Source organism: Schistocerca gregaria, chromosome 9 (genome assembly GCF_023897955.1).
Source record: "Schistocerca gregaria isolate iqSchGreg1 chromosome 9, iqSchGreg1.2, whole genome shotgun sequence".
NCBI classification, from domain to species: Eukaryota; Metazoa; Arthropoda; class Insecta; order Orthoptera; family Acrididae; genus Schistocerca; species Schistocerca gregaria.
The window spans coordinates 229701792-229773880 of NC_064928.1; positions in this window are offsets into that span (position 1 = coordinate 229701792).

Below are 72089 nucleotides of genomic sequence, written 5' to 3' on the forward strand. Positions count from 1 at the left end.
GTTTTCGTCATTTGTTATCGAATCGACTTAAAGCCAGATCGTCAAATTGGCCGCTCTTTTCTCTGAAATGGTTGTACTTATCGTCTGCAAAGCTATGTCGCGTGCTGCGGTATGCGGAGACACTAAAATCACCACAGTAGAACACAGATGACGCTTCTAAGTTGATGTAATATCCAGTAAGAAGTAGTACAATTCGAGTTTTAGGTATCGATTATTGACTTTTTAGCTGGCTTTGGTGCCTTGGACATGAGCTAGGACTTTAAGATTCTGCATGAAAGGAGGACTAGCAGCCGAGTTGCACGGGAGAATGTGAAAAGTGTTCATATGTAGTTAAAACCTGAGAAATCCGTCCGTTTTCGTCATTTGTTATCGAATCGACTTAAAGCCAGATCGTCACATTGGCCGCTCTTCTCTCTGAAACGGTTGTACTTATCGTCTTCAAAGGCATGTCGCGTGTTGCCGTAGGCGGAAACAGGAAAAGCACTATAGTAGAACACAGATGAAGCATCTACGTTGATGGAATAGCCAGTAAGAAGTAGTCCAATTCAAGATTTAGGTATCGATTATTGACTTTTTAGCTGGCTTTGGTGCCTTGGACATGAGCTAGGACCTTAAGATTCTGCATTAAAGGAGGACTAGCAGCCGAGTTGCATGGGAGAATGTGAAAAGTGTTCATATGTTGTAAAAACCTGAGAAATCCGTCCGTTTTCGTCATTTGTTATCGAATCGACTTAAAGCCAGATCGTCAGATTGGCCGCTCTTCTCTCTGAAACGCTTGTACCTATCGTCTGCAAAGCTATGTCGCGTGCTGCGGTATGCGGAGACACTAAAATCACCATAGTAGAACACAGATGAAGCATCTAAGTTGATGTAATAGCCAGTAAGAAGTAATCCAATTCAAGTTTTAGGTATCGATTATTGACTTTTTAGCTGGCTTAGGTGCCTTGGACATGAGCTAGGACCTTAAGATTCTGCATTAAAGGAGGACTAGCAGCCGAGTTGCATGGGAGAATGTGAAAAGTGTTCATATGTAGTAAAAACCTGACAAATCCGTCCGTTTTCGTCAATTGTTATCGAATCGACTTAAAGCCAGTTCGTCACATTGGCTGCTCTTCTCTATGAAACGGTTGCACTTATCGTCTGCAAAGCTATGTCGCGTGCTGCGGTATGCTGAGACACTAAAATCAACATAGTAGAACACAGATGAAGCATCTAAGTTGATGTAATAGCCAGTAAGAAGTAATCCAATTCAAGTTTTAGGTATCGATTATTGACTTTTTAGCTGGCTTTGGTGCATTGGACATGAGCTAGGACCTTAAGATTCTGCATGAAAGGAGGACTAGCAGCCGAGTTGCACGGGAGAATGTGAAAAGTGTACATATGCAGTAAAAACCTGATACATCCGTCCGTTTTCGTCATTTGTTATCGAATCGACTTAAAGCCAGATCGTCACATTGGCCGCTCTTCTCTCTGAAACGGTTGTACTTATCGTCTGCAAAGCTATGTCGCGTGTTGCCGTAGGCGGAAACAGGAAAAGCACCATAGTAGAACACAGATGAAGCTTCTAAGTTGATGTAATAGCCAGTAAGAAGTAGTACAATTCAAGTTTTAGGTATCGATTATTGACATTTTAGCTGGCTTTGGTGCCTTGGACATGAGCTAGGACTTTAAGATTCTGCATAAAAGGAGGACTAGCAGCCCAGTTGCACGGGAGAATGTGAAAAGTGTTCATATGTAGTAAAAACCTGAGACATCCGTAGGTTTTCGTCATTTGTTATCGAATCGACTTAAGGCCAGATCGTCACATTGGCCGCTCTTCTCTCTGAAACGGTTGTACTTACCGTCTGCAAAGCTATGTCGCGTGCTGCGGTATGTGGAGACACTAAAAGCACCATAGTAGAACACAGATGAAGCTTCTAAGTTGATGTAATAGCCAGTAAGAAGTAGTACAATTCAAGTTTTAGGTATCGATTATTGACTTTTTAGCTGGCTTTGGTGCCTTGGACATGAGCTAGGACCTTAAGATTCTGCATGAAAGGAGGACTAGCAGCCGAGTTGCACGGGAGAATATGAAAAGTGTTCATATGTAGTAAAAACCTAAGAAATCCGTCCGTTTTCGTCATTTGTTATCGAATCGACTTAAAGCCAGATCGTCACATTGGCCGCTCTTCTCTCTGAAACGGTTGTACTTATCGTCTCCAAAGCTATGTCGCGTACTGCGGTATGCGGAGACACTAAAATCACCATAGTAGAACACAGATGAAGCTTCTAAGTTGATGTAATAGCCAGTAAGAAGTAGTACAATTCAAGTTTTAGGTATCGATTATTGGTTTTTTAGCTGGCTTTGGTGCCTTGAACATGAGCTAGGACCTTAACATTCTGCATGAAAGGAGGACTAGCAGCCGAGTTGCACGGGAGAATATGAAATGTGTTCATATGTAGTAAAAACCTGCGAAATCCGTCCGTTTTTGTCATTTGTTATCGAATCGACTTAAAGCCAGTTCGTCATATTGGCCGCTCTTCTCTCTGAAACGCTTGTACTTATCGTCTGCAAAGCTATGTCGCGTGCTGCGGTATGCGGAGACACTAAAATCACCATAGTAGAACACAGATGAAGCATCTAAGTTGATGTAATAGCCAGTAAGAAGTAGTACAATTCAAGTTTTAGGTATCGATTATTGACTTTTTAGCGGGCTTTCGTGCCTTGGACATGAGCTAGGACCTTAAGATTCTGCATGAAAGGAGGACTAGCAGCCGAGTTCCACGGGAGAATGTGAAAAGTGTTCATATGTAGTAAAAACCTGAGAAATCCGTCCGTTTTCGTCATTTGTTATCGAATCGACTTAAAGCCAGATCGACTCATTGGCCGCTCTTCTCTCTGAAACGGTTGTACTTATCGTCTAAAAAGCTATGTCGCGTGCTGCGGTATGCGGGCACACTAAAAGCACCATAGTAGAACACAGATGAACCATCTAAGTTGATGTAATAGCCAGTAAGAAGTAATCCAATTCAAGTTTTAGGTATTGAATATTGACCTTTTAGCTGGCTTTGGTGCCTTGGACATGAGCTGGGACCTTAAGATTCTGCATTAAAGGAGGACTAGCAGCCGAGTTGCACGGGTGAATGTGAAAAGTGTTCATATGTAGTAAAAACCTGAGAAATCCGTCCATTTTCGTCATTTGTTATCGAATCGACTTAAAGCAAGATCGTCACATTTGGCCGCTCTTCTCTCTGAAACGCTTGTACTTATCATCTGCAAAGCTATGTCGCGTGCTGCGGTATGCGGAGACACTAAAATCACCATAGTAGAACACAGATGAAGCTTCTAAGTTGATGTAATAGCCAGTAAGAAGTAGTACAATTCAAGTTTTAGGTATCGCTTATTGACTTTTTAGCTGGCTTTGGTGCCTTGGACATGAGCTAGGTCTTTAAGATTCTGCATAAAAGGAGGACTAGCAGCCCAGTTGCACGGGAGAATGTGAAAAGAGTTCATATCTAGTATAAATCTGAGACATCCGTCCGTTTTCGTCATTTGTTATCGAATCGACTTAAAGCCAGATCGTCACATTGGCCGCTCTTCTCTCTGAAACGGTTGTACTTATCGTCTGCAAAGCTATGTCGCGTGCTGCGGTATGCGGAGACACTAAAAGCACCATAGTAGAACACAGATGAAGCTTCTAAGTTGATGTAATAGCCAGTAAGAAGTAGTACAATTCAAGTTTTAGGTATCGATTATTGACTTTTTAGCTGGCTTTGGTGCCTTGGACATGAGCTAGGACCTTAAGATTCTGCATGAAAGGAGGACTAGCAGCCGAGTTGCATGGGAGAATGTGAAACGTTTTCATATGTAGTAAAAACCTAAGAAATCCGTCCGTTTTCGTCATTTGTTATCGAATCGACTTAAAGCCAGATCGTCACATTGGCCGCTCTTCTCTCTGAAACGCTTGTACTTATCGTCTGCAAAGCTATGTCGCGTACTGCGGTATGCGGAGACACTAAAATCACCATAGTAGAACACAGATGAAGCTTCTAAGTTGATGTAATAGCCAGTAAGAAGTAGTACAATTCAAGTTTTAGGTATCGATTATTGACATTTTAGCTGGCTTTGGTGCCTTGAACATGAGCTAGGACCTTAACATTCTGCATGAAAGGAGGACCAGCAGCCGAGTTACACGGGAGAATGTGAAAACTGTTCATATGTAATAAAAACCTTAGAAATCCGTCCGTTTTCGTCATTAGTTATCGAATCGACTTAAAGCCAGATCGTCACATTGGCCGCTCTTCTCACTGAAACGGTTGTACTTATCGTCTGCAAAGCTATGTCGCGTGCTGCGGTATGTGGAGAGAGTAAAAGCACCATAGTAGAACACAGATGAAGCTTCTAAGTTGATGTAATAGCCAGTAAGAAGTAGTAGAATTCAAGTTTTAGGTATCGATTATTGACTTTTTAGCTGGCTTTGGTGCCTTGGACATGAGCTAGGACCTTAATATTCTGCATGAAAGGAGGACTAGCAGCCGAGTTGCACGGGAGAATGTGAAATGTGTTCATATGTAGTAAAAACCTGAGAAATCCGTCCATTTTCGTCATTTGTTATCGAATCGACTTAAAGCAAGATCGTCACATTTGGCCGCTCTTCTCTCTGAAACGCTTGTACTTATCATCTGCAAAGCTATGTCGCGTGCTGCGGTATGCGGAGACACTAAAATCACCATAGTAGAACACAGATGAAGCTTCTAAGTTGATGTATTAGCCAGTAAGAAGTAGTACAATTCAAGTTTTAGGTATCGATTATTGACTTTTTAGCTGGGTTTGGTGCCTTGGACATGAGCTAGGACCTTACGATTCTGCATGAAAGGAGGACTAGCAGCCGAGTTGCACGGGAGAATGTGAAAAGTGTTCATATGTAATAAAAACCTTAAAAATCCGTCCGTTTTCGTCATTTGTTATCGAATCGACTTAAAGCCAGATCGTCACATTGGCCGCTCTTCTCTCTGAAACGGTTGTACTTACCGTCTGCAAAGCTATGTCGCGTACTGCGGTATGTGGAGACACTAAAAGCACCATAGTAGAACACAGATGAAGCTTCTAAGTTGATGTAATAGCCAGTAAGAAGTAGTAGAATTCAAGTTTTAGGTATCGATTATTGACTTTTTAGCTGGCTTTGGTGCCTTGAACATGAGCTAGGACCTTAACATTCTGCATGAAAGGAGGACTAGCAGCCGAGTTACACGGGAGAATGTGAAAACTGTTCATATGTAATAAAAACCTTAGAAATCCATCCGTTTTCGTCATTTGTTATCGAATCGACTTAAAGCCAGATCGTCACATTGGCCGCTCTTCTCACTGAAACGGTTGTACTTATCGTCTGCAAAGCTATGTCGCGTGCTGCGGTATGTGGAGAGAGTAAAAGCACCATAGTAGAACAGAGATGAAGCTTCTAAGATGATGTAATAGCCAGTAAGAAGTAGTACAATTCAAGTTTTAGGTATCGATTATTGACTTTTTAGCTGGCTTTGGTGCCTTGGACATGAGTTAGGACCTTAAGATTCTGCATGAAAGGAGGACTAGCAGCCGAGTTGCACGGGAGAATGTGAAATGTGTTCATATGTAGTAAAAACCTGAGAAATCCGTCCGTTTTCGTCATTTGTTATCGAATCGACTTAAAGCCAGATCGTCACATTGGCCGCTCTTCTCTCTGAAACGCTTGTACTTATCATCTGCAAAGCTATGTCGCGTGCTGCGGTATGCGGAGACACTAAAATCACCATAGTAGAACACAGATGAAGCTTCTAAGTTGATGTAATAGCCAGTAAGAAGTAGTACAATTCAAGTTTTAGGTATTGAATATGGACCTTTTAGCTGGCTTTGGTGCCTTGGACATGAGCTAGGACCTTAAGACTCTGCATGAAAGGAGGACTAGCAGCCGAGTTTCACGGGAGAATGTGAAAAGTGTTCATATGTAGTAAAAACCTAAGAAATTCGTCCGTTTTCGTCATTTGTTATCGAATCGACTTAAAGCCAGATGGTCACATTGGCCGCTCTTCTCTCTGAAACGGTTGTACTTCTCGTGTGCAAAGCTATGTCGCGTGCTGCGTTATGCGGAGACACTAAAATCACCATAGTAGAACACAGATGAAGCTTCTAAGTTGATGTAATAGCCAGTAAGAAGTAGTAGAATTCAAGTTTTAGGTATCGATTATTGACTTTTTAGCTGGCTTTGGTGCCTTGGACATGAGCTAGGACCTTAATATTCTGCATGAAAGGAGGACTAGCAGCCGAGTTGCACGGGAGAATGTGAAATGTGTTCATATGTAGTAAAAACCTGAGAAATCCGTCCATTTTCGTCATTTGTTATCGAATCGACTTAAAGCAAGATCGTCACATTTGGCCGCTCTTCTCTCTGAAACGCTTGTACTTATCATCTGCAAAGCTATGTCGCGTGCTGCGGTATGCGGAGACACTAAAATCACCATAGTAGAACACAGATGAAGCTTCTAAGTTGATGTAATAGCCAGTAAGAAGTAGTACAATTCAAGTTTTAGGTATCGATTATTGACTTTTTAGCTGGCTTTGGTGCCTTGGACATGAGCTAGGACCTTAAGATTCTGCATGAAAGGAGGACTAGCAGCCGAGTTGCATGGGAGAATGTGAAAAGTGTTCATATGTAGTAAAAACCTAAGAAATCCGTCCGTTTTCGTCATTTGTTATCGAATCGACTTAAAGCCAGATCGTCACATTGGCCGCTCTTCTCTCTGAAATGCTTGTACTTATCGTCTGCAAAGCTATGTCGCGTACTGTGGTATGCGGAGACACTAAACGCACCATAGTAGAACACAGATGAAGCTTCTAAGTTGATGTAATAGCCAGTAAGAAGTAGTAGAATTCAAGTTTTAGGTATCGATTATTGACTTTTTAGCTGGCTTTGGTGCCTTGAACATGAGCTAGGACCTTAACATTCTGCATGAAAGGAGGACTAGCAGCCGAGTTACACGGGAGAATGTGAAAACTGTTCATATGTAATAAAAACCTTAGAAATCCGTCCGTTTTCGTCATTTGTTATCGAATCGACTTAAAGCCAGATCGTCACATTGGCCGCTCTTCTCACTGAAACGGTTGTACTTATCGTCTGCAAAGCTATGTCGCGTGCTGCGGTATGTGGAGAGAGTAAAAGCACCATAGTAGAACAGAGATGAAGCTTCTAAGTTGATGTAATAGCCAGTAAGAAGTAGTAGAATTCAAGTTTTAGGTATCGATTATTGACTTTTTAGCTGGCTTTGGTGCCTTGGACATGAGCTAAGACCTTAAGATTCTACATGAAAGGCGGACTAGCAGCCGAGTTGCACGGGAGAATGTGAAATGTGTTCATATGTAGTAAAAACCTGAGAAATCCGTCCGTTTCCGTCATTTGTTATCGAATCGACTTAAAGACAGATCGTCACATTGGCCGCTCTTCTCTCTGAAACGGTTGTACTTATCGTCTGCAAAGCTATGTCGCGTGCTGCGGTATGCGGAGACACTAAAATCACCATAGTAGAACACAGATGAAACATCTACGTTGATGTAATAGCCAGTAAGAAGTAATCCAATTCAAGTTTTAGGTATCGATTATTGACTTTTTAGCTGGCTTTGGTGACTTGGACATGAGCTAGGACCTTACGATTCTGCATGAAAGGAGGACTAGCAGCCGAGTTGCATGGGAGAATGTGAAAAGTGTTCATATGCAGTAAAAACCTGAGACATCCGTCCGTTTTCGTCATTTGTTATCGAATCGAATTAAAGCCAGATCGTCACATTGGCCGCTCTTCTCACTGAAACGGTTGTACTTATCGTCTGCAAAGCTATGTCGCGTGCTGCGATATGCGGATACACTAAAAGCACAATAGTAGAACACAGATGATGCTTCTAAGTTGATGTAATAGCCAGTAAGAAGTAGTAAAATTCAAGTTTTAGGTATCTGTTATTGACTTTTTAACCTTCTTTGGTGCCTTGGACACGAGCTAGGAACTTAAGACTTTGCATGAAGGAGGACTAGCAGCCGAGTTGCACGGGAGAATGTGAAAAGTGTTCATATGTAGTAAAAACCTGAGAAATCCGTCCGTTTTCGTCATTTCTTATCGAATTGACTTAAAGCCAGATCGTCACATTGGCCGCTCTTCTCTCTGAAACGGTTGTACTTATCGTCTGCAAAGCTATGTCGCGTGCTGCGGTATGCTGAGACACTGAAATCACCATAGTAGAACACAGATGAAGCATCTAAGTAGATGTAATAGCCAGTAAGAAGTAGTCCAATTCAAGTTTTAGGTATCGATTATTGACTTTTTAGCTGGCTTTGGTGACTTGGACATGAGCTAGGACCTTAAGATTCTGCATGAAAGGAGGACTAGCAGCCGAGTTGCACGGGAGAATGTGAAAAGTGTTCTTATCTAAAAAAATAAAAAAACCTGAGAAATCCGTCCGTTTTCGTCATTCGTTATCGAATCGACTTAAAGCCAGATCGTCAAATTGGCCGCTCTTTTCTCTGAAACGGTTGTACTTATCGTCTGCAAAGCTATGTCACGTGCTGCGGTATGCGGAGACACTAAAATCACCACAGTAGAACACAGATGAAGCTTCTAAGTTGATGTAATATTAAGTAAGATGTAGTACAATTCGAGTTTTAGGTATCGATTATTGACTTTTTAGCTGGCTTTGGTGACTTGGACATGAGCTAGGACCTTAAGATTCTGCATGAAAGGAGGACTAGCAGCCGAGTTGCACGGGAGAATGTGAAAAGTGTTCTTATCTAAAAAAATAAAAAAAACCTGAGAAATCCGTCCGTTTTCGTCATTTGTTATCGAATCGACTTAAAGCCAGATCGTCACATTGGCCGCTCTTCTCTCTGAAACGCTAGTACTTATCATCTGCACAGCTATGTCGCGTGCTGCGGTATGCAGAGACACTAAAAGCACCATAGTAGAACACAGATGAAGCTTCTAAGTTGATGTAATAGCCAGTAAGAAGTAGTACAATTCATGTTTTAGGTATCGATTATTGACTTTTTAGCTGGCTTTCGTACCTTGGACATGAGCTAGGACCTTAGGACTCTGCATGAAAGGAGGACTAGTAGCCGAGTTGCATGGGAGAATGTGAAAAGTGTTCATATGTAGTAAAAACCTGAGAAATCTGTCCGTTTTCGTCATTTGTTATCGAATCGACTTAAAGCCAGATCGACACATTGGCCGCTCTTCTCTCTAAAACGGTTGTACTTATCGTCTGCAAAGCTATGTCGCGTGCTGCGGTATGCTGAGACACTAAAAGCACCATAATAGAGCACAGATGAAGCTTCTAAGTTGATGTAATAGCCAGTAAGAAGTAGTACAATTCAAGTTTTAGGTATTGAATATGGAACTTTTAGCTGGCTTTGGTGCCTTGGACATGGGCTAGGACCTTAAGATTCTGCATGAAAGGAGGACTAGCAGCTGAGTTGCACGGGAGACTGTGAAAAGTGTTCATATGTAGTTAAAACTTGAGAAATCCGTCCGTTTTCGTCATTTGTTATCGAATCGACTTAAAGCCAGATCGTCACATTGGCCGCTCTTCTCTCTGAAACGGTTGTACTTATCGTCTTCAAAGGTATGTCGCGTGTTGCCGTAGGCGGAAACAGGAAAAGCACCATAGTAGAACACAGATGAAGCTTCTAAGTTGATGTAATAGCCAGTAAGAAGTAGTCCAATTCAAGATTTAGGTACCGATTATTTACTTTTTAGCTGGCTTTGGTGCCTTGGACATGAGCTAGGACCTTAAGATTCTGCATGAAAGGAGGACTAGCAGCCGAGTTGCATGGGGGAATGTGAAAAGTGTTCAAATGTAGTAAAAACCTGAGAAATACGTCCGTTTTCGTCATTTGTTATCGAATCGACTTAAAGCCAGATCGTCACATTGGCCGCTCTTCTCTCTGAAACGGTTGTACTTACCGTCTGCAAAGCTATGTCGCGTGCTGCGGTATGCGGAGACACTAAAAGCACCATAGTAGAACACAGATTAAGCTTCTAAGTTGATGTAATACCCAGTAAGAAGTAGTAAAATTCAAGTTTTAGTTATCGATTATTGACTTTTTAGCTGGCTTTGGTGCCTTGGACATGAGCTAGGACCTTAACATTCTGCATGAAAGGAGGACTAGCAGCCGAGTTGCACGGGAGAACGTGAAAAGTGTTCATATGTAGTAAAAACCTTAGAAATCCGTCCGTTTTCGTCATTTGTTATCGAATCGACTTAAAGCCAGATTGTCACATTGGCCGCTCTTCTCTCTGAAACGCTTGTACCTACCGTCTGCTAAGCTATGTCGCGTGCTGCGGTATGCGGAGACACTAAAATCACCATAGTAGAACACAGATGAAGCATCTAAGTTGATGTAATAGCCAGTAAGAAGTAATCCAATTCAAGTTTTAGGTATCGATTATTGACTTTTTAGCTGGCTTTGGTGACTTGGACATGAGCTAGGACCTTAACATTCTGCATTAAAGGACGACTAGCAGCCGAGTTGCACGGGAGAATGTGAAAAGTGTTCATATGTAGTAAAAACCTAAGAAATCCGTCCGTTTTCGTCATTTGTTATCGAATCGACTTAAAGCCAGATGGTCACATTGGCCGCTCTTCTCTCTGAAATGCTTGTACTTATCGTCTGCAAAGCTATGTCGCGTACTGCGGTATGCGGAGACACTAAAATCACCATAGTAGAACACAGATGAAGCTTCTAAGTTGATGTATTAGCCAGTAAGAAGTAGTACAATTCAAGTTTTAGGTATCGATTATTGACTTTTTAGCTGGGTTTGGTGCCTTGGACATGAGCTAGGACCTTACGATTCTGCATGAAAGGAGGACTAGCAGCCGAGTTGCACGGGAGAATGTGAAAAGTGTTCATATGTAATAAAAACCTTAAAAATCCGTCCGTTTTCGTCATTTGTTATCGAATCGACTTAAAGCCAGATCGTCACATTGGCCGCTCTTCTCTCTGAAACGGTTGTACTTACCGTCTGCAAAGCTATGTCGCGTGCTGCGGTATGTGGAGACACTAAAAGCACCATAGTAGAACACAGATGAAGCTTCTAAGTTGATGTAATAGCCAGTAAGAAGTAGTAGAATTCAAGTTTTAGGTATCGATTATTGACTTTTTAGCTGGCTTTGGTGCCTTGGACATGAGTTAGCACCTTAAGATTCTGCATGAAAGGAGGACTAGCAGCCGAGTTGCACGGGAGAATGTGAAATGTGTTCATATGTAGTAAAAACCTGAGAAATCCGTCCGTTTTCGTCATTTGTTATCGAATCGACTTAAAGCCAGATCGTCACATTGGCCGCTCTTCTCTCTGAAACGCTTGTACTTATCATCTGCAAAGCTATGTCGCGTGCTGCGGTATGCGGAGACACTAAAATCACCATAGTAGAACACAGATGAAGCTTCTAAGTTGATGTAATAGCCAGTAAGAAGTAGTACAATTCAAGTTTTAGGTATTGAATATGGACCTTTTAGCTGGCTTTGGTGCCTTGGACATGAGCTAGGACCTTAAGACTCTGCATGAAAGGAGGACTAGCAGCCGAGTTTCAGGGGAGAATGTGAAAAGTGTTCATATGTAGTAAAAACCTAAGAAATTCGTCCGTTTTCGTCATTTGTTATCGAATCGACTTAAAGCCAGATGGTCACATTGGCCGCTCTTCTCTCTGAAACGGTTGTACTTCTCGTGTGCAAAGCTATGTCGCGTGCTGCGTTATGCGGAGACACTAAAATCACCATAGTAGAACACAGATGAAGCTTCTAAGTTGATGTAATAGCCAGTAAGAAGTAGTCCAATTCAAGTTTTAGGTATCGATTATTGACTTTTTAGCTGGCTTCGGTGACTTGGACATGAGCTAGGACCTTAACATTCTGCATTAAAGGACGACTAGCAGCCGAGTTGCACGGGAGAATGTGAAAAGTGTTCATATGTAGTAAAAACCTGAGAAATCCGTCCGTTTTCGTCATTTGTTATCGAATCGACTTAAAGCCAGATCGTCACATTGGCCGCTCTTCTCTCTGAAACGGTTGTACTTATCGTCTGCAAAGCTATGTCGCGTGCTGCGGTATGCGGAGACACTAAAATCACCATAGTAGAACACAGATCAAGCTTCTAAGTTGATGTAATAGCCAGTAAGAAGTAGTTGAATTCAAGTTTTAGGTATCGATTATTGACTTTTTAGCTGGCTTTGGTGCCTTGAACATGAGCTAGGACCTTAACATTCTGCATGAAAGGAGGACCAGCAGCCGAGTTACACGGGAGAATGTGAAAACTGTTCATATGTAATACAAACCTTAGAAATCCGTCCGTTTTCGTCATTAGTTATCGAATCGACTTAAAGCCAGATCGTCACATTGGCCGCTCTTCTCACTGAAACGGTTGTACTTATCGTCTGCAAAGCTATGTCGCGTGCTGCGGTATGTGGAGAGAGTAAAAGCACCACAGTAGAACACAGATGAAGCTTCTAAATTGATGTAATAGCCAGTAAGAAGTAGTAGAATTCAAGTTTTAGGTATCGATTATTGACTTTTTAGCTGGCTTTGGTGCCTTGGACATGAGCTAGGACCTTAATATTCTGCATGAAAGGAGGACTAGCAGCCGAGTTGCACGGGAGAATGTGAAATGTGTTCATATGTAGTAAAAACCTGAGAAATCCGTCCATTTTCGTCATTTGTTATCGAATCGACTTAAAGCAAGATCGTCACATTTGGCCGCTCTTCTCTCTGAAACGCTTGTACTTATCATCTGCAAAGCTATGTCGCGTGCTGCGGTATGCGGAGACACTAAAATCACCATAGTAGAACACAGATGAAGCTTCTAAGTTGATGTAATAGCCAGTAAGAAGTAGTACAATTCAAGTTTTAGGTATCGATTATTGACTTTTTAGCTGGCTTTGGTGCCTTGGACATGAGCTAGGACCTTAAGATTCTGCATGAAAGGAGGACTAGCAGCCGAGTTGCATGGGAGAATGTGAAAAGTGTTCATATGTAGTAAAACCTAAGATATCCGTCCGTTTTCGTCATTTGTTATCGAATCGACTTAAAGCCAGATCGTCACATTGGCCGCTCTTCTCTCTGAAATGCTTGTACTTATCGTCTGCAAAGCTATGTCGCGTACTGTGGTATGCGGAGACACTAAAAGCACCATAGTAGAACACAGATGAAGCTTCTAAGTTGATGTAATAGCCAGTAAGAAGTAGTAGAATTCAAGTTTTAGGTATCGATTATTGACTTTTTAGCTGGCTTTGGTGCCTTGAACATGAGCTAGGACCTTAACATTCTGCATGAAAGGAGGACTAGCAGCCGAGTTACACGGGAGAATGTGAAAACTGTTCATATGTAAAAAAAACCTTAGAAATCCGTGCGTTTTCGTCATTTGTTATCGAATCGACTTAAAGCCAGATCGTCACATTGGCCGCTCTTCTCACTGAAACGGTTGTACTTATCGTCTGCAAAGCTATGTCGCGTGCTGCGGTATGTGGAGAGAGTAAAAGCACCATAGTAGAACAGAGATGAAGCTTCTAAGTTGATGTAATAGCCAGTAAGAAGTAGTAGAATTCAAGTTTTAGGTATCGATTATTGACTTTTTAGCTGGCTTTGGTGCCTTGGACATGAGCTAAGACCTTAAGATTCTACATGAAAGGCGGACTAGCAGCCGAGTTGCACGGGAGAATGTGAAAAGTGTTCATATGTAGTAAAAACCTGAGAAATCCGTACGTTTCCGTCATTTGTTATCGAATCGACTTAAAGACAGATCGTCACATTGGCCGCTCTTCTCTCTGAAACGGTTGTACTTATCGTCTGCAAAGCTATGTCGCGTGCTGCGGTATGCGGAGACACTAAAATCACCATAGTAGAACACAGATGAAACATCTACGTTGATGTAATAGCCAGTAAGAAGTAATCCAATTCAAGTTTTAGGTATCGATTATTGACATTTTAGCTGGCTTTGGTGACTTGGACATGAGCTAGGACCTTACGATTCTGCATGAAAGGAGGACTAGCAGCCGAGTTGCATGGGAGAATGTGAAAAGTGTTCATATGCAGTAAAAACCTGAGACATCCGTCTGTTTTCGTCATTTGTTATCGAATCGACTTAAAGCCAGATCGTCACATTGGCCGCTCTTCTCACTGAAACGGTTGTACTTATCGTCTGCAAAGCTATGTCGCGTGCTGCGATATGCGGATACACTAAAAGCACAATAGTAGAACACAGATGATGCTTCTAAGTTGATGTAATAGCCAGTAAGAAGTAGTAAAATTCAAGTTTTAGGTATCTGTTATTGACTTTTTAACCTTCTTTGGTGCCTTGGACACGAGCTAGGAACTTAAGACTTTGCATGAAGGAGGACTAGCAGCCGAGTTGCACGGGAGAATGTGAAAAGTGTTCTTATCTAAAAAAATAAAAAAACCTGAGAAATCCGTCCGTTTTCGTCATTCGTTATCGAATCGACTTAAAGCCAGATCGTCAAATTGGCCGCTCTTTTCTCTGAAACGGTTGTACTTATCGTCTGCAAAGCTATGTCACGTGCTGCGGTATGCGGAGACACTAAAATCACCACAGTAGAACACAGATGAAGCTTCTAAGTTGATGTAATATTAAGTAAGAAGTAGTACAATTCGAGTTTTAGGTATCGATTATTGACTTTTTAGCTGGCTTTGGTGACTTGGACATGAGCTAGGACCTTAAGATTCTGCATGAAAGGAGGACTAGCAGCCGAGTTGCACGGGAGAATGTGAAAAGTGTTCTTATCTAAAAAAATAAAAAAACCTGAGAAATCCGTCCGTTTTCGTCATTTGTTATCGAATCGACTTAAAGCCAGATCGTCACATTGGCCGCTCTTCTCTCTGAAACGCTAGTACTTATCATCTGCACAGCTATGTCGCGTGCTGCGGTATGCAGAGACACTAAAAGCACCATAGTAGAACACAGATGAAGCTTCTAAGTTGATGTAATAGCCAGTAAGAAGTAGTACAATTCATGTTTTAGGTATCGATTATTGACTTTTTAGCTGGCTTTCGTGCCTTGGACATGAGCTAGGACCTTAGGACTCTGCATGAAAGGAGGACTAGTAGCCGAGTTGCATGGGAGAATGTGAAAAGTGTTCATATGTAGTAAAAACCTGAGAAATCCGTCCGTTTTCGTCATTTGTTATCGAATCGACTTAAAGCCAGATCGACACAATGGCCGCTCTTCTCTCTAAAACGGTTGTACTTATCGTCTGCAAAGCTATGTCGCGTGCTGCGGTATGCTGAGACACTAAAAGCACCATAATAGAGCACAGATGAAGCTTCTAAGTTGATGTAATAGCCAGTAAGAAGTAGTACAATTCAAGTTTTAGGTATTGAATATGGAACTTTTAGCTGGCTTTGGTGCCTTGGACATGGGCTAGGACCTTAAGATTCTGCATGAAAGGAGGACTAGCAGCTGAGTTGCACGGGAGACTGTGAAAAGTGTTCATATGTAGTTAAAACTTGAGAAATCCGTCCGTTTTCGTCATTTGTTATCGAATCGACTTAAAGCCAGATCGTCACATTGGCCGCTCTTCTCTCTGAAACGGTTGTACTTATCGTCTTCAAAGGTATGTCGCGTGTTGCCGTAGGCGGAAACAGGAAAAGCACCATAGTAGAACACAGATGAAGCTTCTAAGTTGATGTAATAGCCAGTAAGAAGTAGTCCAATTCAAGATTTAGGTACCGATTATTTACTTTTTAGCTGGCTTTGGTGCCTTGGACATGAGCTAGGACCTTAAGATTCTGCATGAAAGGAGGACTAGCAGCCGAGTTGCATGGGGGAATGTGAAAAGTGTTCAAATGTAGTAAAAACCTGAGAAATACGTCCGTTTTCGTCATTTGTTATCGAATCGACTTTAAGCCAGATCGTCACATTGGCCGCTCTTCTCTCTGAAACGGTTGTACTTATCGTCTGCAAAGCTATGTCGCGTGCTGCGGTATGCGGAGACACTAAAAGCACCATAGTAGAACACAGATTAAGCTTCTAAGTTGATGTAATACCCAGTAAGAAGTAGTAAAATTCAAGTTTTAGTTATCGATTATTGACTTTTTAGCTGGCTTTGGTGCCTTGGACATGAGCTAGGACCTTAACATTCTGCATGAAAGGAGGACTAGCAGCCGAGTTGCACGGGAGAACGTGAAAAGTGTTCATATGTAGTAAAAACCTTAGAAATCCGTCCGTTTTCGTCATTTGTTATCGAATCGACTTAAAGCCAGATTGTCACATTGGCCGCTCTTCTCTCTGAAACGCTTGTACCTACCGTCTGCTAAGCTATGTCGCGTGCTGCGGTATGTGGAGACACTAAAATCACCATAGTAGAACACAGATGAAGCATCTAAGTTGATGTAATAGCCAGTAAGAAGTAATCCAATTCAAGTTTTAGGTATCGATTATTGACTTTTTAGCTGGCTTTGGTGACTTGGACATGAGCTAGGACCTTAAGATTCTGCATTAAAGGACGACTAGCAGCCGAGTTGCACGGGAGAATGTGAAAAGTGTTCATATGTAGTAAAAACCTGAGAAATCCGTCCGTTTTCGTCATTTGTTATCGAATCGACTTAAAGCCAGATCGTCACATTGGCCGCTCTTCTCTCTGAAACGGTTGCACTTATCGTCTGCAAAGCTATGTCGCGTGCTGCGGTATGCGGAGACACTAAAATCACCATAGTAGAACACAGATCAAGCTTCTAAGTTGATGTAATAGCCAGTAAGAAGTAGTTGAATTCAAGTTTTAGGTATCGATTATTGACTTTTTAGCTGGCTTTGGTGCCTTGGACATGAGCTAGGACCTTAAGATTCTACATGAAAGGCGGACTAGCAGCCGAGTTGCACGGAAGAATGTGAAAAGTGTTCATATGTAGTAAAAACCTGAGAAATCCGTCCGTTTTCGTCATTTGTTATCGAATCGACTTAAAGCCAGATCGTCAAATTGGCCGTTCTTTTCTCTGAAACGGTTGTACTTATCGTCTGCAAAGCTATGTCACGTGCTGCGGTATGCGGAGACACTAAAATCACCACAGTAGAACATAGATGAAGCTTCTAAGTTGATGTAATATCCAGTAAGAAGTAGTCCAATTCAAGTTTTAGGTATCGATTATTGACTTTTTAGCTGGCTTTGGTGCCTTGGACATGAGCTAGGACCTTAAGATTCTGCATGAAAGGAGGACTAGCAGCCGAGTTGCATGGGGGAATGTGAAAAGTGTTCAAATGTAGTAAAAACCTGAGAAATACGTCCGTTTTCGTCATTTGTTATCGAATCGACTTAAAGCCAGATCGTCACATTGTCCGCTCTTCTCTTGAAACGGTTGTACTTATCGTCTGCAAAGCTATGTCGCGTGCTGCGGTATGCGGAGACACTAAAAGCACCATAGTAGAACACAGATTAAGCTTCTAAGTTGATGTAATACCCAGTAAGAAGTAGTAAAATTCAAGTTTTAGTTATCGATTATTGACTTTTTAGCTGGCTTTGGTGCCTTGGACATGAGCTAGGACCTTAACATTCTGCATGAAAGGAGGACTAGCAGCCGAGTTGCACGGGAGAACGTGAAAAGTGTTCATATGTAGTAAAAACCTTAGAAATCCGCCCGTTTTCGTCATGTTATCGAATCGACTTAAAGCCAGATCGTCACATTGGCTGCTCTTCTATCTGAAACGGTTGCACTTATCGTCTGCAAAGCTATGTCGCGTGCTGCGGTATGCGGAGACACTAAAATCACCATAGTAGAACACAGATGAAGAATCTAAGTTGATTTAATAGCCAGTAAGAAGTAATCCAATTAAAGTTTTAGGTATCGATTATTGACCTTTTAGCTGGCTTTGGTGCCTTGGACATGAGCTAGGACCTTAAGATTCTGCATGAAAGGAGGACTAGCAGCCGAGTTGCACGGTAGAAAGTGAAAAGTGTTCATATGCAGTAAAAACCTGAGACATCCGTCCGTTTTCGTCATTTGTTATCGAATCGACTTAAAGCCAGATCGTCACATTGGCCGCTCTTCTCTCTGAAACGGTTGTACTTATCGTCTGCAAAGCTATGTCGCGTGCTGCGGTATGCGGACACACTAAAAGCACCATAGTAGAACACAGTGAAGCATCTAAGTATGTAATAGCCAGTAAGAAGTAATCCAATTCAAGTTTTAGGTATCGATTATTGACTTTTTAGCTATCTTTGGTGCCTTGGACATGAGCTAGGACCTTAAGATTCTGCATGAACGGAGGATTAGCAGCGGAGTTGCACGGGAGAATGTGAAAGGTGTTCATATGTAGTAAAAACCTGAGACACCCGTCCGTTTTCGTCATTTGTTATCGAATCGACTTAAAGCCAGATCGTCACATTGGCCGCTCTTCTCTCTGAAATGGTTGTACTTATCGTCTGCAAAGCTATGTCGCGTGCTGCGGTATGCGGAGACACTAAAATCACCATAGTAGAACACAGATCAAGCTTCTAAGTTCATGTAATAGCCAGTAAGAAGTAGTTGAATTCAAGTTTTAGGTATCGATTATTGACTTTTTAGCTGGCTTTGGTGCCTTGGACATGAGCTAGGACCTTAAGATTCTACATGAAAGGCGGACTAGCAGCCGAGTTGCACGGGAGAATGTGAAAAGTGTTCATATGTAGTAAAAACCTGAGAAATCCGTCCGTTTCCGTCATTTGTTATCGAATCGACTTAAAGCCAGATTGTCACATGGGCCGCTCTTCTCTCTGAAACGCTTGTACCTATCGTCTGCAAAGCTATGTCGCGTGCTGCGGTATGCGGAGACACTAAAATCACCATAGTAGAACACAGATGAAGCATCTAAGTTGATGTAATAGCCAGTAAGAAGTAATCCAATTCAAGTTTTAGGTATCGATTATTGACTTTTTAGCTGGCTTTGGTGCCTTGGACATGAGCTAGGACCTTAAGATTCTGCATTAAAGGAGAACTAGCAGCCGAGTTGCATGGGAGAATGTGAAAGGTGTTCATATGTAGTAAAAACCTGAGAAATCCGTCCGTTTTCATCATTTGTTATCGAATCGACTTAAAGCCAGATCGTCACATTGGCTGCTCTTCTCTCTGAAACGGTTGCACTTATCGTCTACAAAGCTATGTCGCGTGCTGCGGTATGCGGAGACACTAAAATCACCATAGTAGAACACAGATGAAGCATCTAAGTTGATGTAATAGCCAGTAAGAAGTAATCCAATTCAAGTTTTAGGTATCGATTATTGACTTTTTAGCTGGCTTTGGTGACTTGGACATGAGCTAGGACCTTAACATTCTGCATTAAAGGACGACTAGCAGCCGAGTTGCAGGGGAGAATGTGAAAAGTGTTCATATGTAGTAAAAACCTGAGAAATCCGTCCGTTTTCGTCATTTGTTATCGAATCGACTTAAAGCCAGATCGTCACATTGGCCGCTCTTCTCTCTGAAACGGTTGCACTTATCGTCTGCAAAGCTATGTCGCGTGCTGCGGTATGCGGAGACACTAAAATCACCATAGTAGAACACAGATCAAGTTTCTAAGTTGATGTAATAGCCAGTAAGAAGTAGTTGAATTCAAGTTTTAGGTATCGATTATTGACTTTTTAGCTGGCTTTGGTGCCTTGGACATGAGCTAGGACCTTAAGATTCTACATGAAAGGCGGACTAGCAGCCGAGTTGCACGGGAGAATGTGAAAAGTGTTCATATGTAGTAAAAACCTGAGAAATCCGTCCGTTTCCGTCATTTGTTATCGAATCGACTTAAAGCCAGATCGTCACATTGGCCGCTCTTCTCTCTGAAACGGTTGTACTTATCGTCTGCAAAGCTATGTCGCGTGCTGCGGTATGCAGAGACACTAAAAGCACCATAGTAGAACACAGATGAAGCTTCTAAGTTAATGTAATAGCCAGTAAGAAGTAGTACAATTCATGTTTTAGGTATCGATTATTGACTTTTTAGCTGGCTTTCGTGCCTTGGACATGAGCTATGAACTTAAGACTCTGCATGAAAGGAGGACTAGCAGCCGAGTTCCATGGGAGAATGTGAAAAGTGTTCATATGTAGTAAAAACCTGAGAAATCCGTCCGTTTTCGTCATTTGTTATCGAATCGACTTAAAGCCAGATCGTCAAATTGGCCGCTCTTTTCTCTGAAACGGTTGTACTTATCGTCTGCAAAGCTATGTCACGTGCTGCGGTATGCGGAGACACTAAAATCACCACAGTAGAACATAGATGAAGCTTCTAAGTTGATGTAATATCCAGTAAGAAGTAGTCCAATTCAAGTTTTAGGTATCGATTATTGACTTTTTAGCTGGCTTTGGTGCCTTGGACATGAGCTAGGACCTTAAGATTCTGCATGAAAGGAGGACTAGCAGCCGAGTTGCATGGGGGAATGTGAAAAGTGTTCAAATGTAGTAAAAACCTGAGAAATACGTCCGTTTTCGTCATTTGTTATCGACTCGACTTAAAGCCAGATCGTCACATTGTCCGCTCTTCTCTTGAAACGGTTGTACTTATCGTCTGCAAAGCTATGTCGCGTGCTGCGGTATGCGGAGACACTAAAAGCACCATAGTAGAACACAGATTAAGCTTCTAAGTTGATGTAATACCCAGTAAGAAGTAGTAAAATTCAAGTTTTAGTTATCGATTATTGACTTTTTAGCTGGCTTTGGTGCCTTGGACATGAGCTAGGACCTTAACATTCTGCATGAAAGGAGGACTAGCAGCCGAGTTGCACGGGAGAACGTGAAAAGTGTTCATATGTAGTAAAAACCTTAGAAATCCGCCCGTTTTCGTCATTTGTTATCGAATCGACATAAAGCCAGATCGTCACATTGGCTGCTCTTCTCTCTGAAACGGTTGCACTTATCGTCTGCAAAGCTATGTCGCGTGCTGCGGTATGCGGAGACACTAAAATCACCATAGTAGAACACAGATGAAGAATCTAAGTTGATTTAATAGCCAGTAAGAAGTAATCCAATTAAAGTTTTAGGTATCGATTATTGACCTTTTAGCTGGCTTTGGTGCCTTGGACATGAGCTAGGACCTTAAGATTCTGCATAAAAGGAGGACTAGCAGCCGAGTTGCACGGTAGAAAGTGAAAAGTGTTCATATGCAGTAAAAACCTGAGACATCCGTCCGTTTTCGTCATTTGTTATCGAATCGACTTAAAGCCAGATCGTCACATTGGCAGCTCTTCTCTCTGAAACGGTTGTACTTATCGTCTGCAAAGCTATGTCGCGTGCTGCGGTATGCGGACACACTAAAAGCACCATAGTAGAACACAGATGAAGCATCTAAGTATGTAATAGCCAGTAAGAAGTAATCCAATTCAAGTTTTAGGTATCGATTATCGACTTTTTAGCTATCTTTGGTGCCTTGGACATGAGCTAGGACCTTAAGATTCTGCATGAACGGAGGATTAGCAGCGGAGTTGCACGGGAGAATGTAAAAGATGTTCATATGTAGTAAAAACCTGAGACACCCGTCCGTTTTCGTCATTTGTTATCGAATCGACTTAAAGCCAGATCGTCACATTGGCCGCTCTTCTCTCTGAAATGGTTGTACTTATCGTCTGCAAAGCTATGTCGCGTGCTGCGGTATGCGGAGACACTAAAATCACCATAGTGGAACACAGATCAAGCTTCTAAGTTGATGTAATAGCCAGTAAGAAGTAGTTGAATTCAAGTTTTAGGTATCGATTATTGACTTTTTAGCTGGCTTTGGTGCCTTGGACATGAGCTAGGACCTTAAGATTCTACATGAAAGGCGGACTAGCAGCCGAGTTGCACGGGAGAATGTGAAAGGTGTTCATATGTAGTAAAAACCTGAGAAATCCGTCCGTTTCCGTCATTTGTTATCGAATCGACTTAAAGCCAGATTGTCACATTGGCCGCTCTTCTCTCTGAAACGCTTGTACCTATCGTCTGCAAAGCTATGTCGCGTGCTGCGGTATGCGGAGACACTAAAATCACCATAGTAGAACACAGATGAAGCATCTAAGTTGATGTAATAGCCAGTAAGAAGTAATCCAATTCAAGTTTTAGGTATCGATTATTGACTTTTTAGCTGGCTTTGGTGCCTTGGACATGAGCTAGGACCTTAAGATTCTGCATTAAAGGAGAACTAGCAGCCGAGTTGCATGGGAGAATGTGAAAGGTGTTCATATGTAGTAAAAACCTGAGAAATCCGTCCGTTTTCATCATTTGTTATCGAATCGACTTAAAGCCAGATCGTCACATTGGCTGCTCTTCTCTCTGAAACGGTTGCACTTATCGTCTGCAAAGCTATGTCGCGTGCTGCGGTATGCGGAGACACTAAAATCACCATAGTAGAACACAGATGAAGAATCTAAGTTGATTTAATAGCCAGTAAGAAGTAATCCAATTAAAGTTTTAGGTATCGATTATAGACCTTTTAGCTGGCTTTGGTGCCTTGGACATGAGCTAGGACCTTAAGATTCTGCATGAAAGGAGGACTAGCAGCCGAGTTGCACGGTAGAAAGTGAAAAGTGTTCATATGCAGTAAAAACCTGAGACATCCGTCCGTTTTCGTCATTTGTTATCGAATCGACTTAAAGCCAGATCGTCACTTTGGCCGCTCTTCTCTCTGAAACGGTTGTACTTATCGTCTGCAAAGCTATGTCGCGTGCTGCGGTATGCGGACACACTAAAAGCACCATAGTAGAACACAGATGAAGCATCTAAGTATGTAATAGCCAGTAAGAAGTAATCCAATTCAAGTTTTAGGTATTGAATATTGACCTTTTAGCTGGCTTTGGTGCCTTGGACATGAGCTAGGACCTTAAGATTCTGCATGAAAGGAGGACTAGCAGCCGAGTTGCACGGTAGAAAGTGAAAAGTGTTCATATGCAGTAAAAACCTGAGACATCCGTCCGTTTTCGTCATTTGTTATCGAATCGACTTAAAGCCAGATCGTCACATTGGCTGCTCTTCTCTCTGAAACGGTTGCACTTATCGTCTGCAAAGTTATGTCGCGTGCTGCGGTATGCGGAGACACTAAAATCACCATAGTAGAACACAGATGAAGAATCTAAGTTGATTTAATAGCCAGTAAAAAGTAATCCAATTAAAGTTTTAGGTATCGATTATAGACCTTTTAGCTGGCTTTGGTGCCTTGGACATGAGCTAGGACCTTAAGATTCTGCATGAAAGGAGGACTAGCAGCCGAGTTGCACGGGAGAATGTGAAAAGTGTTCATATGCAGTAAAAACTTGAGACATCCGTCCGTTTTCGTCATTTGTTAACTAATCGACTTAAAGCCAGATCGTCACATTGGCCGCTCTTCTCTCTGAAACGGCTGTACTTATCGTCTGCAAAGCTATGTCGCGTGCTGCGGTATGCGGACACACTAAAAGCACCATAGTAGAACACAGATGAAGCTTCTAAGTTGATGTAATAGCCAGAAAGAAGTAGTACAATTCAAGTTTTAGGTATTGAATATGGAACTTTTAGCTGGCTTTGGTGCCTTGGACATGAGCTAGGACCTTAAGATTCTGCATGAAAGGAGGACTAGCAGCCGAGTTGCACGGGAGAATGTGAAAAGTGTTCATATGTAGTTAAAACCTGAGAAATCCGTCCGTTTTCGTCATTTGTAATCGAATCGACTTAAAGCCAGATCGTCACATTGGCCGCTCTTCTCTCTGAAACGGTTGTACTTATCGTCTTCAAAGGTATGTCGCATGTTGCCGTAGGCGGAAACAGGAAAAGCACCATAGTAGAACACAGATGAAGCTTCTAAGTTGATGTAATAGCCTGTAAGAAGTAGTCCAATTCAAGATTTAGGTATCGATTATTGACTTTTTAGCTGGGTTTTGGTGCCTTGGACATGAGGTAGGACCTTAATATTCTGCATGAAAGGAGGACTAACAGCCGAGTTGCAGGGGGGAATGTGAAAAGTGTTCAAATGTAGTAAAAACCTGAGAAATACGTCCGTTTTCGTCATTTGTTATCGAATCGACTTAAAGCCAGATTGTCACATTGGCCTCTCTTCTCTCTGAAACGGTTGTACTTATCGTCTGCAATGGTATGTCGCGTGCTGCGGTATGCGGAGACACTAAAAGCACCATAGTAGAACACCCATTAAGCTTCTAAGTTGATGTAATACCCAGTAAGAAGTAGTAAAATTCAAGTTTTAGGTATCGATTATTGACTTTTTAGCTGGCTTTGGTGCCTTGGACATGAGATAGGAACTTAACATTCTGCATGAAAGGAGGACTAGCAGCCGAGATGCACGGGAGAATGCGGAAAGTGTTCATGTGTAGTAAAAACCTTAGAAATCCGTCCGTTTTCGTCATTTGTTATCGAATCGACTTAAAGCCAGATCGTCACATTGGCTGCTCTTCTCTCTGAAACGTTTGCACTTATCGTCTGCAAAGCTATGTCGCGTGCTGCGGTATGCGGAGACACTAAAATCACCATAGTAGAACACAGATGAAGCATCTAAGTTGATGTAATAGCCAGTAAGAAGTAATCCAATTCAAGTTATAGGTATCGATTATTGACTTTTTAGGTGGCTTTGATGCCTTGGACATGAGATAGGACCTTAAGATTCTGCATGAAAGGAGGACTAGCAGCCGAGTTGCACGGGAGAATGTGAAAAGTGTTCATATGCAGTAAAAACCTGAGACATCCGTCCGTTTTCGTCATTTGTTATCGAATGGACATAAAGCCAGATCGTCACATTGGCCGCTCTTCTGTCTGAAACGGTTGTACGTATCGTCTGCAAAGCTATGTCGCGTGCTGCGGTATGCGGACACACTAAAAGCACCTTAGTAGAACACAGATGAAGCTTCTAAGTTGATGTAATAGCCAGTAAGAAGAAGTAAAATTCAAGTTTTATGTATCGGTTATTGACTTTTTACACTTCTTTGGTGCCTTGGACACGAGCTAGGAACTTAAGATTTCGCATGAAGGAGGACTAGCAGCCGAGTTGCACGGGAGAATGTGAAAAGTGTTCATATGTAGTAAAAACCTGAGAAATCCGTCCGTTTTCGTCATTTGTTATCGAATCGACTTAAAGCCAGATCGTCACATTGGCCGCTCTTCTCTCTGAAACGCTAGTACTTATCGTCTGCACAGCTATGTCGCGTGCTGCGGTATGCAGAGACACTAAAAGCACCATAGTAGAACACAGATGAAGCTTCTAAGTTGATGTAATAGCCAGTAAGAAGTAGTACAATTCATGTTTTAGGTATCGATTATTGACTTTTTAGCTGGCTTTCCTGCCTTGGACATGAGCTAGGACCTTAAGACTCTGCATGAAAGGAGGACTAGCAGCCGAGTTGCATGGGAGAATGTGAAAAGTGTTCATATGTAGTAAAAACCTGAGAAATCCGTCCGTTTTCGTCATTTGTTATCGAATCGACTTAAAGCCAGATCGACACATTGGCCGCTCTTCTCTCTGAAACGGTTGTACTTATCGTCTGCAAAGCTATGTCGCGTGCTGCGGTATGCTGAGACACTAAAAGCACCATAATAGAACACAGATGAAGCTTCTAAGTTGATGTAATAGCCAGTAAGAAGTAGTACAATTCAAGTTTTAGGTATTGAATATGGAACTTTTAGCTGGCTTTGGTGCCTTGGACATGAGCTAGGACCTTAAGATTCTGCATGAAAGGAGGACTAGCAGCCGAGTTGCACGGGAGAATGTGAAAAGTGTTCATATGTAGTTAAAACTTGAGAAATCCGTCCGTTTTCGTCATTTGTTATCGAATCGACTTAAAGCCAGATCGTCACATTGGCCGCTCTTCTCTCTGAAACGCTAGTACTTATCGTCTGCACAGCTATGTCGAGTGCTGCGGTATGCAGAGACACTAAAAGCACCATAGTAGAACACAGATGAAGCTTCTAAGTTGATGTAATAGCCAGTAAGAAGTAGTACAATTCATGTTTTAGGTATCGATTATTGACTTTTTAGCTGGCTTTCCTGCCTTGGACATGAGCTAGGACCTTAAGACTCTGCATGAAAGGAGGACTAGCAGACGAGTTGCATGGGAGAATGTGAAAAGTGTTCATATGTAGTAAAAACCTGAGAAATCCGTCCGTTTTCGTCATTTGTTATCGAATCGACTTAAAGCCAGATCGTCAAATTGGCCGCTCTTTTCTCTGAAACGGTTGTACTTATCGTCTGCAAAGCTATGTCACGTGCTGCGGTATGCGGAGACACTAAAATCACCACAGTAGAACACAGATTAAGCTTCTAAGTTGATGTAATACCCAGTAAGAAGTAGTAAAATTCAAGTTGTAGTTATCGATTATTGACTTTTTAGCTGGCTTTGGTGCCTTGGACATGAGCTAGGACCTTAACATTCTGCATGAAAGGAGGACTAGCAGCCGATTTGAACGGGAGAACGTGAAAAGTGTTCATATGTAGTAAAAACCTTAGAAATCCGTCCGTTTTCGTCATTTGTTATCGAATCGACTTAAAGCCAGATTGTCACATTGGCCGCTCTTCTCTCTGAAACGCTTGTACCTATCGTCTGCAAAGCTATGTCGCGTGCTGCGGTATGCTGAGACACTAAAATCACCATAGTAGAACACAGATGAAGCATCTAAGTTGATGTAATAGCCAGTAAGAAGTAATCCAATTCAAGTTTTAGGTATCGATTATTGACTTTTTAGCTGGCTTTGGTGCCTTGGACATGAGCTAGGACCTTAAGATTCTGCATTAAAGGAGGACTAGCAGCCGAGTTGCACGGGAGAATGTGAAAAGTGTTCATATGCAGTAAAAACCTGAGACATCCGTCTGTTTTCGTCATTTGTTATCGAATCGACTTAAAGCCAGATCGTCACATTGGCCGCTCTTCTCTCTGAAACGGTTGTACTTATCGTCTGCAAAGCTATGTCGCGTGCTGCGGTATGCGGACACACTAGAAGCACCATAGTAGAACACAGATGAAGCTTCTAAGTTGATGTAATTGCCAGTAAGAAGTAGTACAATTCGAGTTTTAGGTATCGATTATTGACTTTTTAGCTGGCTTTGGTGCCTTGGACATGAGATAGGACCTTAAGATTCTGCATGAAAGGAGGACTAGCAGCCGAGTTGCACGGGAGAATGTGAAACGTGTTCATATGTAGTAAAAACCTGAGACATCCGTCCGTTTTCGTCATTTGTTATCGACTCGACTTAGAGCCAGATCGACACATTGGCCGCTCTTCTCTCTGAAACGGTTGTACTTATCGTCTGCAAAGCTATGTCGCGTGCTGCGGTATGCTGAGACACTAAAAGCACCATAATAGAACACAGATGAAGCTTCTATGTTGATGTAATAGCCAGTAAGAAGTAGTACAATTCAAGTTTTAGGTATTGAATATGGAACTTTTAGCTGGCTTTGGTGCCTTGGACATGAGCTAGGACCTTAAGATTCTGCATGAAAGGAGGACTAGCAGCCGAGTTGCACGGGAGAATGTGAAAAGTGTTCATATGTAGTTAAAACTTGAGAAATCCGTCCGTTTTCGTCATTTGTTATCGAATCGACTTAAAGCCAGATCGTCACATTGGCCGCTCTTCTCTCTGAAACGGTTGTACTTATCGTCTGCAAAGCTATGTCGCGTGCTGCGGTATGCGGAGACACTAAAAGCACCATAGTAGAACACAGATGAAGCTTCTAAGTTGATGTAATAGCCAGTAAGAAGTAGTAAAATTCAAGTTTTAGTTATCGATTATTGACTTTTTAGCTGGCTTTGGTACCTTGGACATGAGCTAGGACCTTAACATTCTGCATGAAAGGAGGACTAGCAGCCGAGTTGCACGGGAGAACGTGAAAAGTGTTCATATGTAGTAAAAACCTTAGAAATCCGTCCGTTTTCGTCATTTGTTATCGAATCGACTTAAAGCCAGATTGTCACATTGGCCGCTCTTCTCTCTGAAACGCTTGTACCTATCGTCTGCAAAGCTATGTCGCGCGCTGCGGTATGCTGAGACACTAAAATCACCATAGTAGAACACAGACGAAGCATCTAAGTTGATGTAATAGCCAGTAAGAAGTAATCCAATTCAAGTTTTAGGTATCGATTATTGACTTTTTAGCTGGCTCTGGTGCCTTGGACATGAGCTAGGACCTTAAGATTCTGCATTAAAGGAGGACTAGCAGCCGAGTTGCATGGGAGAATGTGAAAAGTGTTCATATGTAGTAAAAACCTGAGAAATCCGTCCGTTTTCGTCATTTGTTATCGAATCGACTTGAAGCCAGATCGTCACATTGGCTGCTCTTCTCTCTGAAACGGTTGCACTTATCGTCTGCAAAGCTATGTCGCGTGCTGCGGTATGCGGAGACACTAAAATCACCATAGTAGAACACAGATGAAGCATCTAAGTTGATTTAATAGCCAGTAAGAAGTATCCAATTCAAGTTTTAGGTATCGATTATTGACTTTTTAGCTGGCTTTGGTGCCTTGGACATGAGCTAGGACCTTAAGATTCTGCATGAAAGGAGGACTAGCAGCCGAGTTGCACGGGAGAATGTGAAAAGTGTTCATATGCAGTAAAAAGCTGAGACATCCGTCCGTTTTCGTTATTTGTTATCGAATCGACTTAAAGCCAGATCGTCACATTGGCCGCTCTTCTCTCTGAAACGGTTGTACTTATCGTCTGCAAAGCTATGTCGCGTCCTGCGGTATGCGGACACACTAAAAGCACCATAGTAGAACACAGACGAAGCATCTAAGTTGATGTAATAGCCAGTAAGAAGTAGTACAATTCAAGTTTTAGGTATCGATTATTGACTTTTTAGCTGGCTTTGGTGCCTTGGACATGAGCTAGGACCTTAAGATTCTGCATGAAAGGAGGACTAGCAGCCGAGTTGCACGGGAGAATGTGATACGTGTTCATATGTAGTAAAAACCTGAGACATCCGTCCGTTTTCGTCATTTGTTATCGAATCGACTTAAAGCCAGATCGACACATTGGCCGCTCTTCTCTCTGAAACGGTTGTACTTATCGTCTGCAAAGCTATGTCGCGTGCTGCGGTATGCTGAGACACTAAAAGCACCATAATAGAACACAGATGAAGCTTCTAAGTTGATGTAATAGCCAGTAAGAAGTAGTACAATTCAAGTTTTAGGTATTGAATATGGAACTTTTAGCTGGCTTTGGTGCCTTGGACATGAGCTAGGACCTTAAGATTCTGCATGAAAGGAGGACTAGCAGCCGAGATGCACGGGAGAATGCGAAAAGTGTTCATATGTAGTTAAAACCTTAGAAATCCGTCCGTTTTCGTCATTTGTTATCGAATCGACTTAAAGCCAGATCGTCACATTGGCTGCTCTTCTCTCTGAAACGGTTGCACTTATCGTCTGCAAAGCTATGTCGGGTGCTGCGGTATGCGGAGACACTAAAATCACCATAGTAGAACACAGATGAAGCATCTAAGTTGATGTAATAGCCAGTAAGAAGTAATCCAATTCAAGTTTTAGGTATCGATTATTGACTTTTTAGCTGGCTTTGGTGCCTTTGACATGAGCTATGACCTTAAGATTCTGCATTAAAGGAGGACTAGCAGCCGAGTTGCATGGGAGAATGTGAAAAGTGTTCATATGTAGTAAAAACGTGAGAAATCCGTCCGTTTTCGTCATTTGTTATCGAATCGACTTAAAGCCAGATCGTCACATTGGCTGCTCTTCTCTCTGAAACGGTTGCACTTATCGTCTGCAAAGCTATGTCGCGTGCTGCGGTATGCGGAGACACTAAAATCACCATAGTAGAACACAGATGAAGCATCTAAGTTGATGTAATAGCCAGTAAGAAGTAATCCAATTCAAGTTTTTAGGTATCGATTATTGACTTTTTAGCTGGCTTTGGTGCCTTGGACATGAGCTAGGACCTTAAGATTCTGCATGAAAGGAGGACTAGCAGCCGAGTTGCACGGGAGAAAGTGAAAAGTGTTCATATGTAGTAAAAACCTGAGAAATCCGTCCGTTTTCGTCATTTGTTATCGAATCGACTTAAAGCCAGATCGTCACATTGGCTGCTCTTCTCTCTGAAACGGTTGCACTTATCGTCTGCAAAGCTATGTCGCGTGCTGCGGTATGCGGAGACACTAAAATCACCATAGTAGAACACAGATGAAGCATCTAAGTTGATTTAATAGCCAGTAAGAAGTAATCCAATTCAAGTTTTAGGTATCGATTATTGACTTTTTAGCTGGCTTTGGTGCCTTGGACATGAGCTAGGACCTTAATATTCTGCATGAAAGGAGGACTAGCAGCCGAGTTGCATGGGGGAATGTGAAAAGTGTTTAAATGTAGTAAAAACCTGATAAATCCGTCCGTTTTTGTCATTTGTTATCGAATCGACTTAAAGCCAGATCGTCACATTGGCCGCTCTTCTCTCTGAAACGGTTGTACTTATCGTCTGCAAAGCTATGTCGCATGATGCGGTATGCGGAGACACTAAAAGCAACATAGTAGAACACCCATTAAGCTTCTAAGTTGATGTAATACCCAGTAAGAAGTAGTAAAATTCAAGTTTTAGGTATCGATTATTGACTTTTTAGCTGGCTTTGGTGCCTTAGACATGAGATAGGACCTTAACATTCTGCATGAAAGGAGGACTAGCAGCCGAGATGCACGGGAGAATGCGAAAAGTGTTCATATGTAGTAAAAACCTTAGATATCCGTCCGTTTTCGTCATTTGTTATCGAATCGACTTAAAGCCAGATCGTCACATTGGCTGCTCTTCTCTCTGAAACGGTTGCACTTATCGTCTGCAAAGCTATGTCGCGTGCTGCGGTATGCGGAGACACTAAAATCACCATAGTAGAACACAGATGAAGCATCTAAGTTGATGTAATAGCCAGTAAGAAGTAATCCAATTCAAGTTTTAGGTATCGATTATTGACTTTTTAGCTGGCTTTGGTGCCTTTGACATGAGCTATGACCTTAAGATTCTGCATTAAAGGAGGACTAACAGCCGAGTTGCATGGGAGAATGTGAAAAGTGTTCATATGTAGTAAAAACCTGAGAAATCCGTCCGTTTTCGTCATTTGTTCTCGAATCGACTTAAAGCCAGATCGTCACATTGGCTGCTCTTCTCTCTGAAACGGTTGCACTTATCGTCTGCAAAGCTATGTCGCGTGGTGCGGTATGCGGAGACACTAAAATCACCATAGTAGAACACAGATGAAGCATCTAAGTTGATGTAATAGCCAGTAAGAAGTAATCCAATTCAAGTTTTAGGTATCGATTATTGACTTTTTAGCTGGCTTTGTTGCCTTGGACATGAGCTAGGACCTTAAGATTCTGCATGAAAGGAGGACTAGCAGCCGAGTTGCACGGTAGAAAGTGAAAAGTGTTCATATGCAGTAAAAACCTGAGACATCCGTCCGTTTTCGTCATTTGTTATCGAATCGACTTAAAGCCAGATCGTCACAATAGCCGCTCTTCTGTCTGAAACGGTTGTACTTATCGTCTGCAAAGCTATGTCGCGTGCTGCGGTATGCGGACACACTAAAAGCACCATAGAAGAACACAGATGAAGCTTCTAAGTTGATGTAATAGCCAGTAAGAGAAAGTAAAATTCAAGTTTTATGTATCGGTTATTGACTTTCTACACTCCTTTGGTGCCTTGGACACGAGCTAGGAACTTAAGATTTCGCATGAAGGAGGACTAGCAGCCGAGTTGCACGGGAGAATGTGAAAAGTGTTCATATGTAGTAAAAACCTGAGAAATCCGTCCGTTTTCGTCATTTGTTATCGAACCAACTTAAAGCCAGATCGTCACATTGGCCGCTCTTCTCTCTGAAACGGTTGTACTTATCATCTGCGAAGCTATGTCACGTGCTGCGGTATGCGGAGACACTAAAATCACCACAGTAGAACACAGATGAAGCTTCTAAGTTGATGTAATATGCAGTAAGAAGTAGTACAATTCGCGTTTTAGGTATCGATTATTGACTTTTTAGCTGGCTTTGGTGCCTTGGACATGAGCTAGGACCTTAAGATTCTGCATGAAAGGAGGACTAGCAGCCGAGTTGCACGGGAGAATGTGAAAAGTGTTCATATGTAGTAAAAACCTGAGAAACCCATCCGTTTTCGTCATTTGTTATCGAATCGACTTAAAGCCAGATCGTCACATTGGCCGCTCTTCTCTCTGAAACGGTTGTACTTATCGTCTGCAAAGCTATGACGCGTGTTGCCTTAGGCGGAAACAGGAGAAGCACCATAGTAGAACACAGATGAAGCTTCTAAGTTGATGTAATAGCCAGTAAGAAGTAGTCCAATTCAAGATTTAGGTATCGATTATTGACTTTTTAGCTGGCTTTGGTGCCTTGGACATGAGCTAGGACCTTAAGATTCTGCATGAAAGGAGGACTAGCAGCCGAGTTGCACGGGAGGATGTGAAAAGTTTTCATATGTAGTAAAAACCTAAAAATTCGTCCGTTTTCGTCATTTGTTATCGAATCGACTTAAAGCCAGATCGTCACATTGGCCGCTCTTCTCTCTGAAACGGTTTTACTTATCGATTGCAAAGCTATGTCGCGTGCTGCGGTATGCGGAGACACTAAAAGCACCATAGTAGAACACAGATGAAACTTCTAAGTTGATGTAATAGCCAGTAAGAAGTAGTACAATTCAAGTTTTAGTTATCGATTATTGACTTTTTAGCTAGCTTTGGTGCCTTGGACATGAGCTAGGACCTTATGATTCTGCATGAAAGGAGGACTAGCAGCCGAGTTGCACGGGAGAATGTGAAAAGTGTTCATATGTAGTAAAAAGCTGAGAAATCCGTACGTTTTCGTCATTTGTTATCGAATCTACTTAAAGCAAGATCGACACATTGGCCGCTCTTCTCTCTGAAACGTTTGTACTTATCGTCTACAAAGCTATGTCGCGTGCTGCGATATGCAGAGACACTAAAAGCACCATAGTAGAACACAGATGAAGCTTCTGAGTTGATGTAATAGCCAGTAAGAAGTAGTACAATTAAAGTTTTAGGTATCGGTTATTGACTTTTTACCCTTCTTTGGTGCCTTGGACACGATCTAGGAGCTTAAGATTTTGCATGAAGGAGGACTAGCAGCCGAGTTGCACGGGAGAATGTGAAAAGTGTTCATATATAGTAAAAACCTGAGAAATCCGTCCGTTTTCGTCATTTGTTATCGAATCGACTTAAAGCCAGATCGTCACATTGGCCGCTCTTCTCTCTGAAACGGTTGTACTTATCGTCAGCAAAGCTATGTCGCGTGCTGCGTTATGCTGAGACACTAAAAGCACCATAGTAGAACACAGATGAAGCTTCTAAGTTGATGTAATAGCCAGTAAGAAGTAGTACAATTCAAGTTTTAGGTATCAGTTAATGACTTTTTACCCTTCTTTGGTGCCTTGGACACGAGCTAGGAAATTAAGATTTTGCATGAAGGAGGACTATCAGCCGAGTTGCACGGGAGAATGTGAAAAGTGTTCATATGTAGTAAAAACCTGAGAAATCCGTCCGATTTCGTCATTTGTTATCGAATCGACTTAAAGCCAGATCGTCATATTGGCCGCTCTTCTCTCTGAAACGGTTGTACTTATCGTCTGCAAAGCCATGTCGCGTGCTGCTATATGTGGAGACACTAAAAGCACCATAGTAGAACACAGATGAAGCTTCTAAGTTGATGTAATAGCCAGTAAGAAGTAGTAGAATTCAAGTTTTAGGTATCGATTATTAATTTTAGCTGGCTCTGGTGCCTTGGACATGAGCTAGGACCTTAAGGTTCGGCATTAAAGGAGGACTAGCAGCCGAGTTGCACGGGAGAATGTGAAAAGTGTTCATATGTAGTAAAAACCTGAGAACTCCGTCCGTTTTCGTCATTTGTTATCGAATCGACTTAAAGCCAGATCGTCACATTGGCCGCTCTTCTCTCTGAAACGGTTGTACTTATCGTCTGCAAAGCTATGTCACGTGCTGCGGTATGCGGAGACACTAAAATCACAACAGTAGAACACAGATGAAGCTTCTAAGTTGATGCAATATCCAGTAAGAAGTAGTACAATTCGCGTTTTAGGTATCGATTATTGACTTTTTAGCTGGCTTTGGTGCCTTGGACATGAGCTAGGACCTTAAGATTCTGCATGAAAGGAGGACTAGCAACTCAGTTGCACGGGAGTATGTGAAAAGTGTTCATATGTAGTAAAAACCTGAGAAATCCGTCCGTTTTCGTCATTTGTTATCGAATCGACTTAAAGCCAGATCGACACATTGGCCGCTTTTCTCTCTGAAACGGTTGTACTTATCGTCTGCAAAGCTATGTCGCGTGCTGCGGTATGCTGAGACACTAAAAGCACTATAGTAGAACACAGATCAAGCTTCTAAGTTGATGTAATAGCCAGTAAGAAGTAGTACAATACAAGTATTAGGTATTGAATATTGACCTTTTAGCTGGCTTTTGTGCCTTGGACATGAGCTGGGACCTTAAGATTCTGCATGAAAGGAGGACTAGCAGCCGAGTTGCACGGGAGAATGTGAAAAGTGTTCATATGTAGTAAAAACCTGAGAAATACGTCCGTTTTCGTCATTTATTATCGAATCTACTTAAAGCCAGATCGTCACATTGGCCGCTCTTCTCTCTCAAACGGTTGTACTTATCGTCTGCAAAGCTATGTCGCGTACTGCGGTATTCGGAGACGCTAAAAGCACCATAGTAGAACACAGATGAAGCTTCTAAGATGATGTAATAGCCAGTAAGAAGTAGTACAATTCAAGTTTTAGGTATCGGTTGTTTACTTTTTAGCTGGCTTTGGTGCCCTGGACATGAGCTAGGACCTTAAGATTCTGCAATAAAGGAGGACTAGCAGCCGAGTTGCACGGGAGAATGTGAAAAGTGTTCATATGTAGTAAAAACCTGAGAAATCGGTCCGTTTTCGTCATTTGTTATCGAATCGACTTAAAGCCAGATCGTCACATTGGCCGCTCTTCTCTCTGAAACTGTTGTACTTATCGTGTGCAAAGCTATGTCGCGTGTTGCCGTAGGCGGAAACAGGAAAAGCACCATAGTAGAACACAGATTAAACTTCTAAGTTGATGTAATAGCCAGTAAGAAGTAGTCCAATTCAAGATTTAGGTATCGATTATTGACTTTTTATCTGGCTTTGGTGCCTTGGACATGAGATAGGACCTTAAGAATCTGCATGAAAGGAGGACTAGCAGCCGAGTTGCACGGGAGAATGTGAAAAGTTTTCATATGTAGTAAAAACCTAAGAATTTCGTCCGTTTTCGTCATTTGTTATCGAATCGACTTAAAGCCAGATCGTCACATTGGCCGCTCTTCTCTCTGAAACGGTTGTACTTATCGTCTGCAAAGCTATGTCGCGTGCTGCGGTATGCGGACACACTAAAAGCACCATAGTAGAACACAGATGAAGCTTCTAAGTTGATGTAATAGCCAGTAAGAAAAAGTAAAATTCAAGTTTTATGTATCGGTTATTGACTTTTTACACTCCTTTGGTGCCTTGGACACGAGCTAGGAACTTAAGATTTCGCATGAAGGAGGACCAGCAGCCGAGTTGCACGGGAGAATGTGAAAAGTGTTCATATGTAGTAAAAACCTGAGAAATCCGTCCGTTTTCGTCATTTGTTATCGAATCGACTTAAAGCCAGATCGTCACATTGGCCGCTCTTCTCTCTGAAACGGTTGTACTTATCGTCTGCAAAGCTATGTCGCGTGCTGCGGTATGCGGAGACACTAAAAGCACCATAGTAGAACACAGATGAAGCTTCTAAGTTGATGTAATAGCCAGTAAGAAGTAGTACAATTCAAGTTTTAGGTATCGATTATTGACTTTTTAGCTGGCTTTGGTGCCTTGGACATGAGCTAGGACCTTAAGATTCTGCATGAAAGGAGGACTAGCAGCCGAGTTGCACGGGAGAATGTGAAACGTGTTCATATGTAGTAAAAACCTGAGAAATCCGTCCGTTTTCGTCATTTGTTATCGAACCAACTTAAAGCCAGATCGTCACATTGGCCGCTCTTCTCTCTGAAACGGTTGTACTTATCATCTGCGAAGCTATGTCACGTGCTGCGGTATGCGGAGACACTAAAATCACCACAGTAGAACACAGATGAAGCTTCTAAGTTGATGTAATATGCAGTAAGAAGTAGTACAATTCGCGTTTTAGGTATCGATTATTGACTTTTTAGCTGGCTTTGGTGCCTTGGACATGAGCTAGGACCTTAAGATTCTCCAATAAAGGAGGACTAGCAGCCGAGTTGCACGGGAGAATGTGAAAAGTGTTCATATGTAGTAAAAACCTGAGAAACCCATCCGTTTTCGTCATTTGTTATCGAATCGACTTAAAGCCAGATCGTCACATTGGCCGCTCTTCTCTCTGAAACGGTTGTACTTATCGTCTGCAAAGCTATGACGCGTGTTGCCTTAGGCGGAAACAGGAGAAGCACCATAGTAGAACACAGATGAAGCTTCTAAGTTGATGTAATAGCCAGTAAGAAGTAGTCCAATTCAAGATTTAGGTATCGATTATTGACTTTTTAGCTGGCTTTGGTGCCTTGGACATGAGCTAGGACCTTAAGATTCTGCATGAAAGGAGGACTAGCAGCCGAGTTGCACGGGAGGATGTGAAAAGTTTTCATATGTAGTAAAAACCTAAAAATTCGTCCGTTTTCGTCATTTGTTATCGAATCGACTTAAAGCCAGATCGTCACATTGGCCGCTCTTCTCTCTGAAACGGTTTTACTTATCGATTGCAAAGCTATGTCGCGTGCTGCGGTATGCGGAGACACTAAAAGCACCATAGTAGAACACAGATGAAACTTCTAAGTTGATGTAATAGCCAGTAAGAAGTAGTACAATTCAAGTTTTAGTTATCGATTATTGACTTTTTAGCTAGCTTTGGTGCCTTGGACATGAGCTAGGACCTTATGATTCTGCATGAAAGGAGGACTAGCAGCCGAGTTGCACGGGAGAATGTGAAAAGTGTTCATATGTAGTAAAAAGCTGAGAAATCCGTCCGTTTTCGTCATTTGTTATCGAATCTACTTAAAGCAAGATCGACACATTGGCCGCTCTTCTCTCTGAAACGTTTGTACTTATCGTCTACAAAGCTATGTCGCGTGCTGCGATATGCAGAGACACTAAAAGCACCATAGTAGAACACAGATGAAGCTTCTAAGTTGATGTAATAGCCAGTAAGAAGTAGTACAATTAAAGTTTTAGGTATCGGTTATTGACTTTTTACCCTTCTTTGGTGCCTTGGACACGATCTAGGAACTTAAGATTTTGCATGAAGGAGGACTAGCAGCCGAGTTGCACGGGAGAATGTGAAAAGTGTTCATATATAGTAAAAACCTGAGAAATCCGTCCGTTTTCGTCATTTGTTATCGAATCGACTTAAAGCCAGATCGTCACATTGGCCGCTCTTCTCTCTGAAACGGTTGTACTTATCGTCAGCAAAGCTATGTCGCGTGCTGCGTTATGCTGAGACACTAAAAGCACCATAGTAGAACACAGATGAAGCTTCTAAGTTGATGTAATAGCCAGTAAGAAGTAGTACAATTAAAGTTTTAGGTATCAGTTAATGACTTTTTACCCTTCTTTGGTGCCTTGGACACGAGCTACGAAATTAAGATTTTGCATGAAGGAGGACTATCAGCCGAGTTGCACGGGAGAATGTGAAAAGTGTTCATATGTAGTAAAAACCTGAGAAATCCGTCCGATTTCGTCATTTGTTATCGAATCGACTTAAAGCCAGATCGTCATATTGGCCGCTCTTCTCTCTGAAACGGTTGTACTTATCGTCTGCAAAGCCATGTCGCGTGCTGCTATATGTGGAGACACTAAAAGCACCATAGTAGAACACAGATGAAGCTTCTAAGTTGATGTAATAGCCAGTAAGAAGAAGTAGAATTCAAGTTTTAGGTATTGATTATTGATTTTAGCTGGCTCTGATGCCTTGGACATGAGCTAGGACCTTAAGGTTCCGCATTAAAGGAGGACTAGCAGCCGAGTTGCACGGGAGAATGTGAAAAGTGTTCATATGTAGTAAAAACCTGAGAACTCCGTCAGTTTTCGTCATTTGTTATCGAATCGACTTAAAGCCAGATCGTCACATTGGCCGCTCTTCTCTCTGAAACGGTTGTACTTATCGTCTGCAAAGCTATGTCACGTGCTGCGGTATGCGGAGACACTAAAATCACAACAGTAGAACACAGATGAAGCTTCTAAGTTGATGCAATATCCAGTAAGAAGTAGTACAATTCGCGTTTTAGGTATCGATTATTGACTTTTTAGCTGGCTTTGGTGCCTTGGACATGAGCTAGGACCTTAAGATTCTGCATGAAAGGAGGACTAGCAGCTCAGTTGCACGGGAGTATGTGAAAAGTGTTCATATGTAGTAAAAACCTGAGAAATCCGTCCGTTTTCGTCATTTGTTATCGAATCGACTTAAAGCCAGATCGACACATTGGCCGCTTTTCTCTCTGAAACGGTTGTACTTATCGTCTGCAAAGCTATGTCGCGTGCTGCGGTATGCTGAGACACTAAAAGAACTATAGTAGAACACAGATCAAGCTTCTAAGTTGATGTAATAGCCAGTAAGAAGTAGTACAATACAAGTATTAGGTATTGAATATTGTCCTTTTAGCTGGCTTTTGTGCCTTGGACATGAGCTGGGACCTTAAGATTCTGCATGAAAGGAGGACTAGCAGCCGAGTTGCACGGGAGAATGTGAAAAGTGTTCATATGTAGTAAAAACCTGAGAAATACGTCCGTTTTCGTCATTTATTATCGAATCTACTTAAAGCCAGATCGTCACATTGGCCGCTCTTCTCTCTCAAACGGTTGTACTTATCGTCTGCAAAGCTATGTCGCGTACTGCGGTATTCGGAGACGCTAAAAGCACCATAGTAGAACACAGATGAAGCTTCTAAGATGATGTAATAGCCAGTAAGAAGTAGTACAATTCAAGTTTTAGGTATCGGTTGTTGACTTTTTAGCTGGCTTTGGTGCCCTGGACATGAGCTAGGACCTTAAGATTCTGCAATAAAGGAGGACTAGCAGCCGAGTTGCACGGGAGAATGTGAAAAGTGTTCATATGTAGTAAAAACCTGAGAAATCGGTCCGTTTTCGTCATTTGTTATCGAATCGACTTAAAGCCAGATCGTCACATTGGCCGCTCTTCTCTCTGAAACTGTTGTACTTATCGTGTGCAAAGCTATGTCGCGTGTTGCCGTAGGCGGAAACAGGAAAAGCACCATAGTAGAACACAGATTAAACTTCTAAGTTGATATAATAGCCAGTAAGAAGTAGTCCAATTCAAGATTTAGGTATCGATTATTGACTTTTTAGCTGGCTTTGGTGCCTTGGACATGAGCTGGGACTTTAAGAATCTGCATGAATGGAGGACTAGCAGCCGAGTTGCACGGGAGAATGTGAAAAGTTTTCATATGTAGTAAAAACCTAAGAATTTCGTCCGTTTTCGTCATTTGTTATCGAATCGACTTAAAGCCAGATCGTCACATTGGCCGCTCTTCTCTCTGAAACGGTTGTACTTATCGTCTGCAAAGCTATGTCGCGTGCTGCGGTATGCGGAAACACTAAAAGCACCATAGTAGAACACAGATGAAGCTTCTAAGTTGACGTAATAGCCAGTAAGAAGTAGTACAATTCAAGTTTTTGGTATTGAATATTGAATTTTTAGCTGGCTTTGGTGCCTTGGACATGAGCTAGGACCTTAATATTCTGCATGAAAGGAGGGCTAACAGCCGAGTTGCACGGGAGAATGTGAAAAGTGTTCATATGTAGTAAAAACCTGAGATATCCGTCCATTTTCGTCATTTGTTATCGAATCGACTTAAAGCCAGATCGTCACATTGGCCGCTCTTCTCTCTGAAAAAGTTGTACTTGTCGTCTGCAAAGCTATGTTGCGTGCTGCGGTATGCGGACACACTAAAAGCACCTTAGTAGAACCCAGATGAAGCTTCTAAGTTGATGTAATAGCGAGTAAGAAGTAGTACAATTAAAGTTTTAGGTATCAGTTAATGACTTTTTACCCTTCTTTGGTGCCTTGGACACGTTCTAGGAAATTAAGATTTTGCATGAAGGAGGACTATCATCCGAGTTGCACGGGAGAATGTGAAAAGTGTTCATATGTGGTAAAAACCTGAGACATCCGTCCGTTTTCGTCATTTGTTATCGAATCGACTTAAAGCCAGATCGTCACATTGGCCGCTCTTCTCTCTGAAACGCTTGTACTTATCGTCTGCAAAGCTATGTCGCGTGCTGCGGTATGCGGAGGCACTAAAAGCACCATAGTAGAACACAGATGAAGCTTCTAAGTTGATGTAATAGCCAGTAAGAAGTAGTACAATTCAAGTTTTAGGTATCGATTATTGATTTTTTAGCTAGCTTTGGTGCCTTGGACATGAGCTAGGACCTTAAGATTCTGCATGAAAGGAGGACTAGCAGCCGAGTTGCACGGGAGAATGTGAAAAGTGTTCATAAGTAGTAAAAACCTGAGAAATTCGTCCGTTTTCGTCATTTGTTTTCGAATCGACTTAAAGCCAGATCGTCACATTGGCCGCTCTTCTCTCTGAAACGCTTGTACTTATCGTCTGCAAAACTATGTCGCATGCTGCGGTATGCTGAGACACTACAAGCAGCATAGTAGAACACAGATGAAGCTTCTAAGTTGATGTAATAGCCAGTAAGAAGTAGTACAATTCAAGTTTTAGGTATTGATTATTGACTTTCTAGCTGGCTTTGGTGCCTTGGACATGAGCTAGGACCTTAAGATTCTGCATGAAAGGAGGACTAGCAGCCGAGTTGCACGGGAGAATGTGAAAAGTGTTCATATGTAGTAAAAACCTAAGAAATTCGTCCGTTTTCGTCATTTGTTATCGAATCGACTTAAAGCCAGATAGTCACATTGGCCGCTCTTCTCTCTGAAACGGTTGTACTTATCGTCTGCAAAGCTATGGCGCATGCTGCGGTATGCGGAGACAATAAAAGCACCATAGTAGAACACAGATGAAGCTTCTAATTTGACGTAATAGCCAGGAAGAAGTAGTACAATTCAAGTTTTAGGTATCGACTATTGAATTTTTAGCTGGCTTTGGTGCCTTGGACATGAGCTAGGACCTTAACATTCTGCATGAAAGGAGGACTAGCAGCCGATTTGCATGGGAGAATGTGAAAAGTGTTCATATGTAGTAAAAACCCGAGAAATCCGTCCGTTTTCGTCATTTGTTATCGTATCGTCTTAAAGCCAGATCGTCACATTAGCCGCTCTTCACTCTGAAACGGTTGTACTTATCGATTGCAAAGCTATGTCGCGTGCTGCGGTATGCGGAGACACTAAAAGCACCATATTAGAACACAGATGAAGCTTCTAAGTTGATGTAATAGCCAGTAAGAAGTAGTACAATTTAAGTTTTAGGTATCGATTATTGACATTTAGCTAGCTTTGGTGCCTTGGACATGAGCTAGGACCTTATGATTCTGCATGAATGGAGGACTAGCAGCCGAGTTGCACGGGAGAATGTGAAAAGTTTTCATATGTAGTAAAAACCTGAGAAATCCGTCCGTTTTCGTCATTTGTTATCGAATCGACTTAAAGCCAGATCGTCACATTGGCCGCTCTTCTCTCTGAAACGCTTGTACTTATCGTCTGCAAAGCTATGTCCCGTGCTGCGGTATGCGGAAACACTAAAATCACCATAGTAGAACACAGATGAAGCTTCTAAGTTGATGTAATAGCCAGTAAGAAGTAGTACAATTCAAGTTTTAGGTATCGATTATTGACTTTTTAGCTGGCTTTGGTGCCTTGGACATGAGCTAGGACCTTAAGATTCTGCATGAAAGGAGGACTAGCAGCCGAGTTGCAGGGGAGAATGTAAAAAGTGTTCATATGAAGTAAAAACCTGAGAAATCCGTCCGTTTTCGTCATTTGTTATCGAATCGACTTAAAGCCAGATCGTCACATTGGCCGCTCTGCTCTCTGAAACGGTTGTACTTATCGTCTGCAAAGCTATGTCACTTGTTGCCGTAGGCGGAAACAGAAAAGGACCATAGTAGAACACAGATGAAGCTTCTAAGTTGATGTAATAGCCAGTAAGAAGTAGTCCAATTCAAGATTTAGGTATCGATTATTGACTTTTTAGCTGGCTTTGGTGCCTTGGACATGAGCTAGGACTTTAAGATTCTGCATAAAAGGAGGACTAGCAGCACAGTTGCACGGGAGAATGTGAAAAGTGTTCATATGTATTAAAAACCTGAGACATCCGTCCGTTTTCGTCATTTGTTATCGAATCGACTTAAAGCCAGATCGTCACATTGTCCGCTCTTCTCTCTGAAACGGTTGTACTTATCGTCTGCAAAGCTATGTCGCGTGCTGCGGTATGCGGAGACACTAAAAGCACCATAGTAGAACACAGATGAAGCTTCTAAGTTGATGTAATAGCCAACAAGAAGTAGTACAATTAAAGTTTTAGGTATCGGTTAATGACTTTTTACCCTTCTTTGGTGCCTTGGACACGAGCTAGGAACTTAAGATTTTGCATGAGGGAGGACTAGCAGCCGATTGCACGGGAGAATGTGAAAAGTGTTCATATGTAGTAAAAACTTGAGAAATCCGTCCGTTTTCGTCATTTGTTATCGAATCGACTTAAAGCCAGATCGTCACATTGGCCGCTCTTCTCTCTGAAACGGTTGTACTTATCGTCTACAAAGCTATGTCGCGTGCTGCGATATGCGGAGACATTGAAAGCACCATAGTAGAACACAAATGATGCGTCTAAGTTGATGTAATAGCCAGTAAGAAGTAGTCCAATTCAAGATTTAGGTATCGATTATTGACTTTTTAGCTGGCTTTGGTGCCTTGGACATGAGCTAGGACCTTATGATTCTGCATGAAACGAGGACTAGCGGCCGCGTTGCACGGGAGTATGTGAAAAGTGTTCATATGTAGTAAAAACCTGAGAAATCCGTCCATTTTCGTCATTTGTTATCGAATCGACTTAAAGGCAGATCGTCACATTGGCCGCTCTTCTCTCTGAAACGGTTGTACTTATCGTCTGCAAAACTATGTCGCGTGCTGCGGTATGCGGAGAAACTAAAAGCACCGTAGTAGAACACAGAAGAAGCTTCTAAGTTGATGTAATAGCCAGGAAGAAGTAGTACAATTCAAGTTTTAGGTATTGATTATTGACTTTTTAGCTGGCTTTGGTGCCTTGGACATGGGCTAGGACCTTAAGATTCTGCATGAAAGGAGGACTGGCAGCCGAGTTGCAAGGGAGAATGTGAAAAGTGTTCATATGTAGTAAAAACCTGAGAAATCGGTCGGTTTTCGTCATTTGTTATCGAATCGACTTAAAGCCAGATCGTCACATTGGCCGCTCTTCTCTCTGAAACGCTTGTACTTATCGTCTGCAAAGCTATGTCGCGTCCTGCGGTATGCGGAGACACTAAAATCACCATAGTAGAACACAGATGAAGCTTCTAAGTTGATGTAATAGCCAGTAAGAAGTAGTACAATTCAAGTTTTAGGTATCGATTATTGACTTTTTAGCTGGCTTTGGTGCCTTGGACATGGCTAGGACCTTAAGATTCTGCATGAAAGGTGGACTAGCAGCCGAGTTGCAGGGGAGAATGTAAAAAGTGTTCATATGAAGTAAAAACCTGAGAAATCCGTCCGTTTACGTCATTTGTTATGGAATCGACTTAAAGCCAGATCGTCACATTGGCCGCTCTGCTTTCGGAAACGGTTGTACTTATCGTCTGCAAAGCTATGTCGCTTGTTGCCGTAGGCGGAAATAGAAAAGCACCATAGTAGAACACAGATGAAGCTTCTAAGTTGATGTAATAGCCAGTAAGAACTAGTACAATTCTAGTTTTAGGTATCGATTATTGACTTTTTAGCTGGCTTTGGTGCCTAGGACATGAGCTAGTATCTTAAGATTCTGCATGAAAGGAGGACTAGCAGCCGAGTTGCACGGGAGAATGTGAAAAGTGTTCATAAGTAGTAAAAACCTTAGAAATCCATCCGTTTTCGTCATTTGTTATCGAATCGACTTAAAGCCAGATCGTCACATTGGCCGCTTTTCTCTCTGAAACGGTTGTACTTATCGTCTGCAAAGCTATGTCGCGTGCTGCGGTATGTGGAGACACTAAAAGCACCATAGTAGAACACAGATGAAGCATCTAAGTTGATGTAATAGGAAGTAAGAAGTAATCCAATTCAAGTTTTAGGTATCGATTATTGACTTTTTAGCTGGCTTTGGTGCCTTGGACATGAGCTAGGACCTTAAGATTCTGCATGAAAGGAGGACAAGCAGCCGAGTTGCACGGGAGAATGTGAAAAGTGTTCATATGTAATAAAAACCTGAGAAATCCGTCCGTTTTCGACATTTGTTATCGAATCGACTTAAAGTCAGATCGTCACATTGGCCGCTCATCTCTCTGAAACACTTGTACTTATCGTCTACAAAGCTATGTCACGTGCTGCGGTATGTGGAGACACTAAAAGCACCATATGAGATCACAGATGAAGCTTCTAAGTTGATGTAATAGCCAGTAAGAAGTAGTACAATTCATGTTTTAGGTATCGATTATTGACTTTTTAGCTGGCTTTGGTGCCTTGGACATGAGGTAGGACCTTAAGATTCTGCACGAAAGGATTACTAGCAGCCGAGTTACAGGGGAAAATGTGAAAAGTGTTCATATGTAGAAAAAACCTGAGAAATCCGTCTGTTTTCGTCATTTGTTATCGAATCGACTTAAAGCCAGATCGTCACATTGGCCGCTCTTCTCTCTGAAACGGTTGTACTTATCGTCTGCAAAGCTATGTCACGTGTTGCCGTAGGCGGAAACAGGAAAAGCACCATAGTAGAACACAGATGAAGCTTCTAAGTTGATGTAATAGCGAGTAAGAAGTAGTCCAATTCAAGTTTTAGGTATCGATTATTGACTTTTTAGCTGGCTTTGGTGCCTTGGACATGAGCTAGGACCTTAAGATTCTGCATGAAAGGAGGACTAGCAGCCGAGTTGCACGGGAGAATGTGGAATGTGTTCATATGTAGTAAAAACCTGAGAAATCCGTCCGTTTTCGTCATTTGTTATCGAATCGACTTTAAGCCAGATCGTCACTTTGGCCGCTCTTCTCTCTGAAACGGTTGTACTTATCGTCTACAAAGCTATGTCGCGTGCTGCGGTATGCGGAGACACTAAAATCACCATAGTAGAACACAGATGGAGCTTCTAAGTTGATGTAATAGCCAGTAAGAAGTAGTACAATTCAAGTTTTAGTTATCGATTATTGACTTTTGAGTTAGCATTGGTGCCTTGGACATGAGCTAGGACCTTAAGATTCTGCATGAAAGGAGGACTAGCAGCCGAGTTGCAGGGGAGAATGTAAAAAGTGTTCATATGAAGTAAAAACCTGAGAAATCCGTCCGTTTTCGTCATTTGTTATCGAATCGACTTAAAGCCAGATCGTCACATTGGCCGCTCTTCTCTCTGAAACGCTTGTACTTATCGTCTGCAAAGCTATGTCGCATACTGCGGGATGCTGAGACACTACAAGCAGCATAGTAGAACACAGATGAAGTTTCTAAGTTGATGTAATAGCCAGTAAGAAGTAGTACAATTCAAGTTTTAGGTATCGATTATTGACTTTTTAGCTAGCTTTGGTGCCTTGGACATGAGCTAGGACCTTAAGATTCTGCATGAAAGGAGGACTAGCAGCCGAGTAGCACGGGAAAATGTGAAAAGTGTTCATATGTAGTAAAAACCTGAGAAATTCGTCCGTTTTCGTCATTTGTTATCGAATCGACTTAAAGCCAGATCGTCACATTGGCCGCTCTTCTCTCTGAAACGCTTAAAGTTATCGTCTGCAAAGCTATGTCGCATACTGCGGTATGCTGAGACACTACAAGCACCATAGTAGAACACAGATGAGGCTTCTATGTTGACGTAATAGCCAGTAAGCAGTAGTACAATTCAAGTTTTAGGTATCGATTATTGACTTTTTAGCTGGCTTTGGTGCCTTGGACATGAGCTAGGACCTTAAGATTCTGCATGAAAGGAGGACTAGCAGCCGAGTTGCAGGGGAGAATGTAAAAAGTGTTCATATGAGGTAAAGACCTGAGTAATCCGTCCGTTTTCGTCATTTGTTATCGAATCGACTTAAAGCCAGATCGTCACATTGGCCGCTCTGCTCTCAGAAACGGTTGTACTTATCGTCTGCAAAGCTATGTCGCGTGTTGCCGTATTTCGAAACAGAAAAGCACCATAGTAGAACACAGATGAAGCTTCTAAGTTGATGTAATAGCCAGTAAGAAGTAGACCAATTAGAGATTTAGGTATCGATTATTGAATTTTTAGCTGGCTTTGGTGCCTTGGACATGAGCTAGGACTTCAAGATTCTGCATAAAAGGAGGACTCGCAGCCCAGTTGCACGGGAGAATGTGAAAAGTGTTCATATGTATTAAAAACCTGAGACATCCGTCCGTTTTCATCATTTGTTATCGAATCGACTTAAAGCCAGATCGTCACATTGGCCGCTCTTCTCTCTGAAACGGTTGTACTTATCGTCTGCAAAGCTATGTCGCGTGCTGCGGTATGCGGAGACACTAAAAGCACCATAGTAGAACACAGTTGAAGCTTCCAAGTTGATGTAATAGACAGTAAGAAGTAGTTCAATTCAAGTTTTAGGTATCGATTATTGCCTTTTTTGCTGGCTTTGGTGCCTTGGACATGAGCTAGGACCTTAAGATTCTGCATGAAAGGAGGACTAGCAGCCGAGTTGCACGGGAGAATGTGAAAAGTGTTCATATGTAGTAAAAACCTTAGAAATCCATCCGTTTTTGTCATTTCTTATCGAATCGACTTAAAGCCAGATCGTCACATTGGCCGCTCTTCTCTCTGAAGCGGTTGTACTTATCGTCTGCAAAGCTATGTCGCGTGCTGCGGTATGTGGAGACACTAAAAGCACTATAGTAGAACACAGATGAAGCTTCTAAGTTGATGTAATAGCCAGTAAGAAGTAGTAGAATTCAAGTTTTAGGTATCGATTATTGACTTTTTAGCTGGCTTTGGTGCCTTGGACATGAGCTAGGACCTTAAGATTCTGCATGAAAGGAGGACTAGCAGCCGAGTTGCACGGGAGAATGTGAAAAGTGTTCATATGTAGTAAAAACCTGAGAAATCCGTCCGTTTTCGTCATTTGTTATCGAATCGACTTTAAGTCAGATCGTCACATTGGCCGCTCTTCTCTCTGAAACGGTTGTACTTATCGTCTACAAAGCTATGTCACGTGCTGCGGTATGTGGAGACACTAAAAGCAAAATAGTAGAACACAGATGAAGCTTCTAAGCTGATGTAATAGCCAGTAAGAAGTAGTACAATTCATGTTTTAGGTATCGATTATTGACTTTTTAGCTGGCTTTGGTGCCTTCGACATGAGCTAGGACCTTAAGATTCTGCATGTAAGGAGGACTAGCAGCCGAGTTGCACGGGAGAATGTGAAAAGTGTTCATATGCAGTAAAAACCTGAGATATCCGTCCGTTTTCGTCATTTGTTATCGAATCGTCTTAAAGCCAGATAGTCACATTGGCCGCTCTTATCTCCGAAACGCTTGTACTTATCGTCTGCAAAGCTATGTCGCGTGCTGCGGTATGCGGAGACACTAAAATCACCATAGTAGAACACAGACCAAGCTTCTAAGTTGATGTAATAGCCAGTAAGAAGAAGTACAATTCAAGTTTTAGGTATCGATTATTGACTTTTTAGCTGGCTTTGGTGCCTTGGACATGAGCTAGGACCTTAAGATTCTGCATGAAAGGAGGAGTAGCAGCCGAGTTGCAGGGGAAAATGTGAAAAGTGTTCATATGTAGTAAAAACCTGAGAAATCTGTCCGTTTTCGTCATTTGTTATCGAATCGACTTAAAGCCAGATCGTCACATTGGCCGCTCTGCTCTCGGAAACGGTTGTACTTATCGTCTGCAAAGCTATGTCGCGTGTTGCCGTAGGCGGAAACAGGAAAAGCACCATAGTAGAACACAGATGAAGCTTCTAAGTTGATGTAATAGCGAGTAAGAAGTAGTCCAATTCAAGTTTTAGGTATCGATTATTGACTTTTTAGCTGGCTTTGGTGCCTTGGACATGAGCTAGGACCTTAAGATTCTGCATGAAAGGAGGACTAGCAGCCGAGTAGCACGGGAGAATGTGAAAAGTGTTCATATGTAGTAAAAACCTGAGAAATTCGTCCGTTTTCGTCATTTGTTATCGAATCGACTTAAAGCCAGATCGTCACATTGGCCGCTCTTCTCTCTGAAACGGTTGTACTTATAGTCTACAAAGCTATGTCGCGTGCTGCGGTATGCGGAGACACTAAAATCACCATAGTAGAACACAGATGGAGCTACTAAGTTGATGTAATAGCCAGTAAGAAGTAGTTCAATTCAAGTTTTAGGTATCGATTATTGACTTTTTAGCTAGCTTTGGTGCCTTGGACATGAGCTAGGACCTTAAGATTCTGCATGAAAGGAGGACTAGCAGCCGAGTAGCACGGGAGAATGTGAAAAGTGTTCATATGTAGTAAAAACCTGGGAAATTCGTCCGTTTTCGTCATTTGTTATCGAATCGACTTAAAGCCACATCGTCTTATTGGCCGCTCTTCTCTCTGAAACGCGTGTACTTATCGCCTGCAAAGCTATGTCGCATGCTGCGGTATGCTGAGACACTACAGGCAGCATAGTAGAACACAGATGAAGCTTCTAAGTTGATGTAATAGCCAGTAAGAATTAGTACAATTCAAGTTTTAGGTATCGATTATTGACTTTTTAGCTAGCTTTGGTGAATTGGACATGAGCTAGGACCTTAAGATTCTGCATGAAAGGAGGACTAGCAGCCGAGTAGCACGGGAGAATGTGAAAAGTGATCATATGTAGTAAAAACCTGAGTAATCCGTCCGATTTCGTCATTTGTTATCGAATCGACTTAAAGCCAGATCATCACATTGGCCGCTCTGCTCTCGGAAACGGTTGCACTTATCGTCTGCAAAGCAATGTCGCGTTTTGCCGTAGGCGGAAACAGAAAAGCACCATAGTAGAACACAGATGAAGCTTCTAAGTTGATGTAATAGCCAGTAAGAAGTAGACCAATTCAAGATTTAGGTATCGATTATTGACTTTTTAGCTGGCTTTGGTGCCTTGGACATGAGCTAGGACTTCAAGATTCTGCATAAAAGGAGGACTAGCAGCCCAGTTGCACGGGAGAATGTGAAAAGTGTTCATATGTATTAAAAACCTGAGACATCCGTCCGTTTTCTTCATTTGTGATCGAATCGACTTAAAGCCAGATCGTCACATTGGCCGCTCTTCTCTCTGAAACGGCTGTACTTATCGTCTGCAAAGCTATGTCGCGTGCTGCGGTATGCGGAGACACTAAAAGCACCATAGTAGAATACAGATGGAGCTTCTAAGTCGATGTAATAGCCAGTAAGAAGTAGTACAATTAAAGTTTTAGGTATCGGTTAATGACATTTACCCTTCTTTGGTGCCTTGGACACGAGCTAGGAAATTAAGAGTTTGCATGAAGGTGGACTATCAGCCGAGTTGCACGGGAGAATGTGAAAAGTGTTCATATGTAGTAAAAACCTGAGAAATCCGTCCGTTTTCGTCATTTGTTATCGAATCGACTTAATGCCAGATCGTCACATTGGCCGCTCTGCTCTCGGAAACGGTTGTACTTATCGTCTGCAAAGCTATGTCGTGTGTTGCCATAGGCGGAAACAGGAAAAGCACCATAGTAGAACACAGATGAAGCTTCTAAGTTGATGTAATAGCCAGTAAGAAGTAGTACAATTAAAGTTTTAGGTATCGGTTAATGACATTTACCTTTCTTTGGTGCCTTGGACACGAGCTAGGAAATTAAGATTTTGCATGAAGGAGGACTATCAGCCGAGTTGCACGGGAGAATGTGAAAAGTGTTCATATGTAGTAAAAACCTGAGAAATCCGTCCGTTTTCGTCATTTGTTATCGAATCGACTTAAAGCCAGATCGTCACATTGGCCGCTCTTCTCTCTGAAACGGTTGTACTTATCGTCTGTAAATCTATGTCGCGTGCTGCGGTATGCGGAGAAACTAAAAGCACCGTAGCAGAACACAGATGAAGCTTCTAAGTTGATGTAATAGCCAGGAAGAAGTAGTACAATTCAAGTTTTAGGTATCGATTATTGACTTTTTAGCTGGCTTTTGTGCCTTGGACATGTGCTAGGACCTTAACATTCTGCATGAAAAGATTACTACCAGCCGAGTTGCACGGGAGAATGTGAAAAGTGTTCATATGTAGTAAAAACCTTAGAAATCCGTCCGTTTTCGTCATTTGTTATCGAATCGACTTAAAGCCAGATCGTCACATTGGCCGCTCTTCTCTCTGAAACGGTTGTACTTATCGTCTGCAAAGCTATGTCGCGTGCTGCGGTATGCGGAGACACTACAAGCACCATAGTAGAACACAGATGAAGCTTCTAAGTTGATGTAATAGCCAGTAAGAAGTAGTACAATTCAAGTTTTAGGTATCGATTATTGACATTTTAGCTGGCTTTGGTACCTTGGACATGAGCTAAGACCTTAAGACCCTGCATGAAAGGAGGACTAGCAGCCGAGTTGCACGGGAGAATGTGAAAAGTGTTCATATGTAGTAAAAACCTGAGAAATCCGTACGTTTTCGTCATTTGTTATCGAATCGACTTAAAGCCAGATCGTCACATTGGCCGCTCTTCTCTCTGAAACGCTTGTACTTATCGTCTGCAAAGCTATGTCGCGTGCTGCGGTATGTGGAGACACTAAAAGCACTATAGTAGAACACAGATGAAGCTTCTAAGTTGATGTAATAGCCAGTAAGAAGTAGTAGAATTCAAGTTTTAGGTATCGATTATTGACTTTTTAGCTGGCTTTGGTGCCTTGGACATGAGCTAGGACCTTAAGATTCTGCATGAAAGGAGGACTAGCAGCCGAGTTGCACGGGAGAATGTGAAAAGTGTTCATATGTAGTAAAAACCTGAGAAATCCGTCCGTTTTCGTCATTTGTTATCGAATCGACTTTAAGTCAGATCGTCACATTGGCCGCTCTTCTCTCTGAAACGGTTGTACTTATCGTCTACAAAGCTATGTCACGTGCTGCGGTATGTGGAGACACTAAAAGCAAAATAGTAGAACACAGATGAAGCTTCTAAGCTGATGTAATAGCCAGTAAGAAGTAGTACAATTCAAGTTTTAGGTATCGATTATTGACTTTTTAGCTGGCTTTGGTGCCTTCGACATGAGCTAGGACCTTAAGATTCTGCATGTAAGGAGGACTAGCAGCCGAATTGCACGGGAGAATGTGAAAAGTGTTCATATGCAGTAAAAACCTGAGACATCCGTCCGTTTTCGTCATTTGTTATCGAATCGTCTTAAAGCCAGATAGTCACATTGGCCGCTCTTATCTCCGAAACGCTTGTACTTATCGTCTGCAAAGCTATGTCGCGTGCTGCGGTATGCGGAGACACTAAAATCACCATAGTAGAACACAGACCAAGCTTCTAAGTTGATGTAATAGCCAGTAAGAAGAAGTACAATTCAAGTTTTAGGTATCGATTATTGACTTTTTAGCTGGCTTTGGTGCCTTGGACATGAGCTAGGACCTTAAGATTCTGCATGAAAGGAGGAGTAGCAGCCGAGTTGCAGGGGAAAATGTGAAAAGTGTTCATATGTAGTAAAAACCTGAGAAATCTGTCCGTTTTCGTCATTTGTTATCGAATCGACTTAAAGCCAGATCGTCACATTGGCCGCTCTGCTCTCGGAAACGGTTGTACTTATCGTCTGCAAAGCTATGTCGCGTGTTGCCGTAGGCGGAAACAGGAAAAGCACCATAGTAGAACACAGATGAAGCTTCTAAGTTGATGTAATAGCGAGTAAGAAGTAGTCCAATTCAAGTTTTAGGTATCGATTATTGACTTTTTAGCTGGCTTTGGTGCCTTGGACATGAGCTAGGACCTTAAGATTCTGCATGAAAGGAGGACTAGCAGCCGAGTAGCACGGGAGAATGTGAAAAGTGTTCATATGTAGTAAAAACCTGAGAAATTCGTCCGTTTTCGTCATTTGTTATCGAATCGACTTAAAGCCAGATCGTCACATTGGCCGCTCTTCTCTCTGAAACGGTTGTACTTATAGTCTACAAAGCTATGTCGCGTGCTGCGGTATGCGGAGACACTAAAATCACCATAGTAGAACACAGATGGAGCTACTAAGTTGATGTAATAGCCAGTAAGAAGTAGTTCAATTCAAGTTTTAGGTATCGATTATTGACTTTTTAGCTAGCTTTGGTGTCCTTGGACATGAGCTAGGACCTTAAGATTCTGCATGAAAGGAGGACTAGCAGCCGAGTAGCACGGGAGAATGTGAAAAGTGTTCATATGTAGTAAAAACCTGGGAAATTCGTCCGTTTTCGTCATTTGTTATCGAATCGACTTAAAGCCACATCGTCTTATTGGCCGCTCTTCTCTCTGAAACGCGTGTACTTATCGCCTGCAAAGCTATGTCGCATGCTGCGGTATGCTGAGACACTACAGGCAGCATAGTAGAACACAGATGAAGCTTCTAAGTTGATGTAATAGCCAGTAAGAATTAGTACAATTCAAGTTTTAGGTATCGATTATTGACTTTTTAGCTAGCTTTGGTGAATTGGACATGAGCTAGGACCTTAAGATTCTGCATGAAAGGAGGACTAGCAGCCGAGTAGCACGGGAGAATGTGAAAAGTGATCATATGTAGTAAAAACCTGAGTAATCCGTCCGATTTCGTCATTTGTTATCGAATCGACTTAAAGCCAGATCATCACATTGGCCGCTCTGCTCTCGGAAACGGTTGCACTTAACGTCTGCAAAGCAATGTCGCGTTTTGCCGTAGGCGGAAACAGAAAAGCACCATAGTAGAACACAGATGAAGCTTCTAAGTTGATGTAATAGCCAGTAAGAAGTAGACCAATTCAAGATTTAGGTATCGATTATTGACTTTTTAGCTGGCTTTGGTGCCTTGGACATGAGCTAGGACTTTAAGATTCTGCATAAAAGGAGGACTAGCAGCCCAGTTGCACGGGAGAATGTGAAAAGTGTTCATATGTATTAAAAACCTGAGACATCCGTCCGTTTTCTTCATTTGTGATCGAATCGACTTAAAGCCAGATCGTCACATTGGCCGCTCTTCTCTCTGAAACGGCTGTACTTATCGTCTGCAAAGCTATGTCGCGTGCTGCGGTATGCGGAGACACTAAAAGCACCATAGTAGAATACAGATGGAGCTTCTAAGTCGATGTAATAGCCAGTAAGAAGTAGTACAATTAAAGTTTTAGGTATCGGTTAATGACATTTACCCTTCTTTGGTGCCTTGGACACGAGCTAGGAAATTAAGATTTTGCATGAAGGAGGACTATCAGCCGAGTTGCACGGGAGAATGTGAAAAGTGTTCATATGTAGTAAAAACCTGAGAAATCCGTCCGTTTTCGTCATTTGTTATCGAATCGACTTAATGCCAGATCGTCACATTGGCCGCTCTGCTCTCGGAAACGGTTGTACTTATCGTCTGCAAAGCTATGTCGTGTGTTGCCATAGGCGGAAACAGGAAAAGCACCATAGTAGAACACAGATGAAGCTTCTAAGTTGATGTAATAGCCAGTAAGAAGTAGTACAATTAAAGTTTTAGGTATCGGTTAATGACATTTACCTTTCTTTGGTGCCTTGGACACGAGCTAGGAAATTAAGATTTTGCATGAAGGAGGACTATCAGCCGAGTTGCACGGGAGAATGTGAAAAGTGTTCATATGTAGTAAAAACCTGAGAAATCCGACCGTTTTCGTCATTTGTTATCGAATCGACTTAAAGCCAGATCGTCACATTGGCCGCTCTTCTCTCTGAAACGGTTGTACTTATCGTCTGTAAATCTATGTCGCGTGCTGCGGTATGCGGAGAAACTAAAAGCACCGTAGCAGAACACAGATGAAGCTTCTAAGTTGATGTAATAGCCAGGAAGAAGTAGTACAATTCAAGTTTTAGGTATCGATTATTGACTTTTTAGCTGGCTTTGGTGCCTTGGACATGTGCTAGGACCTTAACATTCTGCATGAAAGGATTACTACCAGCCGAGTTGCACGGGAGAATGTGAAAAGTGTTCATATGTAGTAAAAACCTTAGAAATCCGTCCGTTTTCGTCTTTTGTTATCGAATCGACTTAAAGCCAGATCGTCACATTGGCCGCTCTTCTCTCTGAAACGGTTGTACTTATCGTCTGCAAAGCTATGTCGCGTGCTGCGGTATGCGGAGACACTACAAGCACCATAGTAGAACACAGATGAAGCTTCTAAGTTAATGTAATAGCCAGTAAGAAGTAGTACAATTCAAGTTTTAGGTATCGATTATTGACATTTTAGCTGGCTTTGGTACCTTGGACATGAGCTAAGACCTTAAGACCCTGCATGAAAGGAGGACTAGCAGCCGAGTTGCACGGGAGAATGTGAAAAGTGTTTATATGTAGTAAAAACCTGAGAAATCCGTACGTTTTCGTCATTTGTTATCGAATCGACTTAAAGCCAGATCGTCACATTGGCCGCTCTTCTCTCTGAAAAAGTTGTACTTATCGTCTGCAAAGCTATGTCGCGTGTTGCCGTAGGCGGAAACAGGAAAAGCACCATAGTAGAACACAGATGAAGCTTCTAAGTTGATGTAATAGCCAGTAAGAAGTAGTCCACTTCAAGTTTTAGGTATCGATTATTGACTTTTTAGCTGGCTTTGGTGCCTTGGACATGAGCTAGGACCTTAAGATTCTGCATGAAAGGAGGACTAGCAGCCGAGTAGCACGGGAGAATGTGAAAAGTGTTCATATGTAGTAAAAACCTGGGAAATTCGTCCGTTTTCGTCATTTGTTATCGAATCGACTTAAAGCCACATCGTCTTATTGGCCGCTCTTCTCTCTGAAACGCTTGTACTTATCGTCTGCAAAGCTATGTCGCATGCTGCGGTATGCTGAGACACTACAAGCAGCATAGTAGAACACAGATGAAGCTTCTAAGTTGATGTAATAGCCAGTAAGAAGTAGTACAATTCAAGTTTTAGGTATCGATTATTGACTTTTTAGCTAGCTTTGGTGCCTTGGACATGAGCTAGGACCTTAAGATTCTGCATGCAAGGAGGACTAGCAGCCGAGTAGCACGGGAGAATGTGAAAAGAGATCATATATAGTAAAAACCTGAGAAATTCGTCCGTTTTCGTCATTTGTTATCGAATCGACTTAAAGCCAGATCGACACATTGGCCGCTCTTCTCTCTGAAACACTTGTACTTATCGTCTGCAAAGCTATGCCGCATGCTGCGGTATGCTGAGACACTACAAGCAGCATAGTAAAACACAGATGAAGCTTCTAAGTTGATGTAATAGCCAGTAAGAAGTAGTAAAATTCAAGTTTTAGGTATCGATTATTGACTTTTTAGCTGGCTTTGGTGCCTTGGACATGAGCTAGGACCTTAAGATACTGCATGAAAGGAGGACTAGCAGCCGAGTTGCACGGGAGAATGTGAAAAGTGTTCATATGCAGTAAAAACCTGAGAAATTCGTCTGTTTTCGTCATTTGTTATCGAATCGACTTAAAGCCAGATCGTCACATTGGCCGCTCTTCTCTCTGAAACGGTTGTACTTATCGTCTGTAAAACAATGTCGCGTGCTGCGGTATGCGGAGAAACTAATAGCACCGTAGCAGAACACAGATGAAGCTTCTAAGTTGATGTAATAGCCAGGAAGAAGTAGTACAATTCAAGTTTTAGGTATCGATTATTGACTTTTTAGCTGGCTTTGGTGCCTTGGACATGAGCTAGGACCTTAACATTCTGCATGAAAGGATTACTACCAGCCGAGTTGCACGGGAGAATGTGAAAAGTGTTCATATGTAGTAAAAACCTTAGAAATCCGTCCGTTTTCGTCATTTGTTATCGAATCGACTTAAAGCCAGATCGTCACATTGGCCGCTCTTCTCTCTGAAACGGTTGTACTTATCGTCTGCAAAGCTATGTCGCGTGCTGCGGTATGCGGAGACACTACAAGCACCATAGTAGAACACAGATGAAGCTTCTAAAATGATGTAATAGCCAGTAAGAAGTAGTACAATTCAAGTTTTAGGTATCGATTATTGACATTTTAGCTGGCTTTGGTACCTTGGACATGAGCTAAGACCTTAAGATCCTGCATGAAAGGAGGACTAGCAGCCGAGTTGCACGGGAGAATGTGAAAAGTGTTCATATGTAGTAAAAACCTGAGAAATCCGTACGTTTTCGTCATTTGTTATCGAATCGACTTAAAGCCAGATCGTCACATTGGCCGCTCTTCTCTCTGAAAAAGTTGTACTTATCGTCTGCAAAGCTATGTCGCGTGTTGCCGTACTTGGAAACAGGAAAAGCACCATAGTAGAACACAGATGAAGCTTCTAAGTTGATGTAATAGCCAGTAAGAAGTAGTACAATTCAAGTTTTAGGTATCGATTATTGACTTTTTAGCTGGCTTTGGTGCCTTGGATATGAGCTAGGACCTAAAGATTCTGCATGAAAGGAGGACTAGCAGCCGAGTAGCACGGGAGAATGTGAAAAGTGTTCATATGTAGTAAAAACCTGGGAAATTCGTCCGTTTTCGTCATTTGTTATCGAATCGACTTAAAGCCACATCGTCTTATTGGCCGCTCTTCTCTCTGAAACGCTTGTACTTATCGTCTGCAAAGCTATGTCGCATGCTGCGGTATGCTGAGACACTACAAGCAGCATAGTAGAACACAGATGAAGCTTCTAAGTTGATGTAATAGCCAGTAAGAAGTAGTACAATTCAAGTTTTAGATATCGATTATTGACTTTTTAGCTAGCTTTGGTGCCTTGGACATGAGCTAGGACCTTAAGATTCTGCATGCAAGGAGGACTAGCAGCCGAGTAGCACGGGAGAATGTGAAAAGAGGTCATATATAGTAAAAACCTGAGAAATTCGTCCGTTTTCGTCATTTGTTATCGAATCGACTTAAAGCCAGATCGACACATTGGCCGCTCTTCTCTCTGAAACACTTGTACTTATCGTCTGCAAAGCTATGCCGCATGCTGCGGTATGCTGAGACACTACAAGCAGCATAGTAAAACACAGATGAAGCTTCTAAGTTGATGTAATAGCCAGTAAGAAGTAGTACAATTCAAGTTTTAGGTATCGATTATTGACTTTTTAGCTGGCTTTGGTGCCTTGGACATGAGCTAGGACCTTAACATTCTGCATGAAAGGAGGACTAGCAGCCGAGTTGCACGGGAGAATGTGAAAAGTGTTCATATGCAGTAAAAACCTGAGACATCCGTCCGTTTTCGTCATTTGTTATCGAATCGTCTTAAAGCCAGATAGTCACATTGGCCGCTCTTATCTCCGAAACGCTTGTACTTATCGTCTGCAAAGCTATGTCGCGTGCTGCGGTATGTGGAGACACTAAAAGCACCGTAGCAGAACACAGACCAAGCTTCTAAATTGATGTAATAGCCAGGAAGAAGTAGTACAATTCAAGTTTTAGGTATCGATTATTGACTTTTTAGCTGGCTTTTGTGCCTTGGACATGAGCTAGGACCTTAACATTCTGCATGAAAGGATTACTACCAGCCGAGTTGCACGGGAGAATGTGAAAAGTGTTCATATGTAGTAAAAACCTTAGAAATCCGTCCGTTTTCGTTATTTGTTATCAAATCGACTTAAAGCCAGATCGTCACATTGGCCGCTCTTCTCTCTGAAACGGTTGTACTTATCGTCTGCAAAGCTATGTCGCGTGCTGCGGTATGCGGAGACACTACAAGCACCATAGTAGAACACAGATGAAGCTTCTAAGTTGATGTAATAGCCAGTAAGAAGTAGTACAATTCAAGTTTTAGGTATCGATTATTGACTTTTTAGCTGGCTTTGGTACCTTGGACATGAGCTAGGACCTTAAGATTCTGCATGAAAGGAGGACTAGCAGCCGAGTAGCACGGGAGAATGTGAAAAGTGTTCATATGTAGTAAAAACCTGGGAAATTCGTCCGTTTTCGTCATTTGTTATCGAATCGACTTAAAGCCACATCGTCTTATTGGCCGCTCTTCTCTCTGAAACGCTTGTACTTATCGTCTGCAAAGCTATGTCGCATGCTGCGGTATGCTGAGACACTACTAGCAGCATAGTAGAACACAGATGAAGCTTCTAAGTCGATGTAATAGCCAGTAAGAAGTAGTACAATTCAAGTTTTAGGTATCGATTATTGACTTTTTAGCTAGCTTTGGTGCCTTGGACATGAGCTAGGACCTTAAGATTCTGCATGCAAGGAGGACTAGCAGCCGAGTAGCACGGGAGAATGTGAAAAGTGATCATATATAGTAAAAACCTGAGAAATTCGTCCGTTTTCGTCATTTGTTATCGAATCGACTTAAAGCCAGATCGTCACATTGGCCGCTCTTCTCGCTGAAACACTTGTACTTATCGTCTGCAAAGCTATGTCGCATGCTGCGGTATGCTGAGACACTACAAGCAGCATAGTAAAACACAGATGAAGCTTCTAAGTTGATGTAATAGCCAGTAAGAAGTAGTACAATTCAAGTTTTAGGTATCGATTATTGACTTTTTAGCTGGCTTTGGTGACTTGGACATGAGCTAGGACCTTAAGATTCTGCATGAAAGGAGGACTAGCAGCCGAGTTGCAGGGGAGAATGTAAAAAGTGTTCATATGAAGTAAAAACCTGAGAAATCCGTCCGTTTTCGTCATTTGTTATCGAATCGACTTAAAGCCAGATCGTCACATTGGCCGCTCTTCTCTCTGAAACGGTTGTAGTTATCGTCTGCAAAGCTATGTCGCGTACTGCGGTATGCGGAGACACTAAAAGCACCATAGTAGAACACAGATGAAGCTTCTAAGTTGATGTAATAGCCAGTAAGAAGTAGTACAATTCAAGTTTTAGGTATCGATTATTGACTTTTTAGCTGGCTTTGGTACCTTGGACATGAGCTAGGACCTTAAGATTCTGCATGAAAGTAGGACTAGCAGCCGAGTTGCACGGGAGAATGTGAAAAGTGTTCATATGTAGTAAAAACCTGAGAAATCCGTACGTTTTCGTCATTTGTTATCGAATCGACTTAAAGCCAGATCGTCACATTGGCCGCTCTTCTCTCTGAAGCGGTTGTACTTATCGTCTGCAAAGCTATGTCGCGTGCTGCGGTATGTGGAGACACTAAAAGCACTATAGTAGAACACAGATGAAGCTTCTAAGTTGATGTAATAGCCAGTAAGAAGTAGTAGAATTCAAGTTTTAGGTATCGATTATTGACTTTTTAGCTGGCTTTGGTGCCTTGGACATGAGCTAGGACCTTAAGATTCTGCATGAAAGGAGGACTAGCAGCCGAGTTGCACGGGAGAATGTGAAAAGTGTTCATATGTAGTAAAAACCTGATAAATACGTCCGTTTTCGTCATTTGTTATCGAATCGACTTTAAGTCAGATCGTCACATTGGCCGCTCTTCTCTCTGAAACGGTTGTACTTATCGTCTACAAAGCTATGTCACGTGCTGCGGTAAGTGGAGACACTAAAAGCAAAATAGTAGAACACAGATGAAGCTTCTAAGCTGATGTAATAGCCAGTAAGAAGTAGTACAATTCAAGTTTTAGGTATCGATTATTGACTTTTTAGCTGGCTTTGGTGCCTTCGACATGAGCTAGGACCTTAAGATTCTGCATGTAAGGAGGACTAGCAGCCGAGTTGCACGGGAGAATGTGAAAAGTGTTCATATGCAGTAAAAACCTGAGACATCCGTCCGTTTTCGTCATTTGTTATCGAATCGTCTTAAAGCCAGATAGTCACATTGGCCGCTCTTATCTCCGAAACGCTTGTACTTATCGTCTGCAAAGCTATGTCGCGTGCTGCGGTATGCGGAGACACTAAAATCACCATAGTAGAACACAGACCAAGCTTCTAAGTTGATGTAATAGCCAGTAAGAAGTAGTACAATTCAAGTTTTAGGTATCGATTATTGACTTTTTAGCTGGCTTTGGTGCCTTGGACATGAGCTAGGACCTTAAGATTCTGCATGAAAGGAGGAGTAGCAGCCGAGTTGCAGGGGAAAATGTGAAAAGTGTTCATATGTAGTAAAAACCTGAGAAATCTGTCCGTTTTCGTCATTTGTTATCGAATCGACTTAAAGCCAGATCGTCACATTGGCCGCTCTGCTCTCGGAAACGGTTGTACTTATCGTCTGCAAAGCTATGTCGCGTGTTGCCGTAGGCGGAAACAGGAAAAGCACCATAGTAGAACACAGATGAAGCTTCTAAGTTGATGTAATAGCGAGTAAGAAGTAGTCCAATTCAAGTTTTAGGTATCGATTATTGACTTTTTAGCTAGCTTTGGTGCCTTGGACATGAGCTAGGACCTTAAGATTCTGTATGAAAGGGGGACTAGCAGCCGAGTAGCACGGGAGAATGTGAAAAGTGATCATATGTAGTAAAAACCTGAGTAATCCGTCCGTTTTCGTCATTTGTTATCGAATCGACTTAAAGCCAGATCATCACATTGGCCGCTCTTCTCTCTGAAGCGGTTGTACTTATCGTCTGCAAAGCAATGTCGCGTTTTGCCGTAGGCGGAAACAGAAAAGCACCATAGTAGAACACAGATGAAGCTTCTAAGTTGATGTAATAGCCAGTAAGAAGTAGACCAATTCAAGATTTAGGTATCGATTATTGACTTTTTAGCTGGCTTTGGTGCCTTGGACATGAGCTAGGACTTTAAGATTCTGCATAAAAGGAGGACTAGCAGCCCAGTTGCACGGGAGAATGTGAAAAGTGTTCATATGTATTAAAAACCTGAGGCATCCGTCCGTTTTCGTCATTCGTGGTCGAATCGACTTAAAGCCAGATCGTCACATTGGCCGCTCTTCTCTCTGAAACGGCTGTACTTAACGTCTGCAAAGCTATGTCGCGTGCTGCGGTATGCGGAGACACTAAAAGCACCATAGTAGAACACAGATGGAGCTTCTAAGTCGATGTAATAGCCAGTAAGAAGTAGTACAATTCAAGTTTTAGGTATCGATTATTGACTTTTTAGCTGGCTTTGGTGCCTTGGACATGAGCTAGTACATTAAAATTCTGCATGTAAGGAGGACTAGCAGCCGAGTTGCACGGGAGAATGTGAAAAGTGTTCATATGTAAAAAAATACCTGAGAAACCCATCCGTTTTCGTCATTTGTTATCGAATCGACTTAAAGCCAGATCGTCACATTGGCCGCTCTTCTCTCTGAAAAAGTTGTACTTATCGTCTGCAAAGCTATGTCGCGTGTTGCCGTAGGCGGAAACAGGAAAAGCACCATAGTAGAACACAGATGAAGCTTCTAAGTTGATGTAATAGCGAGTAAGAAGTAGTCCACTTCAAGTTTTAGGTATCGATTATTGACTTTTTAGCTGGCTTTGGTGCCTTGGACATGAGCTAGGACCTTAAGATTCTGCATGAAAGGAGGACTAGCAGCCGAGTAGCACGGGAGAATGTGAAAAGTGTTCATATGTAGTAAAAGCCTGGGAAATTCGTCCGTTTTCGTCATTTGTTATCGAATCGACTTAAAGCCACATCGTCTTATTGGCCGCTCTTCTCTCTGAAACGCTTGTACTTATCGTCTGCAAAGCTATGTCGCATGCTGCGGTATGCTGAGACACTACAAGCAGCATAGTAGAACACAGATGAAGCTTCTAAGTTGATGTAATAGCCAGTAAGTAGTAGTACAATTCAAGTTTTACGTATCGATTATTGCCTTTTTAGCTGGCTTTGGTGCCTTGGACATGAGCTAGTACCTTAAGATTCTGCATAAAAGGTGGACTAGCAGCCGAGTTGCACGGGAGAATGTGAAAAGTGTTCATATGTAGTAAAAACCTTAGAAATCCATCCGTTTTTGTCATTTCTTATCGAATCGACTTAAAGCCAGATCGTCACATTGGCCGCTCTTCTCCCTGAAGCGGTTGTACTTATCGTCTGCAAAGCTATGTCGCGTGCTGCGGTATGTGGAGACACTAAAAGGACTATAGTAGGACACAGATGAAGCTTCTAAGTTGATGTAATAGCCAGTAAGAAGTAGTACAATTCAAGTTTTAGGTATCGATTATTGACTTATTAGCTGGCTTTGGTGCCTTGGACATGAGCTAGGACCTTAAGATTCTGCATGAAAGGAGGACTAGCAGCCGAGTTGCACGGGAGAATGTGAAAAGTGTTCATATGTAGTAAAAACCTGAGAAATCCGTCCGTTTTCGTCATTTGTTATCGAATCGACTTTAAGTCAGATCGTCACATTGGCCGCTCTTCTCTCTGAAACGGTTATACTTATCGTCTACAAAGCTAAGTCACGTGCTGCGGCATGTGGAGACACTAAAAGCAAAATAGTAGAACACAGATGAAGCTTCTAAGCTGATGTAATAGCCAGTAAGAAGTAGTACAATTCAAGTTTTAGGTATCGATTATTGACTTTTTAGCTGGCTTTGGTGCCTTCGACATGAGCTAGGACCTTAAGATTCTGCATGTAAGGAGGACTAGCAGCCGAGTTGCACGGGAGAATGTGAAAAGTGTTCATATGCAGTAAAAACCTGAGACATCCGTCCGTTTTCGTCATTTGTTATCGAATCGTCTTAAAGCCAGATAGTCACATTGGCCGCTCTTATCTCCGAAACGCTTGTACTTATCGTCTGCAAAGCTATGTCGCGTGCTGCGGTATGCGGAGACACTAAAATCACCATAGTAGAACACAGACCAAGCTTCTAAGTTGATGTAATAGCCAGTAAGAAGTAGTATAATTCAAGTTTTAGGTATCGATTATTGACTTTTTAGCTGGCTTTGGTGCCTTGGACATGAGCTAGGACCTTAAGATTCTGCATGAAACGAGGAGTAGCAGCCGAGTTGCAGGGGAAAATGTGAAAAGTGTTAATATGTAGTAAAAACCTGAGAAATCTGTCCGTTTTCGGCATTTGTTATCGAATCGACTTAAAGGCAGATCGTCACATTGGTCGCTCTGCTCTCGGAAACGGTTGTACTTATCGTCTGCAAAGCTATGTCGCGTGTTGCCGTAGGCGGAAACAGGAATAGCACCATAGTAGAACACAGATGAAGCTTCTATGTTGATGTAATAGCGAGTAAGAAGTAGTCCAATTCAAGTTTTAGGAATCGATTATTGACTTTTTAGCTGGCTTTGGTGCCTTGGACATGAGCTAGGACCTTAAGATTCTGCATGAAAGGAGGACTAGCAGCCAAGTAACACGGGAGAATGTGAAAAGTGTTCATATGTAGAAAAAACCTGAGAAATTCGTCCGTTTTCGTCATTTGTTATCGAATCGACTTAAAGCCAGATCGTCACATTGGCCGCTCTTCTCTCTGAAACGGTTGTACTTATAGTCTACAAAGCTATGTCGCGTGCTGCGGTATGCGGAGACACTAAAATCACCATAGTAGAACACAGATGGAGCTACTAAGTTGATGTAACAGCCAGTAAGAAGTAGTTCAATTCAAGTTTTAGGTATCGATTATTGACTTTTTAGCTAGCTTTCGTGCCTTGGACATGAGCTAGGACCTTAAGATTCTGCATGAAAGGAGGACTAGCAGTCGAGTAGCACGGGAGAATGTGAAAAGTGTTCATATGTAGTAAAAACCTGGGAAATTCGTCCGTTTTCGTCATTTGTTATCGAATCGACTTAAAGCCACATCGTCTTATTGGCCGCTCTTCTCTCTGAAACACGTGTACTTATCGCCTGCAAAGTTATGTCGCATGCTGCGGTATGCTGAGACACTACAGGCAGCATAGTAGCACACAGATGAAGCTTCTAAGTTGATGTAATAGCCAGTAAGAATTAGTACAATTCAAGTTTTAGGTATCGATTATTGACTTTTTAGCTAGCTTTGGTGCCTTGGACATGAGCTAGGACCTTAAGATTCTGCATGAAAGGAGGACTAGCATCCGAGTAGCACGGGAGAATGTGAAAAGTGATCATATGTAGTAAAAACCTGAGACATCCGTCCGTTTTCGTCATTTGTGATCGAATCGACTTTAAGTCAGATCGTCACATTGGCCGCTCTTCTCTCTGAAACGGTTGTACTTATCGTCTACAAAGCTATGTCACGTGCTGCGGTATGTGGAGACACTAAAAGCAAAATAGTAGAACACAGATGAAGCTCCTAAGCTGATGTAATAGCCAGTAAGAAGTAGTACAATTCAAGATTTAGGTATCGATTATTGACTTTTTAGCTGGCTTTGGTGCCTTGGACATGAGCTAGGACTTTAAGATTCTGCATAAAAGGAGGACTAGCAGCCCAGTTGCACGGGAGAATGTGAAAAGTGTTCATATGTATTAAAAACCTGAGACATCCGTCCGTTTTCGTCATTTGTGATCGAATCGACTTAAAGCCAGATTGTCACATTGGCCGCTCTTCTCTCTGAAACGGCTGTACTTATCGTCTGCAAAGCTATGTCGCATGCTGCGGTATGCTGAGACACTACAAGCAGCATAGTAAAACACAGATGAAGCTTCTAAGTTGATGTAATAGCCAGTAAGAAGTAGTACAATTCAAGTTTTAGGTATCGATTATTGACTTTTTAGCTGGCTTTGGTGCCTTGGACATGAGCTAGGACCTTAAGATTCTGCATGAAAGGAGGACTAGCAGCCGAGTTGCAGGGGAGAATGTAAAAAGTGTTCATATGAAGTAAAAACCTGAGAAATCCGTCCGTTTTCGTCATTTGTTATCGAATCGACTTAAAGCCAGATCTTCACATTGGCCGCTCTTCTCTCTGAAACGGTTGTACTTATCGTCTGCAAAGCTATGTCGCGTGCTGCGGTATGCGGAGACACTAAAAGCACCATAGTAGAACACAGATGAAACTTCTAAGTTGATGTAATAGCCAGTAAGAAGTAGTACAATTCAAGTTTTAGGTATCCATTATTGACTTTTTAACTGGCTTTGGTACCTTGGACATGAGCTAGGACCTTAAGATTCTGCATGAAAGGAGGACTAGCAGCCGAGTTGCACGGGAGAATGTGAAAAGTGTTCATATGTAGTAAAAACCTGAGAAATCCGTACGTTTTCGTCATTTGTTATCGAATCGACTTAAAGCCAGATCGTCACATTGGCCGCTCTTCTCTCTGAAAAAGTTGTACTTATCGTCTGCAAAGCTATGTCGCGTGTTGCCGTAGGCAGAAACAGGAAAAGCACCATAGTAGAACACAGATGAAGCTTCTAAGTTGATGTAATAGCGAGTAAGAAGTAGTCCAATTCAAGTTTTAGGTATCGATTATTGACTTTTTAGCTGGCTTTGGTGCCTTGGACATGAGCTAGGACCTTAAGATTCTGCATGAAAGGAGGACTAGCAGCCGAGTAGCACGGGAGAATGTGAAAAGTGTTCATATGTAGTAAAAACCTGGGAAATTCGTCCGTTTTCGTCATTTGTTATCGAATCGACTTAAAGCCAGATCGTCACATTGGCCGCTCTTCTCTCTGAAACACTTGTACTTATCGTCTGCAAAGCTATGTCGCATGCTGCGGTATGCTGTGACACTACAAGCAGCATAGTAAAACACAGATGAAGCTTCTAAGTTGATGTAATAGCCAGTAAGAAGTAGTACAATTCAAGTTTTAAGTATCGATTCTTGACTTTTTAGCTGGCTTTGGTGCCTTGGACATGAGCTAGGACCTTAAGATTCTGCATGAAAGGAGGACTAGCAGCCGAGTTGCAGGGGAGAATGTAAAAAGTGTTCGTATGAAGTAAAAACCTGAGAAATCCGTCCGTTTTCGTCATTTGTTATCGAATCGACTTAAATCGAGATCGTCACATTGGCCGCTCTTCTCTCTGAAACGGTTGTACTTATCGTCTGCAAAGCTATGTCGCGTGCTGCGGTATGCGGAGACACTAAAAGCACCATAGTAGAACACAGATGAAGCTTCTAAGTTGATGTAATAGCCAGTAAGAAGTAGTACAATTCAAGTTTTAGGTATCGATTATTGACTTTTTAGCTGGCTTTGGTACCTTGGACATGAGCTCATACCTTAAGATTCTGCATGAAAGGAGGACTAGCAGCCGAGTTGCACGGGAGAATGTGAAAAGTGTTCATATGTAGTAAAAACCTGAGAAATCCGTACGTTTTCGTCATTTGTTATCGAATCGACTTAAAGCCAGATCGTCACATTGGCCGCTCTAATCTCTGAAAAAGTTGTACTTATCGTCTGCAAAGCTATGTCGCGTGTTGCCGTAGGCGGAAACAGGAAAAGCACCATAGTAGAACACAGATGAAGCTTCTAAGTTGATGTAATAGCGAGTAAGAAGTAGTCCAATTCAAGTTTTAGGTATCGATTATTGACTTTTTAGCTGGCTTTCGTGCCTTGGACATGAGCTAGGACCTTAGGATTCTGCATGAAAGGAGGACTAGCAGCCGAGTAGCACGGGAGAATGTGAAAAGTGTTCATATGTAGTAAAAACCTGGGAAATTCGTCCGTTTTCGTCATTTGTTATCGAATCGACTTAAAGCCACATCGTCTTATTGGCCGCCCTTCTCTCTGAAACGCTTGTACTTATCGTCTGCAAAGCTATTTCGCATGCTGCGGTATGCTGAGACACTACAAGCAGCATAGTAGAACACAGATGAAGCTTCTAAGTTGATGTAAAAGCCAGTAAGAAGTAGTACAATTCACGTTTTAGGTATCGATTATTGACTTTTTAGCTAGCTTTGGTGCCTTGGACATGAGCTAGGACCTTAAGATTCTGCATGCAAGGAGGACTAGCAGCCGAGTAGCACGGGAGAATGTGAAAAGTGATCATATATAGTAAAAACCTGAGAAATTCGTCCGTTTTCGTCATTTGTTTTCGAATCGACTTAAAGCCAGATCGTCACATTGGCCGCTCTTCTCTCTGAAACACTTGTACTTATCGTCTGCAAAGCTATGTCGCATGCTGCGGTATGCTGAGACACTACAAGCAGCATAGTAAAACACAGATGAAGCTTCTAAGTTGATGTAATAGCCAGTAAGAAGTAGTACAATTCAAGTTTTAGGTATCGATTATTGACTTTTTAGCTGGCTTTGGTGCCTTGGACATGAGCTAGGACCTTAAGATTCTGCATGAAAGCAGGACTAGCAGCCGAGTTGCACTGGAGAATGTGAAAAGTGTTCATATGAAGTAAAAACCTGAGAAATCCGTCCGTTTTCGTCATTTGTTATCGAATCGACTTAAAGCCAGATCGTCACATTGGCCGCTCTGCTCTCGGAAACGGTTGTACTTATCGTCTACAAAGCTATGTCGCGTGCTGCGGTATGTGGAGACACTAAAATCACCATAGTAGAACACAGATGGAGCTACTAAGTTGATGTAATAGCCAGTAAGAAGTAGTACAATTCAAGTTTTAGGTATCGATTATTGACATTTTAGCTAGCTTGGGTGCCTTGGACATGAGCTATGACCTTAAGATTCTGCATGAAAGGAGGACTAGCAGCCGAGTAGCACGGGAGAATGTGAAAAGTGTTCATATGTAGTAAAAACCTGGGAAATTCGTCCGTTTTCGTCATTTGTTATCGAATCGACTTAAAGCCACATCGTCTTATTGGCCGCTCTTCTCTCTGAAACGCGTGTACTTATCGCCTGCAAAGCTATGTCGCATGCTGCGGTATGCTGAGACACTAGAGGCAGCATAGTAGAACACAGATGAAGCTTCTAAGTTGATGTAATAGCCAGTAAGAATTAGTACAATTCAAGTTTTAGGTATCGATTATTGACTTTTTAGCTAGCTTTGGTGCCTTGGACATGAGCTAGGACCTTAAGATTCTGCATGAAAGGAGGACTAGCAGCCGAGTAGCACGGGAGAATGTGAAAAGTGATCATATGTAGTAAAAACCTGAGAAATTCGTCCGTTTTCGTCATTTGTTATCGAATCGACTTAAAGCCAGATCGTCACATTGGCCGCTCTTCTCTCTGAAACGCTTGTACTTATCGTCTTCAAAGCTATGTCGCATGCTGCGGTATGCTGAGACACTACAAGCAGCATAGTAAAACACAGATGAAGCTTCTAAGTTGATGTAATAGCCAGTAAGAAGTAGTACAATTCAAGTTTTAGGTATCGATTATTGACTTTTTAGCTGGCTTTGGTGCCTTGGACATGAGCTAGGACCTTAAGATTCTGCATGAAAGGAGGACTAGCAGCCGAGTTGCAGGGGAGAATGTAAAAAGTGTTCATATGAAGTAAAAACCTGAGTAATCCGTCCGTTTTCGTCATTTGTTATCGAATCGACTTAAAGCCAGATCATCACATTGGCCTCTCTGCTCTCGGAAACGGTTGCACTTATCGTCTGCAAAGCAATGTCGCGTTTTGCCGTAGGCGGAAACAGAAAAGCACCATAGTAGAACACAGATGAAGCTTCTAAGTTGATGTAATAGCCAGTAAGAAGTAGACCAATTCAAGATTTAGGTATCGATTATTGACTTTTTAGCTGGCTTTGGTGCCTTGGACATGAGCTAGGACTTTAAGATTCTGCATAAAAGGAGGACTAGAAGCCCAGTTGCAGGGGGGAATGTGAAAAGTGTTTATATGTATTAAAAACCTGAGACATCCGTCCGTTTTCGTCATTTGTGATCGAATCGACTTAAAGCCAGATCGTCACATTGGCCGCTCTTCTCTCTGAAACGGCTGTACTTATCGTCTGCAAAGCTATGTCGCGTGCTGCGGTATGCGGAGACACTAAAAGCACCATAGTAGAACACAGATGGAGCTTCTAAGTCGATGTAATAGCCAGTAAGAAGTAGTACAATTCAAGTTTTAGGTATCGATTATTGACTTTTTAGCTGGCTTTGGTGCCTTGGACATGAGCTAGTACCTTAAAATTCTGCATGAAAGGAGGACTAGCATCCGAGTTGCACGGGAGAATGTGAAAAGTGTTCATATGTAGTAAAAACCTTAGAAATCCATCCGTTTTCGTCATTTGTTATCGAATCGACTTAAAGCCAGATCGTCACATTGGCCGCTCTTCTCTCTGAAACGGTTGTACTTATCGTCTGCAAAGCTATGTCGCGTGCTGCGGTATGTGGAGACACTAAAATTACCATAGTAGAACACAGATGAAGCTTCTAAGTTGATGTAATAGCCAGTAAGAAGTAATCCAATTCAAGTTTTAGGTATCGATTATTGACTTTTTAGCTGGCTTTGGTGCATTCGACATGAGCTAGGACCTTAAGATTCTGCATGTAAGGAGGACTAGCAGCCGAGTTGCACGGGAGAATGTGAAAAGTGTTCATATGTAAAAAAATACCTGAGAAATCCGTCCGTTTTCGTCATTTGTTATCGAATCGACTTAAAGCCAGATCGTCACATTGGTCGCTCTTCTCTCCGAAACGGTTGTACTTATCGTCTGCAAAGCTATGTCGCATGCTGCTGTATGCTGAGACACTACAAGCAGCATAGTAGAACACAGATGAAGCTTCTAAGTTGATGTAATAGCCAGTAAGAAGTAGTCCTATTCAAGTTTTAGGTATCGATTATTGACTTTTTAGCTGGCTTTGGTGCCTTGGACATGAGCTAGGACCTTAAGATTCTGCATGAAAGGAGGACTAGCAGCCGAGTTGCAGGGGAAAATGTGAAAAGTGTTCATATGTAGTAAAAACCTGAGAAATCCGTCCGTTTTCGTCATTTGTTATCGAATCGACTTAAAGCCAGATCGTCACTTGGCCGCTCTTCTCTCTGAAACGGTTGTACTTATCGTCTGTAAAACTATGTCGCGTGCTGCGGTATGCGGAGAAACTAAAAGCACCGTAGCAGAACACAGATGAAGCTTCTAAGTTGATGTAATAGCCAGGAAGAAGTAGTACAATTCAAGTTTTAGGTATCGATTATTGACTTTTTAGCTGGCTTTGGTGCCTTGGACATGTGCTAGGACCTTAACATTCTGCATGAAAGGATTACTACCAGCCGAGTTGCACGGGAGAATGTGAAAAGTGTTCATATGTAGTAAAAACCTGAGAAATCCGTACGTTTTCGTCATTTGTTATCGAATCGACTTAAAGCCAGATCGTCACATTGGCCGCTCTTCTCTCTGAAAAAGTTGTACTTATCGTCTGCAAAGCTATGTCGCGTGTTGCCATCGGCGGAAACAGGAAAAGCACCATAGTAGAACACAGATGAAGCTTCTAAGTTGATGTAATAGCCAGTAAGAAGTAGTACAATTAAAGTTTTAGGTATCGGTTAATGACATTTACCCTTCTTTGGTGCCTTGGACACGAGCTAGGAAATTAAGATTTTGCATGAAGGAGGACTACCAGCCGAGTTGCACGGGAGAATGTGAAAAGTGTTCATATGTAGTAAAAACCTGAGAAATCCGTCCGTTTTCGTCATTTGTTATCGAATCGACTTAAAGCCAGATCGTCACTTGGCCGCTCTTCTGTCTGAAACGGTTGTACTTATCGTCTGTAAAACTATGTCGCGTGCTGCGGTATGCGGAGAAACTAAAAGCACCGTAGCAGAACACAGATGAAGCTTCTAAGTTGATGTAATAGCCAGGAAGAAGTAGTACAATTCAAGTTTTAGGTATCGATTATTGACTTTTTAGCTGGCTTTGGTGCCTTGGACATGTGCTAGGACCTTAACATTCTGCATGAAAGGATTACTACCAGCCGAGTTGCACGGGAGAATGTGAAAAGTGTTCATATGTAGTAAAAACCTGAGAAATCCGTACGTTTTCGTCATTTGTTATCGAATCGACTTAAAGCCAGATCGTCACATTGGCCGCTCTTCTCTCTGAAAAAGTTGTACTTATCGTCTGCAAAGCTATGTCGCGTGTTGCCGTAGGTGGAAACAGGAAAAGCACCATAGTAGAACACAGATGAAGCTTCTAAGTTGATGTAATAGCGAGTAAGAAGTAGTCCAATTCAAGTTTTAGGTATCGATTATTGACTTTTTAGCTAGCTTTGGTGCCTTGGACAAGAGCTAGGACCTTAAGATTCTGCATGAAAGGAGGACTAGCAGCCGAGTAGCACGGGAGAATGTGAAAAGTGATCATATGTAGTAAAAACCTGAGAAATTCGTCCGTTTTCGTCATTTGTTATCGAATCGACTTAAAGCCAGATCGTCACATTGGCCGCTCTTCTCTCTGAAACGCTTGTACTTATCGTCTGCAAAGCTATGTCGCATGCTGCGGTATGCTGAGACACTACAAGCAGCATAGTAAAACACAGATGAAGCTTCTAAGTAGATGTAATAGCCAGTAAGAAGTAGTACAATTCAAGTTTTAGGTATCGATTATTGACTTTTTGGCTGGCTTTGGTGCCTTGGACATGAGATAGGACTTTAAGATTCTGCATGAAAGGAGGACTAGCAGCCGAGTTGCAGGGGAGAATGTAAAAAGTGTTCATATGAAGTAAAAACCTGAGTAATCCGTACGTTTTCGTCATTTGTTATCGAATAGACTTAAAGCCAGATCATCACATTGGCCGCTCTGCTCTCGGAAACGGTTGCACTTATCGTCTGCAAAGCAATGTCGGGTTTTGCCGTAGGCGGAAACAGAAAAGCACCATGGTAGAACACAGATGAAGCTTCTAAGTTGATGTAATAGCCAGTAAGAAGTAGACCAATTCAAGATTTAGGTATCGATTATTGACTTTTTAGCTGGCTTTGGTGCCTTGGACATGAGCTAGGACTTTAAGATTCTGCATAAAAGGAGGACTAGCAGCCCAGTTGCACGGGAAAATGTGAAAAGTGTTCATATGTATTAAAAACCTGAGACATCCGTCCGTTTTCGTCATTTGTGATCGAATCGACTTAAAGCCAGATCGTCACATTGGCCGCTCTTCACTCTGAAACGGCTGTACTTATCGTCTGCAAAGCTATGTCGCGTGCTGCGGTAGGCGGAGACACTAAAAGCACCATAGTAGAACACAGATGGAGCTTCTAAGTCGATGTAATAGCCAGTAAGAAGTAGTACAATTCAAGTTTTAGGTATCGATTATTGACTTTTTAGCTGGCTTTGGTGCCTTGGACATGAGCTAGTACCTTAAAACTATGCATGAAAGGAGGACTAGCACCCGAGT